Source organism: Numenius arquata, chromosome 4, assembly GCF_964106895.1.
Source record: "Numenius arquata chromosome 4, bNumArq3.hap1.1, whole genome shotgun sequence".
In the NCBI taxonomy this organism is placed as follows: domain Eukaryota; kingdom Metazoa; phylum Chordata; class Aves; order Charadriiformes; family Scolopacidae; genus Numenius; species Numenius arquata.
The window spans coordinates 19,221,285-19,292,928 of NC_133579.1; the positions used below are offsets into that span (position 1 = coordinate 19,221,285).

General features: G+C 41.3%; 1 protein-coding gene across 2 annotated transcripts; it reads left to right on the forward strand.

The window, feature by feature from the left end:
• The first annotated feature begins 252 nt into the window (after positions 1-252).
• TMEM241 (transmembrane protein 241) lies at positions 253-58,189 on the forward strand. Of its 2 annotated transcripts, XM_074146605.1 has the most exons (15): positions 253-405; positions 2,762-2,808; positions 5,443-5,520; positions 9,780-9,861; positions 13,047-13,124; positions 14,561-14,586; positions 16,020-16,071; positions 17,338-17,386; positions 19,385-19,430; positions 20,427-20,462; positions 27,605-27,639; positions 28,902-28,971; positions 31,709-31,802; positions 53,931-53,995; positions 57,502-58,189. In XM_074146605.1, exons 1-15 carry the CDS (start codon positions 334-336, stop codon positions 57,560-57,562), a joined length of 891 nt encoding a protein of 296 aa, XP_074002706.1. In that variant the 5' UTR covers positions 253-333; the 3' UTR covers positions 57,563-58,189. The 2 variants fall into 2 exon arrangements, with proteins under 2 accessions (XP_074002706.1, XP_074002707.1); XM_074146606.1 differs by lacking the exons at positions 2,762-2,808; positions 9,780-9,861 and having other exon boundaries at positions 277-405.
• The last annotated feature ends 13,455 nt before the right edge of the window (positions 58,190-71,644 follow it).

Genomic DNA, 71,644 nt, shown 5'->3' on the forward strand with positions numbered 1-71,644 from the left:
TCCTCTTTATGTTGGGAACCCTGCAGCTGGACTCAGTCCTCCAGGTGGGCTCCCACCAGATCAGGGTAGAGGGGCAGAATCACCTCCCTCGACCCGCTGGCCACGCTTCTTTTCCTGCCGCCCAAGTTGCGGTTGGCCTTCTGGGCTGGGAGCCCACCTTGCCGGCTCATTCCCAGCTTGTGACCCACCGGTGACGGCCCTGTCACGGCCCTTTAAGGAGGCGGCGCCCGGCGGCGGGGCCCGGTGCCCATTGGCGCGGCGGCGGCGCCACGTCTCGCTGCCATGGCGGCCGCCGGCCGGGCCCGCGCAGCCGGGCGGCGGCGGTGGTGACAGATGTATCTGAAGAGGCCGGCGGGCGGCCTCGCCTTCTGCCTCTTCTACCTGGCCTCCTGCTTCACCAACAAGGTGAGGGCGGCCGCGGGGCCACCTCAGCACCGCAAAGAGGGGGGCGCTGTGGGGTTGATCCGCGGTAACAGGAGGCGAGGGGGGGGCGGGCCGCGCCTGAAGGGGCGAAGTGAGTGCAGGGACCCAAGAGGAGGAAGAGGAGGAGGAGGAGGAGGAGGAGGAGGAGGAGGAGGAGGAGGAGGGACGGTGACCTCCGCTTCCCCTGTCCTGCTCAGGGAGAGCCGTCGGGTCAGCCCCTCCCAGGGGTAAGGCTACCACACCAGGGGTAAAAAAAAAACCCTTGGCATTTCAGCCCAAAAGCCCGCCGGCGCCCGTCCCCCCGTGCCCTCCTCACCGAGGAGATAGCCGTCTTCTCCCACGGGTCGCGCTTCTCTCAGTGTGCCGTGTCTTTGCCCTTTCCATGGCATGTATGTTCCAATACCGGCATATTTATACCCAGTAAAGGGGTAACCGCATGATTCGAATGAGTGAAATGTTAGTTATAGAGCCAGAAATTACGCTGCTTTGAAAGCATCAGTGATGCTGAATGTATTTTATTTTTCAGTATCTAGCAACCACCGAATGCACAGTGGTTTCCAAAAGACCTGTGAACTAGAAAAATAATACCAAATATCCAAGGGAAAACTCTGAAATATTCAAAGCATTATAGTAGTGGTGAAACAAATATTAACTTCCACGGACCTTTTGACAGTTTAATTAGCCTGCAAACTGAGGACAAGAAGTCTTGTTTTCCCCTTTATTGGTAATGCTAAAATGTCTACGCAGAAGGATAAGTAGGCTGAAGATGTGAATTGTGAATAAAATTGTATAGTTTAAACATAGTTTGAAGTATCTTGTTCACTCAGGGAGGAGGAAGTAGAGTAACTACTCCTTGCTGTCCCATTTATTAGAGAGTGTGTCCGTGTTTCTGGTGCAGATTTCTGAAAGAAAAGATGTTTTTGAAGCAACTAGGGTATGGATTTCCAGAAGGAGAGTTAGAGAAAAGCAGCATTTTGGAGGTGAAAATGAAATCTCTTCTCAGCATTGGCTACTGGTTTCTGTTCCAAGGTGCAGTTGCCATTAAGGATACTCAGAAGTAGGCTGAAGTCCAGACATGAAGCAAAGTTTGTAGGGAGAGATAATACCTTTGATTTGACAGACTGCTGGGAGCAGTGATTAGTTAAACAGAAATGGGCTAGCAGAGCTGCCAGATTGTGTCATGCATTGGAAAAGGTGCTTAACTACACTTGAGGGGAAGATGGAAAGACTTTGACATAGGGCCTCCATTTTCAAACCTGAATGTAGGCTTTAGTGTATAAATAACCAGAATATAGACCTTTTAGTTGTTGCAGGTAGTATGTAAATGCAAGTGGGGGTAAGGGCATGTGCAGGTATATTGTCCTGATTTAAAACCCACGTGGCAGTTCCAATAAATGTATGTGTGACATGATCATTTGTGAATTAACATGCTTTGTCGTGATGCCAGCTTCTATTTGTCCCTGTATATTGATGCCAGCTTCTTAGCAACAGCCCTCACACCTAAAACCTGAACCTTGCAATTTGCTCAGCACAGTTTCCTCTCTGTTGAAAGCTTTCAATTTCTCCTTTTGCCATTGCCAACTTCTGCTGGCTCCTGGAAGGAATGGCAAGTGCCTTTCCTTTCCTCTGAGGAAGCTTCAGTCATTCTTCTCCTTTGCAGAAATAGTACTGATATGCTTCATTATGGAAGTTGTTAGATCCTGATATACACATCATAAAGCATATGCATTTCTGCCTTATCTTTGCTTATATACATATCTAGTGGGAAAAGACACTAGCATCCAAACAAGCAGAAGCAACGACACAGAGGCTTTGCTTTTTTCCCCCATATACTACGTCTCCAAAGGGCTTTATGGATTGCCTAATATTTTACACAAAATGGAGTGTGAACAAAATGTTAAGTCTGTAAGATGAATTAATCATCAGGAGACAATTCAGTTGAGATTATTGGGCTTGATTCTGCTAAAGATTGCCTCTGTGGTATGATATGATTTTAATTGACAAGTGTTTATGTCTTTTAGTTCCTGTTAATCCTTTTCCTATTCAGTGTGATGCATGAAGTGTGCTCAGAAAGTGAAAGAGCAGTTCAGAAGGTGGCCTCCTCTCCATCCTTCAGTGTGTCCACTCCATACCTCACGTACTTTAGTGTCTGCTACCTTCCACAGCGACTGGGCAGCGTCCAGCAGTTCTGGCACGGGAAGAGAAATTACTGAAAACTTTTTTTTGTCTTTTTGTTTTTCTTTACTTTGGTAGAAACATTTTGTGTTTTGTTGCTCTCATGATTGTTTGTTAATGTTGTAGGTGTTTGATGTCCATTAATTTGGTATTTGTTTTCCAGTATGTCCTGTCTGTCCTGAAATTTACCTACCCTACCCTTTTTCAAGGGTAAGTACTGTTTTAAGAATACAACTGTTTGAAAAATTACTTAAATCAGTAAATGTCCTGCTGTTCCATGCTGAAGCTAACTTTAGTACCTGTTGTCGTTACTGGTTTTTGCTGTCTAGAGAACATATATAGAGAACATGAATAGAGAACATGAAGCCTTAGTAAAACATTCATTAATGTGTCTTGGTTAATTTTTAACATCATGATGGTGATGTAATTAAGATATATAGACTCCATCATTTCTCATTTTTCTGAGTGTCTTATGCTTCAGCATAGAAAAGTAGCAATTATAGTACAGTCTGTCTTCTTTGGAAATGGCAGTCATGGATAATGTGCAGTTGTGGTGTATTCTGTTGCTATGCTAATGAAAACCAACCTTAAACCCATGTTTAGGCATACACAAATACCATGTTGCTTATTGTCATGCTTAGCTGTTGTTGTAACTCTGTATCACAAGTCACTATCATATCTTAATGATTGCAATGAGAATTTTAATATTTTTGTCAAATATCCATATATACCACCAGTGCTGTTAATAATTCATGAGACACATAGTGAAAATCTGGCCTCTTAGAGTCAAGACTTCCCCCATGTGTTCTTTTGAGAGAATGGTAAAGTCTGTAGACACTGTGTATCTTTAATTCCTTTACTGCTGCACATCAGGCAAAAATATAAGCCATGCTGTGCAGCCCCAGGACTGCAATCAACTCTAGGAATAATTGCCTTGGGAATCTCTATTTTCTTTGAGTGTACTCAGCTCTATTAAATATGCAACAAACGCTTTCTTCAGTTCTGACACACACACACACAGAGCTTGTCTCTTGGACAAGGCTTTTATCATATGGGGAAAGGGTTTTAGGTAATGTATGTAAAATACAAGTGTGATAAATCAACAGTAAAAAAGCATATCTCAGTGGCACGCAACTGCCTTATGGTATCTGTGTCACCACAGTTACTTCCTTTTTCTATTATTTTGAAATGCATCTGGGCATCTTAATATTTTTCCATAAGTTCTGGTTTTTAAAGGTGACCTTTCCTTGAAAATTATGAAGTGGCTCAGATGGGCTTTCATTTAGAGGTATGGCAGATGAACAAAGGAGCAAATAACACTCAAAAGAGTGTTATTCTCAGTTCACGCTGTTATTGTTTGTTGTCATTGGTTTTGTTCCCAATATAATCTAAGACTATATTGCATTGAGCTAAGCGCGTGGGACTGTTACTAACTCCAACTTTTGTCCTTAAAACCTGAGACAAGAGGAAATTCTTCACAATAAAGTTGATGGGAATTCATTGCTGGCTTGGAACAGAGCACGATCAAGCCTGCAGCAAGCATCAGGGATACCTGCCTTTTAATCTTTCATATGCTCCTCATTTAAAAAAGGTGAAGTGAGCTGTGATAGTAGCATTGAGTATTCATCATACCCCTGTGGACAGTGAGCTCGCTCTTCTCTGACACTGTCCGACTGTATGTAATACTGCATAGAGTGAATATTTATTTATTTGCATATGTGTGAGAGGGATTTTAAATAATTGCTTAAATGCATTGCAATGAATGGGAATAATAAATAAAATCACCTCTCTGTTACAGAAGTTAACGTCATTTAACACTGTAGTACAATATCTCTGTCTGAACTATGCTAGATGTTCAAGGATATTCATCGAAGAAACATGAAAAACTTCTCTGAAAACCACTAGCTTAAGGAAGAAGGAAGCTAGTAACATTTTAAAGCTTAAAAAAAATCAGTGTGCATCACAACTAACTTTAAGTTATCTGCAAGCACTTCTAAGGTCTCACATACTATTTCCATACTAGATTGAGGAAGACCTTTATGGTAGGGTAAGTCATTAGATAGGTAAGTCAATGCAGAATATATGTAATTGTTTTATACCTTTTTGATGAGAAACCCGCAGTATTGTGGTTTGTATGCAAGGTTATCTGTCTGTAAAGAAGTTTTCTCTAGAGGCTCTGAATCACGGGCTTATGCAGCATAACGATGTTACTGTTGATGACGCTTCACTTGGTGCTTGCTACACAAGATGCGGTGGGGGCGGAGGGAAGCAGTCTGAATTTGAGGGAGTTTGTACTCTAAGTCTAGCTCCATGGGAAGTCACAGAGCTAACGTTTGAAGCTACTAGGACTGCACACATCATCCTCGGGCCTTACTACTTCAGCTTAAGCGAGTTTTTAAATTCTGAAATCATGTTTATTTGTTCTAAAAATAACAGTTTATGTATGAAAAGATATTCATCTCTCGTCACAAACCTTGCCTCACTTGAATCTTCAGATCATCACAGCTGTTACATCACTATTATTATTGTAAACATTGTGTGGGATACAGTGGGGATTCAGTAACATGATTAAGGTAATTGTGCTAGATGAAAATTCACCATCTAGCACAAAAGCCATTTGAAACAGAAGCTGGAAGAAAGAAAGTGTTAGAAATTATGGAGGAAATGAAGGCCCACAAAAATGAAATATTCAGGGAGGAATAGTGGCATCCCTGGTAACCTGGAGAAACGGTATATAACTAGAGTCATGGGTGAGCTGTGCAAAATTCTGTGGATTCTAAGGTCATGCTCCACGTGGTTAAAAAGGACAAACAATTCAGAGGTGTTGTTTTGTTTCTATTTTAGGTGGCAGACATTAGTGGGTGGACTTCTGCTTCATGTCTCCTGGAAGCTGGGATGGGTGGAGATAAACTTGTGTTCAAGGTACTGTGGGTTTTTCAGTATCTGCTAAATACTTATTTTCTGTAGCTGGGTTATGACATAGTTATGTTGGTTGTGGAAATTACTAACTTGCTAAAACAGAAGTCAGTGTGTGTTTGTATGTGTTCTGCTTCACAAGTGTAGGAGAGATCTTGTGTTTTAGTCTAATGAATATTCAATGACACACACTTCAACTGATCACTAATGTAAAGTGGATTCAATTCAACCTTGATAAGACAATCAAAAAAGCATAGCCATTAATGAAAACTGTAAGGATAATTTATCCAACCGTCTGTTCACATCTCTTCCCTGGATTATTTTATGGTATTATAAGAGAAACCTTGATAACGTTAGTTAAGAGCATTGACACATGCTTCCCCAAAACCTCTGTGCAGTGAAGTCAACAAATGTGATTCTTTTTTCTCTGAGAAGTGTGTCCCATAAATGGGAGTAATTCACCCTTGCATAACGCTAGCATTTATAACTGCCCAGCAAGAGCAGCCATTGCAGTACCCGATTGATATAATAATCGAACTCCAAATTAAAAGGTCCTTTGTAGACAAAGATCATCTGCTTGAACTGAGTGTGATGGCAACTTGGTAGAGTTGTCCAGTATACTGTACTCTGCTCAGGTGGATCCATTCTGTGATAGGGAATGTGGCATATCTTTTTTATGAAGCTGGGGGAGATTGGACTAGATGATTGCTAGACTTCCCTTATGATGCAACTTTTTTTCATTGATTCTATATTAGCAAGTGACAACTGATGAATTTTCTGTTTGGATTTCAAACACTTGGCTTACAAAACTGAATCTCCTCATTTGGAATGAAATCCTGCGTGTATGTCAGAAGAACCAGGCTAAGTTCTGTTGTCATGTCCATGCAAGTGACTACATCAGCACTGAAACTTAAGTGAAGTTGTAAATGGAAACAGAATTCAACTTCCTATCTTTTATCTGCAGTGTAGGCAAACAAGGATATTGGTGTAAAAGCTGTCAATTATAAAGGTAGAGGCAGGATTAAGGTCCAAACCTTGCTTTAGTGGCAGCTACTGATACATATATTATCAAATGTATATTGCTTGTGTAGATTTTGTCTTCACAGAACAGTCTAAAGGACAAAGGAATACAGCCATCAATAATGTCCTTTTTAGTTCAACTTTTCGTTACTAGATGGTTACTTTTCCTTTAAATTGCAAAATTAAAGAAGTTGAATCTTTTTTTCCAGCAAGGAATATATATTTTAATTTTTTCAATACTTGGAAGACATTAAAGAAATTACTGGACGAGAACCATTTTCTGCTGTTTAAAAGGTTGTTTTTATCTAAGAAAAGTTTTGGTGAAAACTTAGTTCGTGTTTTGACGATGGAAACTTCAGGCCACTAGATGTCAGCACACTATAGGAAAAGGGAATAAAATACATCTTGAGAAGCCTCTTCATTAGTTTAGCTAATACAGAACGCCTGTTCTGGAATAGACTAAATGAAATTACCAGAATTAATTGAAATGTTTTGGCTATAATTCTGCCAAGTACCTTAAGCATGAGTTTAAATCTGTCTTTCTTCAGAAGGATTAGGGACATGCTTTACTGAACTGGATTTGTAGTGTTTATCTCTTGTATTAAAAGCAAAGCAAAACAAAACAAAAAAATACCCCAACCAAAACCCCCCAAAACCCAACCAAACAAAAAACTCCCCAACAAACATAATGTCTCAGATCTTGTGTCTATCACTTCCTCTCAAGCTCTTTTCCCCTCCAAAGGTGAGGTCATTTCCCTCTTCTCTTACGGAATATTGGTCTTTGAATCTACCTGTTTTTTATTTTCTTTGGTGCATACATAGGATACTTAACAATATCATACCCAGTCCCCAATCTTGTCATGCTTCAAGTAATAAGCTGCTACCCATTTATTTGTTTATTTCCACAAAGTCTTAGTATTTCTGTCATGTGGACTGATCTCTCATGCTTTCTGAGACAGTTCAGGTTGTCCCAAAGTGTCTTGGCAGAATTATTCTATTACATAGAGATCATCGCCCTTTGTCTAAATTCAGGAATACTTGCTTCACAATAAAACCCAAATAAAAACGTGTTACTCTGAGTAGTTTCTCTTAGGCTTTGTGAATGTCCTGTTTTTCATCTGCTTCCCCCATCCAGTACTCCCAGCTGTAAGGGACTTTGTCACTTTGTCATCACTGCTTCTAAAGGATGAATGGTGACCGTCTGCAAAACTCATATGCAAAGCCAGGGCTCTGTGGAGCACAGGGGATTATGTGCAGCATCTGCATAATGTTTCTAGTGCTGCGATCTGCCACCCAGCTTCTGTCTAAGCCTTGTAGGCACAGAAGTCTGATGTGTTCTGGTTGGCATTTGTTGTAGGGCTGAATTTTCCCCACAGCTAAGCAGCAGCTCAGAGCCTTGCCTTAGACTGAAGCTTCAAAGTGTGGTTTAGGGGAAGCTACCCTGTGACTTTAGTGGGCTTTGGAACTAGCCCTACAACGACAAGCTCATCACTGAGCTTTCCTGTTTCGCATGTACATCACTGTGTTGCCAACATAAGAAGCTACTAATTGGTTTACATACAAGACAGATTGTTGATGCTGACACGTTACACCAAACATCCATGCATTCTTTTTCAGTCCTGAAATTCCCAATTGACAAGCATAAAATTTTACCCTTACATCATGGAAAAAGCATCTGAAGTCCTTTTCCATTGCACTTTGCAGTACTGCTTTGGAGATGAAGATATATTTGGGATTCCTGGAATTTAGTGGTGGGGAACATGAAAAAGTGTTATGTTCTAGTCTTCGTTGTGTCTTCCTTTCATCTTCCCAGCCCTCCTTTCTTTTCTTCCCTCCCCATTTCTTCCATTTGTTTCAGTTCCAATAGGGTGGCGGTACTTTTGTTGGTGTCTGATTGAACTCATTGGTAATGAGGTATGACAGTTTTAGACCCTGGTCTTGGTGAGATTCCAGTCAAAGTCAATAACCTTAAAAGGAACAATGTTTTTATACAAAATGATGGTGACTACCCCCAAAACCAGAGCAAATATTTATGCCAGTGAAAGGATCTACAGATTACTCTATTTTCATTACCCTGGGGTTTTGATCAAGTATAATAGAAAATCATGTATAAAAAAAAAAAAAAAAGAGGAAATATGATGTTTAGATTTTTTTCTTTGTCTGCGTTTACATGAACCTCCAAGCATGTTTTATCTTCATTCAGACTGTTCTGATGTCAACGTTTAGTGGTCTATTTTTCTTGTGTTCTCTTAAGTATAGTAGTGTAATAGAACCTATAATTATGTTTTAATTCTTACATGCTAGTTGGAAGTGTAATCCAAAATAAGGAACTACAAGCAGTTTGGTTTCCTTTTGAGAACCAGCATTATGCAGTAACATTTTCTTGACTTTAGTTTAAAGCTTGGGAAAAGTGAATGAGGGTAGCAGTGCCTTTGGTCCTGGGAAGCCTTTGGATCAGGCCTTTAGATCACTTTAGATCCTTTCCTCCCTTGCTCAAAATCTTACATTATTCTCTCTGAAATTTACCACCTACCTGATCCCTTTTTCCCTTAAGTAGCAAGATCAAAAAAGGAAAAGTGCAAATTCTGAAGCCCCTTCTCAGAACTGAAACCTGACCTAACCGTGGCTAAAAAAAATATCAGATCAATCTGTGATGACTTCATTCCTCCATTAGCTGTCAAACTGCCTCTAGGAGTTTGGCTTAGTCAAAGGAGTATCATTAGGAAATCTCAAGAGACAGGCTCCCACAGAGACGATCTGATCTTTAGGAAGAATCTCTTTGTAAATCTGGCTGAGAAATGAATGTGTGGGTGGGCAAGTGTATTTGTACATAGTGAAAATGTGTGCTGTCTGTGCAAGTACGCCATTTTATGCCTTTGTTTGTCAGTTTTCCTTCCTTTTACAGTGCATCAAGAGATTAGTTGAAATTTCTCTCCCTTAAAACCAATAGGAATAATTGCCTTGAAACAAACAATTTTTCAGGGAGAGGAGGCCAGGAAAGAGTATAAGAAAGAAAATGTATCTGTAGATAGCTCCTATCTGGGTTTATATTTATATTAATTTCTGTCTCAGACTTCTTTACTACATGGGAAGAATACTGAACAATCAGACAATGAATTTATTATGCACACCTTTGAAAAATATGTGTACATATATATGTATTATTATATTCCTTGCAAGGAGCTGTTGCTGACTGTATGTAAACAGAATGTGGTGAAGTAATGGGATTTTAATTGTTTTCACAGGTCTGAAATCCTGTCATGGCTTCCTGCTTCAGTACTGTTTGTTGGCATTATTTATGCTGGCTCTAGGGCACTATCTAGATTGGTAAGAAACACCTAAGTAGAAGTCAGTTCTTTATTACCTCTATGAGCAAAGAAAATTGCCTTCAAACAAGGTGTTTAATGCTGTTCCTGGGCTGGGGGAAAAGAAGGAAGGAGAGATTTAAATAATATTTGGATTGTTAATGGTGCTAGAGCAGCAGTCCAATCCTACGAAGCATTTTGCAGAACAGATCCTCAGTGGTCTGAAATGTGCAAGTAGGGAAGAAGCTGAAGAAGTTACTAGCTGTAACTTTGAAAAAGGGGGAATGGGGCTGTGGGATCTGTGGGAAATCCTTCCAGGAAAAGGATGAAGACCATTTCAGTAAGAGGCTTCTGATGCTTTGCAGGATTTGAAAAAATAAATTGAAAGTTGGAAAGAGATTATGGGAAGGGTTAGATTAATCAGTTTTATGATCTGTTTGAATCACAGTAACCTACCAAATGTTTAGAGGATCTCAAATCTGCTTTCATTAAAGTTGAATGCTTTTTACTTAAATGATATGGTCTTTCTTAACAAAACAAATAAAAAAAAAGCAGCTACATGAATTTTTAAAAAACAGCAATGTTTTACTGCTATCACAGACTCTGCAAGGCCAGATTCTGCACTAGTTCCCTTCTGCATTCTGTCAATGCATCTTCATCTAACTCCAGAGCCAGCTTGCGTCTGCCAGCTCCTAAAGCCCAAGAAGGATCAAAAGGGAATTTTTGACAAGGTTCTGCTTGTAGTGATCCCTTGAATGTCCCAGTGGAGAGGTAGGGCAGAAAAGGGCAGGAGGTCTCTGTCCTCCCAAACAAGGCTGGGGACCCCTTCTCGGACCCAGGTGATCTTTGGAAAGCACAGGCATGTGCTCAAAAGCCCCAGATTAGTTCTGTCTCATGGCAATTGCATTTGTTTCCTCTTGGTTCCTTGTCAAAGCAAGTTCCAATGGGCTTCCCTGGTGTAAACTGAGCAAAGATCCCTAAGGAGAGCCCTGTCTAGGAACAGCAATAAAGCCTTGGCAGCATCATCTTTTCTGTCTGCTCACCTGGGAGGTGGAGGAGGTATGAATCACATCCTCTTTGCTATTTCTTCTTATTTCCTAGTCATCAAGTAAATTACTTTGTTTCCCTCCTGCCCCTGCTCTGGTCATTCAGGAGTGAGATGCACTGGAGCAGCAGAGGGGCCGTGAATGGTTTTGATTTGTATCCCAAACCTTTCTTAAGGAGCATCTCCCATTTCTGAATGGATTTTTCTGGTACTTGAATGGGGATTTAGAGGCCTAATTCTGTGGCCATTTTAGGAGGAAAGACGAAAGGATAAGTAGTCTTAGGCCATAGTTACTATGTAATGCCTTTTACTGGGGCTAAATTCAATCCTCTGTAGAAGCTTTACTTACAATAACTTCGCATACAATAATTTTATGACACAGTAAGAAGGAAAATGGACTATCCCAAGCTCATACCTGAATTGGCTCACCTCAGCAGTGTATTTGAATTAAGTTGGTTTATTTCTAAAGCAGAAATGACAGCACTTTTTTGATCAAAGCCAAGGAGACCCACTTTCAAACACTCCTGTGTACTGGCAGGCCTACAATCTTAATCTCTGTTTGTGACCTCTCCCTAGAGGTCCTGGCAGTCTCCCCTGCCCAGGAGTTAAGGGCTAGAACTGGAGGAGGGCTGCTTAGCTCTGGACTGTGATGCATTAACAAAAGTATGCAAAGCTGTGAGGGGAGGTTTGTACAGAGTCTATTCACCCTGCCTGCCCAACCAGTAAACCTTTCTTTTCGTAAGCATTAAGCCCACTCACAAATTTAAGAAATACTCACATCAAAGACCATAGACATATGGAGAAGGTTAACTGGGCTAGGCAAACTGGAGCCATTGTTGGCTCCAAAACATATTTGGAAGGGCCAAAAGCTGGGGGGGGGGGGAAGAAAAACCCAATAAATCGGCTTCACAAAAGGAAGAATGTAAATTCTGCTGTCAGCTTTCCTTGTGTATGGTTATTTCTTGTATTTCCTATTATTGTGTCAGGCTCAGGATGCTTGTGTTAGATACTTCTGGTTTTATGTTCTCAGTTGTCCAGCAACAGGGTTGAGAATTGCTTTTCAGAATCAGTGAAGCTAGGGCTGACAACTTCATGCCAGCTGTGTTTGTGTGATTTTCATTCCTTGCTAATTTAGAGGTGTTAAAAGTTATCTTGGTGTAACTGTTGTGTTTATGGATCCACCCAAGTTGTCATGATGACTTAAAATGTTTAATTAGTGATGTTTATCTAGCTTTATGGGGAGGAAAAGAAAAATCCAGAAAATACAGATTTATGACTGTATTAGACTTTACAAAGTCAAATTTGAGAGATATTTGCTGCTTATATCACCTGGTACTTAAAATGCATGGACATCATTGAGAAATTAACTCATTCTCTATTTTTGTGATTTAAATACTATACACAAGTGGGGAAATACTGCTTCCTAAAACTGCCTTAGTCTTTAGATTATCTTAATCAGAGCAGGGAATTGCTTCTGTTTCAGCTGCCTGAGAGACCATGGATCTGATTTGGAGGAAATATTATGAACCACTAATTCTGGCTGGGTTTGCCTGGGGCAATGAGTGTTTGATTCATTATTGTTATCACTGAGGTTTGTTTCTTAATGATTTCATGTTGGGATGGTGTCCAGATACCCCAGTGGGTATAATTTCAACATCACTTGTGTATGAACTATTATGTTTCTACCCTAATTTTGGGCAGCTCTTCCTAGCAGTAACTGAAAACAATCACCTAAAATCATCTTGCTTGTAATTCTGTTGCTAGGAGTCACACTGTATTCTTAGTACCAGTAGACAGAGATGGGAAAACTAATGAGAACTGTTTCCTGTGGAGGCTGCAGATTCTTGAACAGAGAGGCAAAACTAGAGGCAAGAACCCAGACCAAATCTCACTGAGGTAGCTGTGTACAAACAAACCCACTGAGCACTTGAAAGCGGGAGAAGCAGCAAGCAAGGTCTGCGTTTAAAGATGGCCTGTGCCCTGTAATAGTGATGGGTCTAAGTCCCATTTAGGAGATGTGTCAGGGGTTTACAGCTTAAAAAAACAAACCAAAACCCAATATGGCAAACATGTGGGACAGCTGTCCCTAAGAGGAGTGGCCCTTTCTATGCATGTGACTCTTCTGGGTTAATTTGGGCATTTTTGTTCTCTCCCAATGACAGCCAATCCCGGTGTTCCTCACCATGCACAATGCGGCAGAAGTTATAACCTGTGGGTTCCAGAAGTTTGTGCAGAAAGAGGTAATCCATCTATTAATCGATACATTCAAGGTACCTCCTGTGATATATTGCCCTATTTTAGACAGCTAATTTCTTTTAATACAGGCATTAGTGCCATGTGCTTTTCTAGTCTTGCTGTGATAGCTAGTCACTAATGAGACCCAGAGAGAGCTTTGCTGTTCACAAGTATCTGTATTGATGTTTTCTTTTCCCCTTCAGTTGATGAAACACTGCAAATGTGTATCGACAGTTTGATCTGCATTTTTAAAACTGGCTTGGTCCTGCTTGTTTTTTTCCTTTTGAAAATTAATAGCGCCTCTCTCTCATGTCTCATGTAAGAATCTCATTGTTTGAGCTGAGAGGGAGGAGGGCTGGGTCCTTAGACCTAAGCAGTATAATATATCTAGTATTTGATATATTGTATGATTACAGATAGATCACATCTCCACATGAAATGCAGGAAAAACAGTGCATTTCTGGATTTGTTTTGAATGCTTGAGAATCTCTCCCAAGACCTATGGAAGTCAAGAGAGTAATTCCTGTTCTCTTTAGTAAGAGATGGGTTTGTTTCGCACAAACTGCATTGGGGATCCTTCTTTTTAGGATCCTTTCCTTCCTTTTATGAAATGCTTTTCTAATTGACCAGAGAGCTCCTGTGTGAGGTAACACTGGGAAATCATTCATCACAGAGTCATTTCTACAGTGGCCTCTGGCTAGCTGTGGAAGAGATCTTCCTCTCATAACCTCTGTTGTGTATATAGAAAGACAAATAAATGGCCCATGCTTGCTACTCCTAACAAACCGGAGAGGTCACTACGGTTATGCCCAAGGGACATAGCCCTGCGGCACTGTCCTCTGGTTAGTGTCCTTGTCAAAGTGTTTCATATCTTCCTTCTAGTTCACGTGTTTATGTCTCCTCTCTTGGAAGGAGAAGGAACCACTATGGACAAGGATCATGCAAACACGGGTCTTTCTGGGAAGTTTCTGGAGAATAATTTTGGACCAAAGGATTGGGAAACTCTCGTGAGTTTAGACCAAGACTGATTTGGCTGGGATATTACCTAATTAATTAAGAACACTCAATATTTGAGTACATACAATACATACTTTTGGTATAGTTCAAGTTAAGTTTGAGGACCAGGTATAAAGTTAATGTCTGGTATTAGATTTGTCTGCTGGTAAGTAATCTGAAAATATAAATCAAGATGAAATAGGCTAATCTGTAGTCCTGGTTCTTTTTTTCAAATTAATGTTTTTTTCAAATTAATGTTTTAATTTTTCAAATCAATGCAGAGCTCAAACATAAGGGGCTGTTGAATGTTGCTTACTGGATTTTTAATTTGTGTGGTGCAGTAAGACCAGCTGTCATCACTTTCCTGTTTTTGCAGGAGAAAGCACTATTTCATCGTTTTTATTTTGAAATTCTAATTTTTTTAATCATACTTTCTTTTTTACAGCAAACCTCTCATCTGAAAGTCTGTAGGTAAGCTTTTCAAACTGCTCAGCTTCAGATTCAGACTTGTTTTGGCTCCAGCTTCTGTATTTGCTTCAGATAATGGCACACCAAAACAATGAAGAATGTAAGGCACATTCCCGTGGGCGGTGGTTAGCCTAAATTGCAACATAGGAGTAATTAAATATTTTTAAATTTTTTTTTTTTTTTTTAACAATTGCCTAAATAGATACATATTTCCTCCTTATAAAAATAAAAAAAAAGCCAGAAGGCCAGTCTTCCTGAATAACAAAGCAGTGCTTATAAGTATGTTTTTGGAAAGGAGATAAAAATCAGGTTTGAAGTTCCAGTGGGTAATCTTAAATGGTAAGAGAAGGATAATTAGTGTGGTAGAAAATAGCTAAAAATGCCTTTCCTAAGAAAGGAAAGGTGAGTGATATCCAGTTCTGCTAGAATCATTCATATTAAACTACACAACCTACCAGCCCTCGTTGGCCCTAGTTGTTTAGGCTTCAAAAAGGGGATAGAAAGGAAGAAACCGAAGTCAGCCAGTCATGTATTAGAAGTTTCATACATCCCCCCATCTTCATGAAAAATGCATATTTGCTGTCCTCCACATTCTGTAATCTTTTAGCTGTACTTGGAATGGATAATGTTGGGTTATTATTTAGTGTACTTACAGGCACCATCTTCCTTATTTCTTCCTGTTGTTTCCATTATCTGACTTATTGTGACCTTGTTTTCACCACTGGATTATTGTCAAGGATACCAGGTTTTTTATCATCTTTATTCTGTCATTTCCTATGCCTCTAGAGAGCAGGAAAATAAGCTGCAAAAGCAAATGTTTGTTATTATTAACGGCAACAGTCCACAGAAATTCCACATCAGTGTATTCAGTGTGGTCTGTAGAAATACCAACTCAGCCACAGGTTAAGAATTTATTTTGTCGAAGCCAGTGGACTAGGGGAGGACTTGTGCCGTCCTTAAGCCATTTATACTGTAATTCCACTCACTCCCACTTTGGTCTGTGATCTGGAGTTACACCATAACTTCTAATAGACTCACCTCTGCTGGAATTGTTGTAATAAACAATTCACCTTAATGAAAGAAATTTTTGCTAGCCATTCACATCCAGAAACTGGTTGATTTTGGCTTTATGAAGCAGCCTAGTGAAGCCACATGGGAAGTGAAGAATAATATACCCTACCAAAAAACTTGTTTTCATCACTGCTGAGATGTTTCGTGCTGTTTCTCTTCTCACACAACTTTGCTGTGTAAGAGTTATGAAGAATGCCTGATGTAAAAATTTTGGTGGCAGAAATTACTTCTTAAATATGGAATAAAAATTAAACAAATGAAATGTCAGTGTGAAATTGAGTGGAATTGCCTATACTTTGCTGAGAGTACAAATCCAGGTTAGCAGCTTTTGGACTTGTTTGTATTTTTTCTTCTCTTCTCCACAGTGTGCTGTTCCTCCTGGTAGCAGCCGTGTGCCTGCCTTTATGTGACGCACAGGTGAGCTCTGCTTTGTAAAGCAGCTCTCGTTAGACCTTGGTGTTTGACATCTTGTTAGCATATAAGGGATGCGGCTTTTACTTGTAAGCTAGGGTGGGACTCCTGCGAAGGAATTGTAAAATGTTGCCTGTTGCTATGTGGTAGTTTTGATGGTTTTAGTGTGTTTGTATCATGGTAAAACCTCTGAGCAGTGTGGACCTACAGCACTTTGGTGAAGGTGGTGGCTGGGGAAACCACAGTTTAACTTCTTACAGGGCTTAGATCAAATCACTTAGGTTTGCGTTAATTGCACATACTTTCAGGAGGTTCATTAATTAGCTTGTAACCACTCTACATGCTTTCTGAGGCTACCGGAGAAAGAAAGGAGGTACCTCCAGAGAGTGCTCAGTCCAGCAAAGATCTATTTTTTGGAGGAGCTTTTCTCTTTTGGAGAATTAGGAAGGCTGCTTTCTTGTTTTAGATACTTCAGTTAATATCTGAAGTCAGGTAAGATGAATCTGGGGACGTGTCTGGATGCATCTGATCAAATATAGCCATCATAGAATCATAGAATCATAGAATGGTTAGAGTTGGAAGGGACCTTAAAGATCATTGAGTTCCAACCCCCCTGCCATGGGCAGGGACACCTCCACTAGAGCAGGTTGCTCAGAAGCGTTGCACTTGCACTAGCTCCCTTCATAGTCCGTGGTTCAGAGCAGGAACTTCTGGTGTATAATTCGTCTCCCCTGAAAGCAGGTATCTAAAATATGCCAGGTGAATTCCTCTCAAAATGTTGATTTTTCCACCTTGAGTATGAAGAGAGCCTGCCTTGCTCAGAGACAGATGCCTGTTTAAAGCACTCTTTTGGATACTCTGTGGTTGGCTGAAGCCTTGGGGAGAGGGACTGCTTAGCTGCTGCAGGGGACGAGAGGGGAAAGGAGACAAGACAAAAACCTTAGTGATGTTCCTCCGATCCTCTTGCCCCTCCCTGACAGCCAGTGCATGACTAAACAGATTGGGGGCCATATGCTCAGATCTTTTTTAAATGGTGTACATATCTGAAAGAAACAGCTATTCTCACCAAGACTAGCTGAGAGCGGGGATAACAGGCATATGCCAGATCTCTCCGCAGGACAGGAAAAACTTTAGTCTTCCTAATCTTCTTTAGTCATCTTCTCTTTCTTTGTAGCATAGCATAGGTTGCTTTTTGAAGGTAACTGCAGGGAAATAACGGTATGTATGTTTACATGAATGTGCTTTTATTTATGTAGATGTTCTTTATTGCAGTTTGATCCAAACGGTTATTTATGGGCTCTAATTCACTTGATCTGTGTTGGTAAGTAGTTTTCTTTGGAAAAAAATAATTAGGAAGAGTAAATATGTTGGAGAAATCAGCTTTATTACAAAATTACTGATATTTAAGGTTCTTGATGTAAGAAACTCTTGGAAAGAATGAATCAGTAAATATAAGAAATCAGTAAATATAAGAAAGTCCATTCCTTTTATAGCTTTTACATTGAAAACAACAACAGAATAAACTAGATATCGCAGTCTGATAACAGAGGATGAGAAAATGCACATACAATTTTAATCAGCACTAAGCTTTCCTGGGAGTTTTTGATGGTTGCCTACTATGAGATACTTCTTTCTGAGGGGAGAAGAAACATGAAAAAAACAAGCAATAACTTGTAGTTTGAGCTTTATTGCACACACTGATTTTATTTAAAACACTGACAAAAATATTCTAAAATATCATGGAATATGCTCCCAGAGGAAGGATGTTGAAATATTGTGGGGTTTTATGCAATCATATGCATTTTAAAAAAAAATAATTAACAATGAGTTATGTAACCTGTCAGGTTTTCTTTTGTCTTTTTCAAACTAAACATTGATTTGGATAAATCATAATTCTTCCCTGAAAAGCTAGAAACAGTCAGACCCAGAAAGAGGAGTAGTGATTTTTAACTAGGAGATTTGTGTCTTTTGGAGCATTAGGCTGGATAATAAGGGACTTATATTTGGTTCTTAGCTGTTCTATAGACTTAGTGACTCATTCATATGTTGTCTTGTCTACAAATTAGGGATGATTCCTTCTTTATTTTGTGTATTCATACTGTAAAAGTTTCAGGGCAGAGGTAATGTGTTTATATGTATTTGTGCCTAGGGAGATCTAGAGATCCCATTCTAAAATGTTGACATACAAATAAGAAATAGTATAATTTTTTTTCCTTTAGGAAATGTTATATGGGAAACGTTTGCTCATTTAGGTAAAAAGTTAAGGATTTTTCACTTCAAATACTTGTTTGCTCTAACAAGTGATATTATTGCTTTCTCAAAGCCAAGAGGTCTCATTTATAAATCAGTGCATGGAGATGGGAAACTGCATAGAGAGTCTTCAGGAGGCCTCTTCTATGTGCTTGAAACGTGTAGGAAGTGCCAATATAATGTTTATGCTCAGAATATAACTGCTTTCCGTTTCTCTTGGTTTTGAGAGAAAGTTGTTGACATGACTGTTGGGGTCTTTTTGTGTAATAAGATTTCCTATCAACTGACACAGAATGAAGATGCTACAGAAAAGAGCAAACAGATGAACTAACTTACCGCACAGTTAATCAAGACAGAGCATTAGAGAAAGGACATGTTCTACCCTTCAGCTTGTCTAACAGAGGCAGGATTGAGGACATCTATTACATAGTGTTCTACTGGATTTGCTTTTCATGTTCTGATTTTCTTTGTGAATCAAAAAAACCCAAACAACAAAGCCTTGAAGAAAGGGTCTGCAAAAACAGAGCCAGAAGCTGATTTGTTCCTTCCTTGAGTGCTTAAAGCTTTTCCCAGAATAGAAATGGGAGATAACCAAGAGGTGGGTAGGTCAAGAATGTAAAGAACCTGGAGCCCTACAGCTGAGAGAACTCTAAACAGGAAAGACGGCTCAGAGCCAACAGCTGTAGGGGTCTGCTAGATGAACATATCATGGAAGTTGCTCAAAAAAATGGGGTGGGCTGAAGAACCCATTCTGTGACACTTTTCTGTGTGTATTTACACACATATGTACATAAACACACACACACTGCATTTGCAGTGAGCTAGGAGTTGTCTCCAGAAGGACTGGCAGAAACACATAGCATGACAGTACTCTCAGAAGATAACACTTTGAAAACCATTAATTTGAAGTGATAGGTTCATTTTTTTCATGGTTTAGGCATCCTTTGTGCTGTGTTGCTAAACTGTAATTCAGGGGGGTTCTGCGTGTGCTGGTACCACAGCCAGACAAGCCGTTGTTTGTCAGAATGATTGCATGTTATGGCAATTACACATGTCATTTCAATTACAGGGGCTTACAAAGTATTTCACAAGTTATGGAAACCTAGCTCTTTAAGGTAATGTGTTTTCATATTCTTTTAAAAAGAAAGAGATTGCTATCAAAGAGGGTTAGAGACACATCTGTGTAGCAGTCAGGTAAACTGTAGGGATCTCTGCATTATCAGTGTGAGCTGGGCCACTTGGTTAATCATTAATGACTTCTCTTGCAAGAGGAGCCTTATTTACTGTTGATAACAACAGCATGTGGTTAGTGATAGTTATACTGTGAACTTGAACACTGGATTAGTTTTAAACAGTGTGTTATCAAAGGATGATGACTCAATCCTGAAAAAAGAACCCCTAAATTACTGGCAGAGGCTTTAAGAGGAAATGTTAGTTTGTGTTAGCCTTGGTTTGAATCTGTCAGTATCTCCCTTTGTGACACAGTCTCCTAAGTGTTTAGCAGCTGGTGACTTGCCACAGGACTGGAATGGCTGAGTACCTTAAAAACCTTGACACCTTGCACTAATCCCAGGTACATGTTAGAACTTCAGCCAGACAGTAGTTGTTTTGAAAGCAGGTGGCATTACATGTTCGCAGTGTCTATAATCTGCAGTTGGCTGTGTGGATGGAAATGGATATGTTGCCACAGCATATTGTGTGTATGTACATAATACATGCCTGTATAGAATATGCATAAGCTTATTTATTTCAAAGCCATTTTCCATCTCTGTTTAAAGGGTCTAAATTTTAGTCAGTCTCACTTTATCTTCACTTTAAATGAGACTCCCACTGACATAGTAACAACAGAAATAATGTGCAAACGATGTGTAAATTAGTATGCTGACTAATATATTGATAATATTATAATATTAATAGATTATGGTTAGAATGTATATAATTATAATAGAATTTTAGTGTTACTTAATTATAACATTGTGCCATATATTATATACTATTAATATTATGTGATATTACAGTGTTATGATACTACTTAATATACTGATCTCGTATACCGAGTTAATTAACTCCATTACTAAAAGAACACTTTTTTTCTTTCCCTCCTCTCCCAGTGATCTGGAACAACAGTACATCAACTATGTATTCAGGTAAAATGAATAAGCCTTTGATATACTATAGCTGGTTTTATGTGGTATATGTTTTCATTTTCAACTGTGGCTGGTTTATGAAACTTATAGCTACCACTACTTAAATGTATTTCTTTAGCAGGACATTCACTGAAAGAACAGTGCTAAGCTGAATGGCTTAGCAGCTGAATTTTTTGGCTCTGGTTATAGATGGACATGCCAATATACACCTGGGGAGGTAACGAGGTGTTAATTATGAATTTTTTTAATCACTGTGTGCACAAGTGATCTATCATTTCCAGAAATAATATTTACAGAGTAACTCCCTGGCAATACCCCACTTTAGAAAATAGAACTTGTACAAAATTGCCAGAAGGGGAGGTAGCAATTACAGAAGTATGATGTGCAAAGAACATGAGCAGCAACTGATTGTTCAGAGTGCCATTAGTGGGATTGAGTAATTCAAACTTTCAATTGTTTTTCTGATTTGGAGATATAAAAGTGGCTTGTTATCTTGTAGTTAGTGAAAGAGCCTGAGTCACTGACCAGACTCCCCTGCATTTTTTAATTTAAAAAAAAAAAAAAGTCAGTGCTTTCCTCAGAGAGCCATATAAGCCCGAACATTCAGCGTGCATGGCTTTCACTTGATTTTTGTGAGGCTTTATTTGAAGTAAGTCATATAGAGACTTTACTAGATTCTCCTCCATCCATGATCACATCTTGTATATGTTGACCTCTTTCTTGGCATGGTACCTAACATTGTATGGGAACACTATGGAGCACAGATACTAACTTCTAAGAATGAATGGTCAAAAGGAATGAAAGAGAGAGCAGAAGCTAGGAATAAGCACAACAAAAGTGAACTTGTGCATGTCCATTTGATTAGATGGATGCGTGCTCTTGTCTGACCACATTAAAGATCCTTAATAGGAACACATCAGGGACACCAGTGGAGCACAGTTAGTTCACTCCAATTCCCATTTAGCTCGTGAGCATCATCAGTATGGTAATACTGTGTTTCTCCTGTCTTAGTTCAATCAAATCTCCTATTTCCATAAGTAATGCAGGTCTCTGATTTTGCATTTACGTGATTCCAGTGTCTATTCATCACAGTCCTGTGTGTTGACAATATCTGAATATCAGTTTGCTTGAAGTAGGCCCTTGTTTAAGTCGGTTGTTGTTTTCCATCTACTATGAAGTGCAAAGCAAATCAGTTTTGCTCAAAGAAGGTAGTTGTGTTTATTGAAAGTGTTTCAAAGAATTAGTCATGGAACTTGCAAATATGCTGCTGTGAGCAGAAGTAACTCATGAATAAGCTGTAGCTATTCTGTATTGAAGGGACAATCATGAAACAAGCAGTAAAATCAATTGATTTTTCATTTGGTACCTGCCTCACTATGGCTCTCAGTTGTCATTTTAGTTGAAAACTGCATCTGGGCCTGAGCCTTTAAATTCAGATTTTGGCTGAAGGTCTTAATTTTGCAGCTTTGATCGAAAAGTCAGGGCTGGGTTCCTGCTGTGTTAGTTGATGATATCCTTTGAAGTCTGCGAAGTTGTGTCCAGCAGAGAGCAGGAGTTCCACGTTACATGGAAAGTATGACTGTTGATTTTGAGGCTTCTCAAAGGAAGAAACTTCTTGAAACTGTGAGGTGCAGTGGTATGTATTTTAAAACTGTTCTTTAAAAAAAAAAAAAACAAACAACAAAACAACAATGGAATTGCGCAAATTGGAAGATAGCTATTTTAGCATCTGCTTAAAAGCAAAAATATGTTATCAAAGCTTGCAAAGATTGTCACCATTAAGGGGCTTAAATGTCAGTGTAGCTTGTGAGATGATGGTGCAAAGCAATTGCTGGAAAACAGGTGGCTTAGAGGAGGTAGAAACCTGGATGTTTATTTTTTTGGCTTGGATCTGTGGATATCTACATGTCCATGTGTCTATATCTGTATGTATGTATTTATTTCTATGTGTAAGAGAAGCTTGCAGTCCATAGCATTTGGACCTCATCTTGTCTAGGGAAAACAAACAGTACTATTGGCAATGGGATAAGTGACATCTGATTTTTGTTTTGTCATAATAGTGGATGATGTTTGAAAGGGGGTGAAATTTGGCAGGTCTCTCCTTGTTTGTGACCTTCATGACCTGCCACTGCCGTGAAGGTCCTCCAGTGCCTAATGGGGCTGAAATCTTTCTGCTGCAGAGGGCATGTTTGAGAGCTATGTAGAGCTACGTATGTATGTGTACATATAGCTTTATTGCACAAGCTTAATTTCCGTAGAAAACCATCAAAAGTATTCTTAAATTACACTGAATAGAGGGCATTTTACCCTGAACATTCTGTGAATGAGTGCTAACTCCTTACGAGCATTTTCTGGGTCAGAGTTAATGTAAATGTGTGCTTATCTCTGTCAGAGGGTGCCCAGCACTAAATTTTGTGATTTAGGAGGCGTTAAGGTATATGCTGCTGCTTCTTCTCAGGGCTTCTTGAGGACTGTGTCAGCCATGACAGCATCCCAGTTCCACCTCCAGAGCAGGACAGTCTAACACGTACCGGTGGTCTTGTCTGAACAAGCATGATTCTGCGATTTATGAAGGAACTCGCTAGTGCAGTATCAGTGCAACTTCCTCCTCTTAGCACTATTATGAATAAGCATTTATAGCTTCTTATTTCTAATCTAGATCAGGCAGCTGACATGCGGCTGTGCGGGTGAAAGAAAGCAGCTGTGTGGGCACAGCCAGATAGTGTTTAGAATCATAGAATTGTTTAGGTTGGAAAAGGCCCTTAAGATCGAGTCCAACCATAAACCTAACAGTGCCAAGCCCACCACTGAACCATGTCCCTAAGCACCACATCTACACATCTTTTAAATACCTCCAGGGATGGTGACTCAGCCACTTCCCTGGGCAGCCTGTTCCGGTGCTTGATAACTCTTTTGGTGAAGAAGTTTTTCCTAATGTATAGGAAAACACAGGAAAATATATAGGTTTGTTACAATAGAGGCCATTCAAAGCACTTCTGTTCAGTACGAAGCACAGTTGTACTGAGTGTAGAGACTGCCTGGATAGAGCAGATTAAAAATTCTGCCCCAGTGTTAGATGTTAGAATGTACCAGTATGTTAGATTAAATATATATATAGAGAGAGAGAGATTAAAAAGAAACATTAACTGTATTGGCTCTTTTGGACACTTCTGAAGGTGCAACTGAAATTAGCAAGGTCTGCTAACATATGCTGTCCCTACGTACCATGCACTGTTTCTTGTTTTAAAATCTGGAACAATTTGGGAGGGGAGAACGTCTCAAGCAAATGTACATGAACAGGAACTTTACAGAACCAAACAGATCTGAAGAAATATTTGCTGATGTTGAAAGTGTGGTGGTCTTCTCACTTCATCACTTAAGCATGATTATTCAATGGCTTTTAAAAAAGGAGCCAGACCAGGAACAAGTGTTGGAGGGAGAGCAGAGCCATGCTATGCAGAGCAGGGAGGGGTGATGTTGCTTCTCAGTGCCCAACCCCATCCAGTTCATCCATCTCCCTTGTGTTTAAGCATATGGAGCAGGGAGGGGGAGGGAGAGAAGAGGGGAAATGTACTTCTAAGAACCTCCCTCTAATCCTTCTTCTTGTTCCCACTGCCTTTTTTTACTGCAGTATTGTATTTCCCTGCACTCTGACTTCTGCGTTAGTTTTCTACTTCCTAGAGGTATTTCCAGTAATCTTGAATTTTCTTTTATTCCTTTCCAGTCCCCCACTTTTTATTAAGGAGCGAGCCAGATTTCTCTCTCCCCGCGCACTTCCCCCCCCCCCCCCCCAGCTAGCTGGAAGTGGGGTGTGGGTATTAATGGTTACCTGGCATGTAATGTGTCTTAGAAGTGAGTCACGGCTCATCTTGGGCTTTCTCCTATTCTGAGGCAGGTAGTTGTGGAGAACCTGGAAGAAAATTTCAGTACATCCCAATATCTGTCACCGCCTGGTATTTGTTCACCAGGACGTGCCAGATAGCCGAGCAGTCACTGGAGAGGAGAAAACAAAGACTTGTAGAGGGAGAGTTTCAAATGGTGAATAAATGGCACTGACAAAGGTATGAGGTAAAGGCTCGATTCTGTGCAGCTGAACTACATCTAACTTCTGGAAGAGCTGCTAATCTGTCACTTTTGTGAATTAAAAAAGCTGCAGTAGTTTTTCTGCAATAAAGAAGGGCAGCTTTGCAGGCATGTTTTGCTGTTCTTGCTGACAAAACCTCTTTTTAGCCGGGAAGAAAACCACGGGTAACCCAGCCCTCACTATGGAGTACAGGGGAAAGAGAGGAGCAGCGAAATCTGGCACAGGGATTTTGGTTTTGCTGCAGCCTGATGTCCAGGCTGTCCTGCTGGAAAGCTCTGAATCCCTAATCTGGTTTTACAGCATCATCATTTCTTTTCTCCTGATGTTCTGTTCAGAGCAGAGCTACGGGACAGCTTTAATGCCATCTAACCCATGTGCCTTAACCTGCCCCGCGCTTCACAAAGAAGGTTTTGCTTTCCTTCTGTGTTTTCTTTGGATAAAGGCCTGGGATGTCTGGTAGGGTTATCAATTCCTCTTGGTTGCAGAAGGAAATTTCTCTCTAAGCATTTCCCAATCTCACTGTTTTTTGTTTAAAAATTAATAATGCAAAAAGCAAAAGTGGAGAAACACGGCTTAGTCATAATTGTCATCACTTTTGATACAGTTTCACTTGCCCTGCCAGTCTCCTGTTTTCTCTGTTATTCAGTCAAAAGCAGTAGGCCTTCGTTTCCTTTTCTCTCTTTACCAGGAAACTGAGGAATTAGACCTGTTTATTGTGAATTCTTCTTGTTGTCCCATGCAGGGAGAGCATGTGGGGAGGGGAGGAGGGGCGGGAGGGAATTGCCTACTGTAAGTGATCTGCTTTGCCTTGTTTAATATCTTTGTGACAACCACATCTATTTAAAACATGTATAAATGTTGACAATGTGAACATACTGTACCAGCTGATGCCTTTCAAAGACATTGTATAAAACATTAAGCCTAAAATACCCACCTTCCTGTCACTCATGGATCGTTTCCTCTTTCAGCCCGTTGTCTTCCGCGGCTGGTTTCAGTGACAAGCTTCTCCCCGAGGCTTCCCTGGCCCCGGGATTTCCATGCTCTTTGCAGTTCCTTTTGCTACCCGTGTCTCTATGAATGATGCTGGGATTCATGCTGCAGGCAGGCCACTGAACGCAGTAGCCTGGTGGCTCACGTAGAGAACTGCTGAGAGAGAGCAGGCTTGGACACAGTAGCTGTGTTAACCCTGGAAACAGGAGTTGGCCTGGTATAAGCACCATGCTGATGACACTGTACTGCTGCAGGTACTGGAGGTAGCTCATTTACAGCGAGTTCAGTTTTCTAGCCATAACCTTGTGTGTTGGGAACCACTTCCAGCTTTTTATCTGCCTGAATTTTTCATCGTGCAGGCTTCCATTCCTCTACTGGATGGGCTGGCACTTAACTGCTGTTACTGGGCTCAGTGAACTGTAAGAATCACTGGTAATTAGCCAGGGAAAATAGCCTAGCTTTAGCATTCATAACATTAATGAATGTCTTCTTACCTTTCTAAGTTTCTTTACCTTACCTTTACCTTTCAACCCTTCAAGTTGACTTGATAAGCTTGCTGCTTATCAAGAAGAAAACTCTCCAGATACTCTTTTCTCCTTCTCCCTCTTGTCCTTTGTGCTTGTCATGGATGTACATTGTTGGTAATTGGAGGAAGCTGTAGCTCTGCTTTGGAGACATGGATGCTTCCCCTGTCTTACAGTGCCCCAGAATATGTTTCTGTAGCCTTCTAGCCTTGGAAACAACATCAAATGAAAAAATTTGGAGAAAACCCCAGAAATTTACTAGAAGAATCGATAGCACTGAAAAAGGCTCTGTACAGCCTTTACTGGAAACTCAGAGGATCAAGTCTTTGTAGGACCTCAGAAATCTTAAGTGATGCTCCAGGGAAAGAGTTGGTCACAGCTGATTTGTTGTTCACTTTTACCTTTCTGAAAAGTCTGCATCATTTGGGCTGGTACTTGGTTTTATTTTCATGCATTTTTTTAAAACTTGTTTAAACTGTGGCACTTCCTCTGTCCTTTCTTTTACTCACATTTTGGGCATGAGTGTGCAATGCGTAAGACTCTATAGTTGACTCATATGCAATATATGCACATCCATATAAAGCAGACATTGGTGTGCACACAGCTTAAATTAGTCCTTGGACAGAGAGACACTTAGTCTAGAGACAAGTGCAGTTCTCTATCGATTCTGTCTCAGTGGTGTCACCAGCTGGCTGAACAGCAGGTCTGTTGAAAAGGACTTGGGGGTAAGAGTCAACACTGAGCTCTATATGAGGCAGTAGTGCATGCTCATGGCAAATTAAGGCACACCATGTAAGGCTACATTAGAAGGATCGTGGCCATCAGATTGAGAGAAGTTATTATGAGCATTGCTGAGGCAGTAGCCTGAATACTCTGTTCAGTTTTGGGCCTCCCAATTCAAGAAAGATACTGAGAAATTGAAGCTCTAGCAGAGGGCTACTGCCATAGTTAGGGACTTAGAGCACATGGACTACTGTAAGGAGAGTGTGAAGGAGCTAGTCTTGTTGAGACTGGCAAACCAGTCCAGTCATCTGGCAAAACCAAGGTGCAAGCTAACAACTGCCTATACCTTCTTGAAAAGGAGTTGCAAAGACAGCAGAGCCAAACTCTTCTAAGGAGTGGCAGATGGTATAACATTGAACAACAACCATAAATTGCTGCTTTGGTGGCTTAAAGATGGGACATCAGGAAATTCTTCTTTGCTTGGCAGGTAGGGTGGCCCTGGGACAATTTACCCAGAAAAGCGTGGAATCTCCATGTTGGGAGGTTTTTGAGACCTGGGTTTTGAGACAGAGCCACAGAAGACATGATCAAATATTGGTGGTAGTCCTGCTTCAGGTGAGAGGTTGTATTAGGTGACCCTGGAGATTCCTTCCCAACCAACTTTTTTTTTTTTTTTAAAAAATTGATACTTATGCCTCAGTTATTCTACTTAACTAGAATAAGTTTCACCATGAAAAATCAAACACAAGCCTGTCAATTTATAATGTTCAGGCCATGTCATAAATTCTGTAGTATACAATTAATCTTTTTTTAATTTTTAGTGTGGTGCTGTTGGCCTCTGCATCCCATCCAGCAGGTAAAGTGGATTGAGTTGTTCCTTTTTTAGGTTTCCATATTGCCATTCCTTTCCGTGCATGTTTTTAGAGGCCAAACCCTGGATTTTAGTCCTGGAATTCAACAGGAATATGATCAGTAATATGATATCATGTAGGAAGAAGAGAGGAGGGTATATAACACTGTGTAATTTGCATGATATTTACTAATACCTTTCTTACCTGCCCTTTGCGAAGAAGCACCATAGGACAGACAACAAAGAACAGCTTTTGAGGTGGTGCATAGTAAAGAACAAGGATTCCCTAGGAGAAGATGTCCTCTTCACAGCAGTGTCCCAGCAGTCCATATAGAACTTCACTGCACTGCCCTCAATGCTATGCAGAGATTTAATTGTGTTGCTTTCATAAGATATATCCCATCACTTAAGCCCATGGCAGGATTTGAAGTAGCAAAAATTAAAAGGCTAAAAATGGATAAATTAAATATTTGATGGTGGGTAATATTCCTATCATACCAGTGTTTAAATAATTAGAAGGATGAAGATGATAATCTGTTGCTTTCACTAGACATGACACACACTAGTCAGAAAACAAAAGCAAAAGCATTTAAATAAACATAAATTCCCCCTTTTGCCTGGTGGTACATATTGTGTATATAGCATTCCCCCACCAGGATCGACAGACATGTTAAGCATGTACTGCATTTCAAAAAGTGAAAGATGGAGCTTCCTCCGAATCTGTAGAGCCTGAAGGCCAGAGAACTCCTGGGAGTGGTTGCTACCAGGAACAACCAGGACCCAGGTTCCTGGAAATGCAAGTACTCGAGAGCTCAGCTTGGATTTGGGAGAACTCTGTTAAACCTCTCAACTTGCTCTGTGTGACAGAGTTCAAATGCCAGAGGGGGAAGCAGCCAACATATGTCTGTGTTTCCTATTGCTTAGTAGGAACTATCATGAGCTTTGCAATAAAAGAAGTGGATATGTGCATGTCTGTCCACCGGCAACTGTTGCTTAAGCAGGATCTCCTGTATAATAGCAAAGAATACTCTTACATATCCCTTTCCCCTTTTTCAACCAAAGGCAGGAACTGGCTAGAAACAAGGTCAGAGAGAAATCATTAAACACACTAGAAATGTGGAAAGTGTCATAAATGAAAAGTCAGCCAGCTGTAAAGGCTCAAAGGAATGTTAAACTAGTAATGTTCATATAATTGCTCTTCCCCTGCTTGTAACAGTGGGTAATTTTCTTCCCCTGTGTTCCACTAAGTATATTGCTTTGTCCCTCAGGTGATCTCTTCAGTGCCTTGGACTTTCCATTCCTGTACTTCTACAGATTTCATAGCAGCTGCTGTGCCAGGTAACCTCTCTATAACAGGACATGTGAATGTTTTCAAAATAAGAGATCCCGTTGACTTCCAACCTTGAGTCTCAGTTAAAAATTTTGGAACATGCAAAACCTTACTGCTGGCATAAGCCAGTAAAACTGCAGAGAATATGTATCTGTGCATATCTGTGGATATGCATTTGAAGGCCTGAGATTCAAATATGCTGGAAATATATGTGTTTATTTGAGTGTGTGCGTTCTGGTCAGGAGAGTTCCCAGTCACCAGTAAAATAATTTTTACCTAATGTAGTAAAGCTTTGATAAATAGCATCTCTTAAATGCTTCTCAAGTCGGATTAGCCCTTGTAAAATTTGCTGTTTGCAGTGATTACAAAGTATTAGTCTTCAGCAGTATATGGGTGTACATGGATTTATTTGCCTGTACATCTTGTTATTTGGCAGAATGCTTTTTTGGGGTAAAAGGGAAAGGCTTTAACAAGCATTCCTTTATTTTGAGTAGCAAAAGTTCACTGCCCACTAGTGTAATTCTCACAGGACAATGTTAAGTATGTTTTTTATAGGTCTTAGTTATCTCAAAAAAACTTATTCCTGTCTTTTCCCTCCAGTCTTTTGCCAAAAGGAAGTACTTTCTTTTTAGAGGGGAAAAAATATTTTTATGCTAACTGATGGCAAAAATATTTCCTGATTGTTAGGGATTTTCTTAATTGTATCCATAATTTCCATTAAAAGGGGATATTAAAAATGACCGTTAAATAATTTCCCTATGTACATAGTTTTTTGGTATGAAAGTGACTTTTTGCAGGGGTGGACTATCCACACTACAAGTAATTTGCCATTAGGAATTAATGAATAAGTTGTTCCATGGTAGGTAGGTGAAATCTATCACAAGGTAAAGAAGGTCTAACTGCAGGCACTAGTTGATATCTGCCTAGCCCAGATATTCTTCTCTTTCACTTCATTAGAATTTTACCACTATTGTAGCCTCCCACTTCAGTTTCCGTAGCTCCAGCTTCAGTCCATGTATAGTAGATAGCACTGTACACTACAGCAAGTGGAAAGGAATAGTTTAGATGGAGAAACAAGCATCTCAGTTGCTCTCATACATCATGTAATCTAGTGTCTTTGTAGACATAAAGGATTTGGAGATAAAGCTATACAATGTAAAGTAAGCAGCTAAACCTGCTACCTGTGCAGAATGTCTGAAGCATAAGTAGTGAGGTGCAAAGTGCTCCATTTATTTAATGAAATAAATCAATGTTAATTGTGACATCAATATTTCAGGTATTATAATTAGCTGTTTCACTTTTTGTCTCTGAATTACACTAAACAGCTTCAAGTCACTTTGACTAAAGGACCTCAGCAGGGCAGAAGATGTGGAACAAAAGTTTGGGCAATGCTGCTTCATTGAACTCACTGATTTCTCTGAGCGGAATGCTCTACTGTTCAGCCCTTCATCCTCTGCAACAGGGAGCTGAGCTTGAGCCCATCTTTTATCATCAAAGCAGCATGTGCTTTCTTGGCCCCAGGCCCAGTGGGTAGTCCTTTGGGGGTCTCATGTTACGGCTCAGTGTAAGAAACCCTAGTACCTCCTACTCCTGGGCAGTTACGTTACCCCGCTGTTTGGTGTGTCAAAAACACCTGTACTGGCATGTGGCTGAGACGCTACTTTGCCACATGTACTGAGCAGGGAACAGCACTTGGCTGAGGTGCTGGAGCCCAGCACGGAACTTCTGACCTGGGGAGCCACCATCTTCCACCCTTCCTGCTATTGCAGAGAGGGCAACAACTGCATTGCGTCCATATCCAGAAGAGCATACCTTCTTTGAATACCAAGGCACTTTTTACTTCACCACCTGTGTGCTGTGTTGATCCTATGGTCTCCTTTCCCATGCAGCTTCCCACAGTACTTTGTAATCTCTTATGCCTCTCAACCAGCCTCACAGCAATTTGTGCCTTACGTCTTTTGAAGTCCTTTTCTATTCCCTGCTTGCTGGTTCACACTATTTCACTGGTTCACAACCAGTGGGTTATAAGTATGTCACAAATGAAACAAAATCCAGAGCCAAAGCTTAGAAGCTCTGTGAGGTCCAGTGAGATGTGGAACAGAGTTTCCTTAAAAGTAGTCTTGGCTACAGGAGTACTGGGGACTACTGTCCTATGTGACTTGAGAATCAAAATTCACTTAATCGTCAAAAGAGAGCTTTGGAGTATTCTCTTCCCAGCACTACTGAGTCATCTATTTGTTATACAGGAGAGATGTATTTGACTTCCTAATTGGAATTTAGGCTTCATGAAGTTTAAACAGCTTGAAAGCTTCAGGCAGAAACTTTCTAGTGGTTATTTTTTTCAGTTCAAGGCTCTGAGGAGGTTGAAGTGAGTTTGTTGCCAAACGTGTGGCTCCTGTTGAAATTAACAATGCCTTTAGTTGGAGCCATTTCAGTGCCTGAAGTTAATATTTCACCTCATGTTTCCAATAATCTCTACTTTTCCGATTATGCAAGTGCATTAGAGACCAGGCATAAGAACGTCAAACTTACTTTACCCAGACTCCAGTCACTGACTGAACAAAACCCAAGATGTAGTGGACATAATGTAAGCTCTTTGTCCACAGGCTTTCTTTCTCCAAATGGGATTAACACTACTTGAAGGGTGACTGTTCAGTTCTGCATTAGGAAAACCAAGATGCCTGTAAGAGGTTGCTTAGTTGAAATTAAGAGACTTTATTAACAAACTTTCCTCATCTCTTGCAGTGGACTGTTGGGATTCTTTCTGATGTTGCACACAGTGAAGCTAAAAAGCAGCACAACCTCAGGGCAATATGCAGTATGGAGTTTCCTTGCAAAGGTAAGAGCAAGACTGTCACAGGAACACAGTGGATCTGTGCTTCTCCCAGGAGAACCTAAAGGAATTTCTGCATCTCTCTAGTTTCCCTTGCTATTCCTATCTGACGCTTCTAAGGCCTGTCTGTGCAACCTGCATGTAAAGTTGAGGCAAGAAATACCGGGTGCATAATAAGCCAGGATCGTTAACAGAGATTAGTTACTGTATATAAACTGAGTTTAATGGAGCTGGGCTGATTATTGCAGCTAAGAATTTGGCCTACTGAATCCCAGTAATACAAACCTATACTTTCCAAAGGTGTTTTGGAGAAGAATACTCCTTCTGAGAGTCTGTGCACCAGCCATTGGTTCCAGTGTGTCTTCCCAGAGCCAAGAGTTAAAACTCCCTGAGGTTCAGTACCAGAACTCCCACTGCTATCGTTGCAGGGGACAGCAGTGGATGTCATTTGCCTTGGCATTAACAAGGCTTTTGACAGGATCTCCAACAATGTTTTTATACCCAAATTAGACTGTTACAATCTGAATAGGCAGACAATTCGATGGATAAAAAAATGGTTGGATGATCAGGCTCAGAAGGTAGAGGTTAATGATTCCTACTGTAACTGGAGGCCTGTGACTACTGGAGTAGCACAGGGGTCTGTCCTGGGACCCATCCTGTTTAACATCTTTATTGAAGAATCAGGTGATAGAGCGCACTCACATTTGCAAAGGGCACCCAAATGGAAGGACCAGTCAATAACACTAAAGGACAGGGTTGTCTGGCCTGCCAGAGGGACCTGGACAAGCTGGAGAAATGGGCTGACAGAAATCTTACAAAATTCAGCAAGGACAGATGTGACACCCTGCACATGAGAAGGAAGAGCCTCTGGCTCTTCACAGGGGGGACTGGAGGGCTTAGAAGCAGCTCGCAGAAAAGGACCTGGAGATTTTGGTAGACAGCAAGCTGAACATGAGCCAGCAGTGTGCCCTGGCAGCTAGAAGACCAAAAGTATCCTGGGTTGTACTAACAGTAGCACAGGCAGTAAATTCATGGAAGTGATCATGCCCCTCTATTCAGTACTTGTTAGACCCCATCTGGAATAGGGAGCTTGTTTTAGGCACTTCAATACAAGGACAACATTGTTAAACTGGAGTGAGTTGGGCAGGGGGCTGCCAAGAAAGTCAGGGGGCTGGAGCCACTTATCCTGCAAGGAGCAGCTGCTGGACCAGGCTTGTTCAGCCTGGAAGAGAGACAGCTTTGGGAGCACCTGACAAACAGCAGCCACCCAGTAGCTATGGTGAAATTATCAAGACAGATCCAGGCTCTTTGCAGTGGTGCATGGGGCGGAGTGGGGGTAAGATAAGGTGAAAGATAACAAGCGTAAGTTGAAAGGAGAGGTTCAGATTGGGTATAACGAAAAACTTTTTCACTGTGAGGACAAGTCAGGCGGGGCACAGGTTGCCCAGGGAGGCTGTGCAGTCTCTGTCTTCCAAGGTTTTCAAGACTCTACTGGACAAAGCCCTGAGCAACCTGGTCTGACCTCCTGAAGTCCATTCCTACTGGAATTATCCTATGATCTGCAGATCTAGGATCTGGCTGTACTTGATTTAAGTTACTAACAGCTCATTTGTTAAATTATCAGTGGTAAATGCAGTCAAAAGAGCTTGTCAGACTCTCCCTGATTATATTTTACTTTGTTTCATCACTCTCAGCTAGGTCATCTGAAAACCACAGCCTTCCTATGTGGTTTGTGATCACAGCTTTCCTACTACAGTGAATGAAGCTGTTACTTTAAAAAAAAAAAGTAAACTTGCATAATATGCTTGTTTAGAAACTGTAGTCAAATGAGTCTTTGGTTTTTCTGGGGATAACAAGAAGGGAGTGCTATGGCTTGTTTTGTGCTTTGCAAGCTGTTCCACACTGTACAAGTCACATAGAGTTTCTCACCAGTTTGAATTTCTTCCAAACATTCTGACTGTGCAGATTTTAGTACCTTAGCTTTCTTCTTGCTCCTTGGTAGCAAGTCAACTTGCTGATCTAAAGCTTGCTTTTGCATCTTTTTTTTCTTTTTTTTTTTAACATTCTGGGTTGGAGATGGGAATAGCTGGCTCTGCTAGTAGGTATTGCGAATAAGGACAAATGGTTCTACTGTGGTATTTGTGACCTATCTGAAAAAAAATGCAGGCAAAGATGTGTTGTGAAATATATTTTAAGCAGATTTGGGTCCTTCCCAGCTGAAGTGGATCAGAGCCACAAAGTCTGGACTGGATCAAAGTTTTCCTGAAGTTCAAGAGTTTCTAGATTTGGGGGTTTTGGCCAACTCTAGACATAAATTAGACAAAGTTTATTCTAGCCGCTGTTGTCAATGAAATTATGTGCCTTTATAGCAACTAAAGATTTGTCCTCGTGTCACTATGATAATTCAATCTGTTCTTCAGCCTTAAAAGTCTGTGTTTGTTAATGTGCATGGTTTAATTAACTTACTTAAGAAGGTTTTTGTAACAGAGCAAATTAGTCCTTTTCCTGTTGTAGCTTCTAACCCAGTGCTCAAATTATATATATTGTCTTGAGTTCAAAGAGGGGAATAAGTAATAAGGACATGAGATCTGTCTGTAGCACTAATAATTTTATCAAAACTAGCAGTTTCCCTAATGTCTTTCATTAGTGTTTTAAAACTTGCTGTAAGAATGCTTTTAGAGCTCTGTAATACGCCATCTGAGGCAGCATGAGGAACACAGAGGAACTGCTGCTCCAAGGGCTGAAATGCAGATGATTTTGGGTTAGAAGTCAGTTAATTTTTGAAAAATTCAGAAACACTATACGTCAGTTTTAGAATAGAGATCAAAAGAGACTGCAGAGACAGACATGGATAGGAAGAAAGCAAGAACTGAACTAGAGCTTGCCTACAAGAGTATGGGCTGATCTACCAGCTCTTACAAATATTTCACAAGGTATCTTGTAGCTATAAGGAACCATAAATTTCCATATGGAGTAGTTAAGAAGAGTACTGTCTATCTGATCACTAATGTTGCTTCCTGCAGATGTTTGGAAGTGTTAAAATTACATACTGATCCATATTGATCCAGCCCAAGATTGCCTGGGTATGAGAACTGTCTCAATCACATCATAAGTCATCAGAGGTGCAGAAAAACAGTATTTAACTAGTACTGTAAAAATCTGTTTAAATCCAAGTGTGTGACTCCCTTTAAAAAAAAAAAAAGAAAAGGAAGGAAGTTAATGTGGATAAAGAATAAAGAAACTGTTTGAATCTGGACTTGCAGAATGAGATACAGTGGAAAAAAAACAACAACGGCTTTGCGTTCCCACATGAGCATTTTTCTTGGATTGAGTAGTGGCCTAGATCATCCTCTTAATCTCTTAGACTGACTAGAGTTTTCACCCGCAGTTGGAAAGGAGCAGCATTTGAGGCCAGAATATGTTTATCTTGCAAATGAGCCAAGAAAGGAGATCGCTGTAGTCCTCAGACAGGAGCACAGACCTCTAGGGAGGTGCAGAGAATCAGAAAATCTGTTTTCCATTTGGACGCTTTGTACCTATGTGACTGATGAGCCGGGGCTGAGATCGTTGCCATCACTTCATTTCTTGTTAAGTGCCGATAGACCAATAAACTAACCATGAGATGTGATTGGGCCTGCTTTGCAGATTCAAAGAGACATTCTTTGTGAAGCCCACATATTTGGCCTCCCTGCCCTCTAATTTTTCATTCACTTAAAAACTGGAGCTGGGTCATAACTTGTTTTTATGATACTTACTTTGGCTGCAGCGACTTAATCATTGTATGAGGTTTTTAAATTCTTCCCTGTAATGATTTCTGACAGCTTTCGTGTCAAAGCATCGCTTTGTGCAGAGACAGACGAAGCACAGGTTTCGTCTGTATATATAGCCCTGTGTGATATTTATAGTGACAAATGCTCTCTGCACTTTTGCTGTGAAAGCAAATAGTGTGTGTGTTAGTCATATCTGTGTAGATTCATGAGAAATGCCAAAAAAATGCTAAAGTGATCTGTAAAACACCAAAAAAAATGCTTTTAAGAAGCTTGAGAAATATGGAACGCTCTTTCATAGTCTTGCACAGATTTGATCCCCAGAAGAGCAAGGATTTGAAGCTCTGCTGAGATTTCTTGTTTTAATTTGAAAGCTATGCTAGTATCATGGGTCATGTACTGGAAAGAAAAACTGGAGATGCTCATATATACAGACAGAAGCATCTGGTGAGAACGCTAATGAGCTCTAACAGTGCTGTCAGTGAGTTTGTTTAGATTAAGGCTGCCAATCTATATCTGGTGATGAAACCTGTTAGTGTTTCTAAAAGTTAAGCAGCAGAAATAATTTTAAATCATGAATAGGAGGGAGAAATGGTATTTGAGAAAATTTCTTCAGCAAGACACTGGTTACTCATGAGTTCATATTCCCGTGTCATGTTTACTGTTATCCCAATAAACTTGTAGTAGGGAATTCAGCTTGTTTCCAACTAACCTATTAAGACAACTTGTTATAAAGAGGAAGAATAAATGGGAAGGTCAGTGGAAAGTGGATTTTGGATTCTCTCTTTCTTCCTCCCGCCTCTGAAGAAATAACTCTGAAGTTGAATAACTGAAATCAAGTTGCATTGAGTTTTACACTGTTTTTCTTATGCGTTGTTTAGAAGAAAATTTAGATTAATCTGATCAGGAGTATGCAGCTCTTTTCTATATGGCCATCCCGTGCACCACTATGTTGTCTTTAGCATATCTGAATAGTGTTGGAGGCTCCCTGATACAAAAAAGCATCCCCTGACAGCTGCTTTGGTTCCTTGTTTGTTAACTTTAGAAGTGTTTGTGCCAGGTCGTCCTATATGTAATGCTGGCTGCCAGACATTGTGGAAGTACTTTTGCAGGAGTGTCTGAAAGAGTATCTTATCCGTAGGTCTTATTTACCTAACTGTAGCCCACTGTACTTATACCCCAGCAGTTTTAGTCCTCCCCCAAAATACATAACAGCTATTCAGAATGCCTCCTGTAGTCTTTGATTTTATATTTTGTGTCTGTTTATACACTTCTTTGGTCCCCATGGTGTCTTGAAGAGAATGGATCGACTAGATCCATCTTTGTGTCAGCACAAAAAAATGGATGATATCCCTCTTAAAGACTGGAAAAGTACTGATGTTTTTTATTAAAGCAGATACTCTCTTTTTCCTGCTTCTCATAAAAAGGGGAGGCCACAACTGCAAGTCTTTTGGGGCTTCTACCCTGGTTATGCTCACTGCACCTCTCTTCACAGATAGCATTTCACATGAGAATTTTATCTACTTTAATTCCAGGGGCAAACCAACCAAAAGAAATAAAATGAATTCATGTTTTTTTCCACATTTTTGTAGTCTTAAAGCCTCTGCTGTGCATGTGCTTCTATTTGTATAAATCTTAATTCCTCTCTCATTGCTGCCTAGCATGCAAGTGCTATAAAGTATTCTTGTCCAGAATGTCAATTCCTTGCTTCTGCTGAGGGCTGTTTACTTGCATAAATAGGTGACACTTTAAGAGAGTCCTTCCATTGGCACCTTCTGAAGCAAATGGCTTTCCTTGTTCATCTCTGCCCTAATGGGAGAGAGTTCTGGATTAAAAAATCTGTTTAAAAAATGTATATGTATATCATAACTCGAACAAGAATGTTTTTGGTTTTGCGGTACTTGCTCGCTTGGTTATAAAGCAGACTGAAGTAGTCTCTTCTTTGCATGCTGCAGTGCTCAGGCAAAAGTGACAGGGAGATTCTTGGCTGAAATCATGTTGGTTTCTTGGCTCAGACCTCATAAAGCTTTATGCAAAAATGTCATAAATTCCCACTAGTGTTCCCTAAATGCAGTGCATTTTCATTCGGCAAAGACCCTGCACTGTGTGCAAGGCTGTCTCAAGATCTGCCCAACCTGGAAAAGCTGTGCCAAAGCCCTGGGAGAGAGGGAGAATTGTGTTCTAGACCAGTCTGGACTCTGCTGGTAGGTTCTCTCCATGATACCAGCGTGGTTTGAAGTGCATCTCTAAGAGAAGGAGTTTCCATGATCCTAAAGCTTTCAAGTACACCAAGAAGGGGCTCATAAAAGTAGAAGTCAGCTTCTTCCATCTATGCATCTTGTGTACTCTTACGCACGTGGATATGCACACGCATATGCATAAAGACAATTAAAAGTTATAAAAATCCTTATTTATTTGTGGTTGGTCCTCACTGTATGAAATACGTACATTTATTCTTGACGCGTCTATTTGATTTCTGTGAGTCACCATGGGGACCAAGAAAATACCTTGGAAAACAAAATGTGTTTCTCTGCTGAGCTTAACAAGAAGGTGAGGCAATCAGCGTGCTCTTAACTGCATTTTAAGGGTCTGTAGAAAAGACCAGTTGCTGAAACCTTGAAAGTATAGGGTTTTGGGCAGTTTCCATGGAGACAGCTTGATAGTCACGTTGTAGCATCCAACACTAATTACACCATATAATTGTTGGGAAGACATCAGTCTCCATAACAACTCCTTTGTGTGCTACATGACCACTAAGCTAAGTGGCACAGGCTCCCAGGAGCACTAACGCAATTTAAGGAAGCTGTCTGTTAAGAACAGCTGAGACTTCTTGGAGGTTTTGAATCTCCGGGTAATGGAAAATTTTAATATGTACATTAGGAGGTGTTGTATCCATTGAAAATGGCAGCTACACAGCTTTTGGGCAGGACATGGTCACACAAATAAGTACATAAAGTTATGTGTTGCAACTTGGGTGTAGTATCTCAGCACAATTTTCATCTGTGCTCAATATAATAAATCCAGTCTCAGTAGACATTAATAGATTGATAGATTGAGCCCTAAGAGATGCTCTGAATCAGTTTGTTTCCTTTTATCCATCATGATATCCATTTCAAGTGCATCATGTACATTTGGCATTGTCATTCTCTTGAGCATAAAGCTAACTGCAGAACCACTACCTTGGAGTGTGTCTTTGGAAGGTACTTTACCTTTCCTGAAGACAAGCCGTCTCTATATACTTGACAGTAGAAAATGACAATTTAAAAGTAGATTTTGTCAAATCTAACAGAATGTTGAATTGCAGAGGATGCAGGTTCATTGGTTCCTCTGCATAACAGTTTCCTGATTCCTACTCTCCCATGTTTTCATTTGGTTTCCTAGAGTTCCTTACATATGTAGACCTGAGGCTGGGAGATGAATCATAAGTGTGATGAAGAGAAGACAAAAGAATGAGGACTGTTTGGGAAATCATTTCTGTTCCTAATGTACTGATGTAAATGCCAAAATTGTATGGGAGAACCATGTATGTATATAACATACAAATGTAGAAGGTTTCAAAGCTAGCTAAGGCTAGGCTTCCAAAATTAGGCAAATATAGCCACATTCTCCTCCCTTGCTGATACCCTGTTCTTTTCAGGATTGCTAGCTGCTTTTTTGATTCTTAAAAACCTTCGTGTCACCCATGTCTGCCTCACAAATTTTGACCCTGATCATTGACCTCTCTGACGGGCACTTGGTGTCACACTCCAGGTTGCTTTCTTCCAAAACTTCCCTTGTTAGCGAGCTGCTGCTGTCTGAAACAGGGCTCCCTGTCTTTCTCTTCCTTTCCCTCTCCAGCTTAGAACCAATCTTTGCAAAGTCTCAAGTGCATTCATTTCTCAATCCCATCTGTACATCGGTTTAAGGATTAGATTTTGACTTTCAACAAAAGTCAGCAAACAGCCATAGGGCTCTGGCAGAGGCAGACTGAATGGCTTATGTCCTGTCTCTGAAATGTGTGGTCCTTGGGGAAATCACATAGGCTTCAAACAACCTTAGGAGAGGATGGTGAGCGGTTCTTGTCATATCCACGGCTAGCATGGAGAGGAAGAGTCCAGCTTTCTCTTCCATGCATGTTGTTATGGATGGTTGTCCTAAGGGGGCAGAAGGGAATGGGTCTTCTTGGAGAGTCTTCCCCACCTTTTCTGAGGGAATGGGAGGCCAGAGACTATAGTCACTTCTGTCACTGCCTTCCCATGCATGGGACAGGCAGGGACCGCTGAGGCTCACAGGGCTAAGTGTGTAACTTTGTGACATTGCTCATAAAATGCATTGCTCAAAATGGATTAGCTATGTTAATGTTTTAAAAAGCATTTTTTTTCAAGTATCATGTTTTTTAAGGTTTCTGATGGAATATTTTGACCTTTTGTAACAGCAAATGGTTAGAAAGCCCTGGAAAGACTTTTGTTGTTGAATGGAAAAATAAAACCTTAAAGAATACCAATTCTTCCTTGCAGTCCTTAGCATAATAATAATAATAATAATAGCATGTTGATTTTTTTCCATTACATCATTGCTAAAACAGCATAAACATACCAGAGAATGGCAATGCAGAGACTGTGTCTCTGTTATTATTGTTGGGTTGTACAGAAAGGGGTCAGCAGGGAGATTTAGTTATCTGGTCTGGGAATTATTTGTTTATGAATTAGGTTTTCCCAAAGGAGTTGTGAGATGGGAAATACAATAGGAAATGGATTTTATACACGCACAGAAATACCAAAACTGTAAGTGTCATGCGGGAGAGAGATTGATGGAAACTTGCTATTTTTGCTAACAGATTTTTAAAAAATACTTGATTACGCATCCTGAAGTTTCCTATGCTATTTTTGATAGTAGTGATAGCCTCCACAGAGTTCTGAGTTAGTTAGACATGACAGAAAAATGTTTAACATCTGATAATGTTGACAAGGAACATAAGCACTTCAGGTGTTTCTATAGATTTTAACAGTGGAAAAATGCATTATATTGCTTTTCACTAAAATACTGCCCTTAAGCTAAGCATCCTCATTGGTCCTGACAATATCCTTGAACCCTTTCAGCAGCGTTTGTGCTTTCCATGTATAAGTGAAGCAGCATGTGTAGGATCTGTTCTCTTATAGCAGTGATACTGGGGACAAGAAGAGGTTTGAAGACCCCCTCAAAAACCACACAGGTCTTGAACTGACAGTGGTCTCAACCTGCAGTGTTCAGCCTGAGACCTTCAGATTGGAAAGAGCAGTCACTGAGAATGTGTGAAGCATCCTACCCAGCAGCCTCCTCTACAGTAAGGTACTTCAGATATGATCAGTCTTGGCACAGTGGGCCAGTCCCCAGCTGGGCCATTTGAGCCAGTTGTGGAAGTGGCTTCAGAGTGCACAGCTGGGTGGGTGTTAACCTACCTGATGTCTGTGTGGAAAAGTTCACTGTTGGCTTCCCAAGTTGCTCGGGGGATATTTTCTGCTGTCAATCTTCTGATCTGCTTTGGGAAGATGTTTTCTGGTATAGAGCAACACCTAAGCACATGGCTTTGGACTGAATGTCCAGCTGACTTTTGAAAAGACATTCAGTTCTTGTGATACATGGAAACACATTGATGTAGCCCATAACATATCTGCCTTTGGCCCCTTTTTTTTTTCTTTTTTGCCTTAGTCTTTTCACTGTTGAAGTCATGGCCTCTTAAACTATATTCTCTTGCACTTTGAGAGAGAACAAACTGACAGGGGTTGAAAGTATCAGGCTGGTTAATTTGGACTTCAGTAAGAATTATGAAATGGTGTGCATTAAATAGCTAAATGCTCCAGAATTATCACAGCCACTAAGCGGTCCATTCTTAAAAATATTGTCTTCCACCACAGTGCCAGTGTATTCTGCCTCCAGGAAACTCAAATCAATTTTCCTTTTCTTCATGGACCCCAGCTGCCAGCAACTTGATGCTCTGCCTGCTGGAACCAGCTTTTTTTCCCTCCTGGATGCCAGCTGAGCCACTGCTGTGGGAGGTCATGGTCCACCTGTGCGGAGTTTGGAATTGCCTCCTCTCCTGCCTTTAGTCAGAGGTCCTGATACTGCAAGGCAATTATAGTAGCAGTTCCTGCCTGATCTGGCTACTGGCCCACCCACTGGCATCTAGCACTTGGGATGAAGATAGACATAGGCAGATGCTGAGCTTGGTCCTTCCCAAGTAGCCAACTCCTTTTGTGCCAGATACACGTAGCAAACTCTCAGTTTGCCTGTTAAATTCACCGCTTAAGTATGACAATGAAAAGCACGGTCATCTTATCTGGGTTATCAGCCTTCTCTGTCTCTTTATGGTAATCTCTATTTCCTGATCTCATAAGAGCTAGATGAGGTGAGAACTTGGAATGCCAAAAGGCTACCTCTTGCTGAACTTAAGATGAAGTGTGTGTTATTGCAGATTTTTTTACAGTAGCAAAGTGTTAGAACAGCTGGCTGCTCTCCAAAACTGAAAAGCAGTACTTTTCAAATCAGATAGAAAAAGTAGTTCTTTAACACAGTATACCATATTACTGACCAGAAAAATTCAGGGCATCAAACAGAAGATAATATGGAGACAATTGACTAAGTAAAAGTAGAGAGAGGTGTGTATTTTTTACAGGTTCAGATCTGGTCAAAAGGTTTCAGTGACTGGATCACTAGTAATGTCAGCAGGAGCAGACATGATCTGTAAATCATGTGGAAAAGTGGAAAGATTAATAAACTACATGCCACGGTATGTAAGTTTTGTATCAACTAAAGGTCAAGATGCAAATCCCTCCTTTTATCTGATGTGCACATCGACTGCAGACTTGCTGCATTAGGGAAGGATCATAAATTCTCCTGAATTCTCTGCCATCAACCTATACTTGATTAAACAAACCCTTGGTCCACTCCAGTTGATGCCCACAATCCTGTTGTTGTTCTTCCAATGCTTACTCCATTACACAAATATTTAATAATTCATAAAATAAGAACAAGATGATGAATCACATTGCCCTGTCAGAGCTTTCTGAGCCCAGATGCTTCAGGGGAGAGACTAAACAGCAGGAGCAGTTTAAGGCCTTTGCAGTAGTGGGGCAGCATATAAGGAAAAGAGACTCCTTGACAGGCTGAAATGACAGAGGAAAAGTACAGTTAAGCATTATAATGCATGAAGCATTTACAGGAAACAGGAGGTGTTTGGTATAACCTGGAAATACAAATATTTTTCAGCTTTTGGTCAATTCTATGTACATCAACGGTGAATCTTGTACTAGCAAGAATAGACAAAGCATTTTTTGCCAGTGAAAGAATATAAAGTTATTTGGCCTTAAAGAAGCCTTCTTGTATCGCTCGTAAAATGACTTTTGCTGTCCTTGCTTGACAAAGCTTCAGCTGCATGGATTGTGCCTCTCATTTGCAGAACTGACCTAAGCAGATGCGATTAGTCTGGTGCATCTACGCGCACCTGTTTGAATCATGATTGATGGTGTTTCCATATCAGCAAAGCATGCTTCGGGGAGAACGTTCGGGTATTGTGCTGGGTTTTCCTTTTGTGTCCTTAAAGAGAACAGGAAAACTGAGAGTAATTACGGTATCTGGATTATGTTTTCAGTGGTCACATTTAAGAGAAATATTTAAATATGAACAGAGGCACTGTTAAAATTGAGCTCTGTACTATAACCACTCTACACTTCATAGGCTGAAGATTGGTAGCACTTCACCAGCTATCTCATTAGTCATAGGAAGGGGAAATGGATGTTTTGGCCATTATCTCCAGTAGTGGAGGGCAAATGCTTCATGTTTTCGCTTTCTCTTTATTATGACAGAAAGTCTGATGTTTGTGTTTGAGTGAAGGCAGTGGCTACCTGGTGTTCAAAAAGAAACAGCTACCATAATTTTCAACCCAATCTAGTATTTTACAAGGGGCAAAGAGTTTTGGTTTTCTTTAAAAGTCTCAGGATATCTTTCACTTTTTGTAGGAAAGCAAAATGAGTTATGATGTGCTTGGAATAGCTCAGTCCTATCTCATCACTGATGTATGTTTATATATTTCTATGCTATATACAGTATGTGTTTATATATGAATGCATATATAGATATATGTTTATACATTGATAGATGTAGGCCTTCCTGAAAAGAAAGGTCTTGTCTTGTCTTGTTCATGTCTGATCATTGTAAATATGACCGTGATATGCTGTTTCTCTTAAGGGGGGCATTTTCACTCAGTAACCCACATATCCTTCTTAATAGTTAATTTTGGTACTTAACTATTGTAAGACGTCTCTGCAACATAAAATAATTGCTGTATTTTTTCTCTGTGGTGGCTCTTGTAAGGTTTTAAAAAAGAAAGAGACAGTGCAGAACCAAGGAAATTAAGGTATTGCTAAGAATCAGAAAGGCTATCCGTTACCTATACATTAAATCTTTGTATGGCTGAGAGCTGTGAGACAGGTACCATGTGCCTTAGAGAGGTGAAGGTGGAGGGTTCTCTAGAAGTGATTCAGAGGCAAGAGACAGAAGGGCTTTTTTGAGTCCTTTCTGCATTGTAGGACGGGGCTGGGCATACAGCTGGGTTCTAGAATGACCTAGTAACCGCAGCTTCGCTATCCCCCAATGGCTCATTTTCTCCTGCAGCCAAACTGCTAACGAGATGCATACGGTGGAAGAACAATAGCTTGGTCACCCTTTTGTCTTATGAGGAATAAAAGAATAATGAAGTTAGACAACAATTCAGCAGTTCTTTTGGCATTCACATGATGCTCAGGATTAAAAAGTAGTTACTATATCATATTAATCTGAAATGATTATACATTAATTCTTGACAATGTATTGATCTGATAAGACAGGATTCCGATTGACTTTGAGGAAACTGATACAACCACCTATTGCTTCAATCTTGTACTTGCAGGATTAACGTCTTGGTTGTATTGGTCTATCTATCTAGGCACAGAAATGCAGAGGATTGTCTGCCCTTTAAAAGCATAGTAGGGATAATTAAGAAATCTGTGTTCTTATAGCAATTGAAAAGCTGATACATAGAAATACTCCTGTGTCATACAGAGATGATTGGTTTGGGTATTGGTAAAGTAAAAAAAAAAAAAACAAACCACCTTAAAAATATCTGATGATTTTGCTAGAGGTAAACAGTTATACTGGTTCTGTTCTGAAAACATTTTAGAGGGTGGGTTGTTGATTGTATTTGTCATTTGATCTACCCTCCCTCTCTTTTTAAGTATGTTTTATGTTTTAAATGTTTTAAATCCAACATGTAGCTGATTTTAAGATGGATCAGAAGTTAATTGTTGTGAAAACCAGATAGATTCATTTGCACTTGAACTACATTTTATCATTATCATTAGCCATTTGACTGCCAGGGCACATTTAAGCACTGGCTGCTTTTGAGTCACAGTATACAGAACCAAATGTGTTCTTAAAGAATCCCTGGAATTTACCATTATTGTTTTAATAATGCTTAAAACATATAAAGACAAATAAAGCATAAGGAATGGGCAGAAGAGAGTGACCCAAACCTCTTTTGAGAAAAACGTGCTTTAGGGAAGCTGGAGATCTGTGCAGGCATTTAGGCAAATGTGAAATAAAGGATCTCAAAGAATTTTACAGCAGCTGGTAAAACTTCTGTGTGGCTGGATCAAAGCTGTGTGGATCATGAAGTTACCGACTGTCACTGTTGCCATGGTGCCACCGTTGCCATGGTGCCAGCATCACTTATCATTTAAGCAACAACGCTGCCCAGCCCCATGCACCTCTCGATCAAGGGTGTGTGTCACAGAGGGTTAAAGGGTTTTCCTCCTTCAGGAGAGCTGAGCAGAGTCCACCTGTGAGCAGTGTGCACCTAAGTATGCTGTAATGCACACACTCATTGCACTGTCTACTGAATTCATAGACTGACAGGCTCCAGTTAAGTCTGTCAGGAAAGAAAAACCCTTAGGGCACGTCTGCACTTTGCTCAGGCTGGGAGGGTGATGCAGTAGACATGCTCAAGTTAGCTTTAAACTAATGAGCGGAATTGGGAGCAAAACCTGGTTTGCTTTCCCCCTTTCTCCAATGTGTTTCACTTTGGATTGTTTCTTTCCCTTCTTTGGGCTGCTCAGCTTTTCAGGCAGCATCATGGCATTGCTGTTTCCTTTGGAAATAGCCATTATTTTTGTCGTTCAAGCCTAAAGCTTCATTACTTTTCCCTGGAAAAAGCTGTGTCTCTGCTTAAAATCCTTCCCTGTCAGTGGATTTATTAGTACTGTTCCTTCAGGGGGCTGCGTTATCACCTGGAGCCATTAGGTTAAGCAGCATCTTTTGTATTTCCTTTTAATTGGTAACAACAGACCCTCAGAACAAAGTTGAAAACTCTCACAAGTCCTTTCAATGTGTTGATTAACGCAACTGGCTCAGTATCTAGGGGAAGGAGGCTTTACAGGAGGGCTGGTTGTAGGAATTTTGCCCCCATTTGCTGTATCTCTTTTAACCAGAGATTGTCTTTGGCACTTTAAAGTTGGTTTAAAGGAGCCTTCAAGCTTCTAGAAATGATCCAGATTGCATGGAAAGCCTTGTCATTGCAATAGGCAGTATGTTTGAAAGCTTCCAGGGAAGTTTTTATTTCCATAATAGATCATCCCCAAAGTTGACCTCAAATTAAACAGTTAAGGCTTGTTTGATTTTGGTCTGGTTCCACATGCAGTGTTAATTCAGGTACTGTGCAGGACTGGGAATATCTTCCATGCGCAGTATCTGCAGCTGTTAATGGTGCTTCGTTTTGACTGATGACCATGGGAGGGAAATAGTATATTCATTTTTTCCCTATGTTTTCTTTGTATTTGATTTTTTTTCCACTGCGGCTTTAGTTCTAGTCCTCTTTCTTGCGAGGAAAGATGTATACCATGTTTGTCATCTTCAGTAGGGATTTTTGCTGCCCGCTTGTGGCAGGTTTCCAGTGCCTGTACCAGCCTTTCCACAATCAGTGTGCTTAGTAGTGGTCATCGGTGCTTCTCGTTATTCATTGCTGACTCTGTGAAACCTCACAGCCAGCACCTGCTCTACGAAGATCTCCTCTCAAGTCTGGGTTATTTCAAAAAGGCTTGTCAGTGCACGCTGGACCACTTTAGTCAGAGTTTAGACAGCGAGGTCCCTCGATGTTCTTCCATTTATTCAGCTGTCCTAGTCAATGCCTTGTTCATCTGTTTCAGGAGCTGCTGGATCTCTCTGAATCAAAATATTCTTGCCAAGGTGCAGAGAAGTTACCCATCTGGCAGTGTTTGGTTGCCTTAACTTTGGATGTAGCAAAGCAGAGGATGGCTAGATACAAATGGCTTGTAGTCCAACTGAGAGGAAAAATGTATATAAACAAGGAGGAACCGTGTTAATAGCTCAGCAAATTCATATGAATTAATGAATACAGAAGATGGCATTAAAAATTAACTGTTCATTTTTTCCTGTTCTGAAGATTTTTGTTTCATTTTTGCTAGATCTCCATACCTGACACAGCATTTTATATTTGTGTGCACACATGTACATATGCTTACTCTCAAGTAGATGTATATACAAACGAGATGTATCTCTGAAATTTGGGAAGCTATTTCAGTGGCTCTCCCTCAAGAAACAAGAGTCTGTGTTGTTACTGATGTTTGCCTGCTGTCATTTTTGCCTTTTTGGTAGTACTGGATTTCAGTTTTCAGTGGCACTTTTACAGTGATCCATTTCCCCGTTGATTTTTGATGATTATCTTAGCAGCTGGTTAAAACATGCAGAAGAGGGACAAAACAAATATTATGTCTATAAAAAGCTTGACATTGCTTTAATTCCACCAGTAGAATGAAAACAAAGGTTACGTACATCAGAAGCTTTTTCCTGATGTTTTGAGAAGATGACCTGATGATAAGTAGAATGATTTGTTTTGAACAGGGAGTGAACTTGATGAGCCATTTCAAAACACTGTCTTTGGAAAAAATACACATTTTTGTAAGGACAGAGGTTTTAGCAGTTTGGGGAAGTGAGGTTACAACGATTGGCTCTGTGTACACAAACTAAGGAAAACTTTTGTGAAGTATTCTGTGTTCACTTACAGCAAGAACTATGACATATAGCTTTCTAGCAGTTTTAACAATGAATCAGAGGAAACATACTTTTTATATGGTATGTACAAGTATAGTTGTAATATTAACAAATCGTGGTCATGTCTGGACTAAATCCCCCATATCTTTCCATGCCAGATAGGAAGATTAAATCAGAATCTAAATTTTGAAAATGTCCTCATCCTTGTCCTTAGCTATATAAACAACATGTTCCTGAACACCTCAGAAATGCTCGATACTCAAAATCTACAGCCAGCTTTTGCAGCTCGAAAATCTTTCTCTAAAGTTATTGTGAAGTCAGAGATGGAAGGGATCAACAATAGCTTGGTCAAGAATGACACATTCATCTAGCCAGTGCTGACTTGTTTGAACTGATCAAGAATTGACACATAGGGGCTGTGGGATAACCACAGCTGGTCGGTGGAGAAGGCAAGGCAGCAAAGAATGCAGAGTCCCACATTTCTGTATCTCCCAGGATCCAAGTTTCTGTTTTGTCAAGGACCAGGAACCCTTAGGAATGCCATTGCCATCTCCTGTCTTCAAGCCACGTATCAGACGTACCAGAATTTTCTGGTGTTATGTGGTCAAGAAATAGATCTAATAGGGAAGCTGGCTCAGCAGTGATCTTGCCTGTTCTTAAGGCCCTCCAGCAAAGAATTCTCCAAAAGGTCTTCATGTTTTATTTCATTATCTATAAAACTAAATTAATTTCTAATTCTAAATTAATTTCTATTCATTTTCTATTTTTTTGAAGGCAACTTCTATGAAACAAATATTGCTTTCTCTTCTCAACATTTTCTTTTTTCTGACCATAATTGGATTAGGAGAAAGGAGGGGATCATTCATATCATGAGTTGTGTAGTGGTCTGTCTGTCAAAGTTCCTTGGGAACTCTTTAAAGCTAGTAATAATAGTACTTCCCTCCACTCATGAATCACTAAAGCAAATTTACAAATGCAGATGATGAGAGTGCATTCCTATTCTTGCTTTTCGCCTGTGCAAGAATGATTTTAGGTGCTGGATTTGTTCCTACGTGCAAAAAGTTCTTCCACACATTGGGATATTTTCACTTTATTAATCTCAGTCTGCTACTCAGCATTTCAATTATGCCATCACTGTTCTTGTTGCTGGTAATTGAGCCTGATAAGGAGCAAACTCTGGACCTGTGGAATTGACTCCCTTCTTCTCTTTGGATTCTGAAGTTGGGCACTGTGTTGTCCTTCAGAGCAGCTTGTTAAATGTAAATGACAATGTAAGCAGTGTGCAGGATATTTTATGGCATCCAGGCCTGTCTTTGGTTCCCAGAATGATGGGAATGCCTGAAATTTTCACCCTTTTTTGTGGGGAATCTGAATCTGAATCTGGGAATCTCTTCTAACCAAGCAGTTTGAAACCTCTGACTGTCCTACTTCTTGTGGGGCCCCGCATCGCTCTGCTTTGCCAGGCTGTGATATATCACTACCCAAAGCTCAGCCTTTCAGACAGGCATTTCACTGCTAAGGAAACAGAGACTTTTTTCCTCCTAAGTGATTCCTCATGATCCTTCCTTAAAGCTTCACCATAGCTGATGCCTTACCAACTTCTGATGAGTTATCTTTGATGGCTGTGATTTCTCCGATGCACAAACCCTAGAGCTTCTGCATGTCCGTGGTCACTAGGTACCATGACTTCAGCCTCAGCTGTTTCTGTTTCAGTGTTTACAATGAGCAAGTCTTTCCTGTCACTGAACTTCCTTGAAATATGTTGCTTCTATTCAGAAACTGGAGCAGGGATATCACAAGCTTTGTTTCCTTCTTTAGGGACCAGGTTGCAAGGTGACGAATGAGTCTGTATTTCTCTGCTGTACCGTGCTTTCTAGGTGGGTCCCACCCCACTTCTGGTACAAACTTGTAAAAGGGCTGCTCTTTGAACACCCTTCTCTGTGGCACAATCCAGCCATGGGGCTGGGTTGCTCTCTGTTTTCTCTTCTGGTTCTTGTTTGTTCCCTGTACTAGAGTAGCTGTGTAAAGAAGTCCCATCTGTTCTGTTTCATTATCTAACTATTCAGGCCCAATCTTTGTTCCAGTGGTCCTGCGGCATTCTTCTTGTGCTTGAGGTGACGCTGCTCTAATCTTCTTTCTTCTTCTTCCTGGTGGGGTCTGCAGTCCTAGGTCACGCAGGCTGTCTCCATTACCACACAAGCCATTTCATGTAGAGTAAGTTGGGCTGGGCTGATGAATTTCTGCAACTTGTGTCCTCCAGCAGTGGAGGAGATCAGCCCACTCTCCTCTTTTGCACAGACCTTGTCCCAGGTAAGTATCCATCACAAGGACACACTTGTTTCCTTGAATGCTGGTGCACATTGCAAAGAGCTAGCACTGGTTTTTATTGAGATAACAAACACAGTCTGAAATGCCAGGATTTTTGTTTATTTATAAAATTACTTGTAAATAACTCAGTGATTGTATCTATAGAAACAGTTGACATCAAGGCAAATAGGTGTTAATAAAGTGTTCCTTTAAGTGGGTCTTGTTTCCACAGTATAATGGAGTGACATATTAAATTTAGAGTGATTATTTTAAGAAACAAAAGATACAATCTTTTTTCCTTTTTTTTTTTTTTTTTGGTGCATGGAAGCATTTGCAGTAATTTCTCAGGAATGATTTCAGCTCATGTGGAAATGTTTTGTTAAATGATGCTACACTTGGATTTTTTTCCTAATCACTGAAAGCTGTGTCAAAATTTTGTAGAAATGTTCATGGTATGAATGTTTTTAAAAATAGCTTTTGCAGTACTGCCTAGTCACAGTTCCTTCAACCAAGTAAGTAGGCAGAGTCCATGGAGCTGTTCCTGTTTCTGAAATTGTTGGGGTTCGACCACTCAGTCTGTATCTTTCAGTAGAATTTGTGACTGTGTGTCAGAATCTTGGGGACCTTTGTTAAAAAATACGCTGGTTATAGCTAATTAAATTTTTCTTTTCCACCTCCTAGTTTTAAAGATTCAGCACCAAAATATATTTGGAAATCGTTTACTTTAGATTGCCCTTTTAATTGCTTTCATTTGTCTTGCAAGCTCATTCCTTTTCCTAAGGCATCTGAATGCCTAGGAGGACAACTGTGACCTTTAAAGTGAAGAAAGGGAGATTACTGCACTTAGCCTGTTGTGGTTTTGGTTTTTTTAAAGGACGTTCAGAACATCAATGTAGGTGGATTTTTTAAAAACTAAATGTGCGCTTAAAACACTTCGGCAAATGCTGAAATGTACTTCAAGGAAGATTACCTTCTGAACTATGTCCGTAGACTTTAGATTCTTCCCCTGGAACAAATTATATGGTTAGCTTCCCTGAAAACTTGTTTTTTGATTTTTGAATGCATTCCTGTTTTAGATAAACAATCAAAGGTGGACGTTTTAGCAATGTGTTTTCCTTTTGTTTTGTTTTGTGGTTTTTTTCCTTACACACCGTACTTCTTGTGCTCTTCCAACCCACATTTTGTTTCTCTTTGGCACTGACACACTCTTACATAATTTTTCAAAAATACAACAGTGTTCTGCTGTAATAGTCCAAAAGGCCTCAGCCTGCATTTTTGCAGAGGTTTGGGATGATGGCAGTAGAATAGTGTATTGTTTTTGATAAGGCCTGTTTTCGGAGAGTTCTTAAATGCCTTTTTCTCTGCTGTTGGCCTCTTCTCAAGTTTCTGATAAACAGGACTCTACAAGGGAGTGGGTGACACAACTTCAACTTGTGTCACTTCTCAAATACGGCCCTTCAGTTTCTTTCAGTAGAACAGCTTAAAGAAAAGAATGCTCAGTAGATATCACAGCTACCATCCTTCAGTAGTTCCTGTTTACATGCTTGGTAATGAATATTGTATATTTTTATGTAATAAACTAGTATTAGCCTAACATAAGCTCAGTGCAGTTAATTCTGCAATTGTTCACACTGATGTAAATGAGAAATAGCTCCTTGTAGGTCAATGCAGCAGCTGCAAGGTGTGTAAGGGGAGAATCCAGCCTACTAGAACAAGATACGGATGTATTTTAGAGTGCTGCATTTGAACTGACGGATATCCAGCCCGGGAGCTGTATTTAGGTAAAGTGCATGAAAGATTCAGCTCCTGAATGGTTAACTTCCACTGTTTGGAGTAGGTGTCAGCTCCCTCTGGCTGCAAATGACTATGAGACAGGCCAAGGTGTGACCTGAATGTAGGCAGTTGCAATATCATCTTCTTGAGTTGTGAAGAATAACTCTTAGCTGGTGACTTGTCCTTCTCCTCCCTCAGTCTCTTTTGGGTGCATCTGTTTAGCCATGTGTTTGCTGGTATGTGTACAGACAAGGCTGTAGGGGTAGAGCTGTTAACGCATCTTTGATTTTCCCCTGGAGTGGGAGCTCACTTTTTCTGTTAGCTTTGGGCTTTAGAGTGTTGCCCATGTTGTACGCTACTGTTGTAGGCAGTGTGCAAATACTTCAGTCAGATAACTGAATAGTTCATATCGGGAGGTATGTCTGTGGTTGTATTCGTACCAGCAGTTTGACTGCTCTGCAGGAATGGAGTGGATCTGCAGTCTCATGGGATCCTTTGTGGATCAAGTCCATCTCCTGCCTCATTCCCTCTGCAAGGAGCCTATGCTATAGGCAAATGGAGAACAGTCAGGGTGTGATTTGTGGTAATGGCTAGGAAGAAAACAGCCATCTCCTGCATGCCTGTATCTCCCTAAAGCAGAGAACACCCCCAAATAGGCCAGAGGAGGCACTCACTGTATAGTCCCCAAGGAAGCACCGCTGCTCTGTGGTGCTCACTGCTGTTGTGTGGTCTCACTGCCAACTTTAGATCATTGTCCCTCAGAGTGGGGCTGGAGAAGTGACATTCAGCTCTCTCTTCTTCATCCGCTGCTGCGTGTGATCCTGCACTGATTACACTCCAGGTAGGTTCAGAACCCTGCCTTTTAAAATGCAGCTGTTACAAATGTAGTGGGTATTGATTAACCAACTGTTAGTGCACAGCATCTTTTCCAAAATGGCATTTGCTTCCCTACCGCTCATGTAGTAGTGTTTTAACAAGTAATAGAATACAGAATGAAGTTTCTGCTGTCTCCCCTGGGAGTCAACTAGACAAACAACGATTAGGAAATCTTAGCTGATAATTGTTTAAATGTTTTGTTTCTTAATTTCATCTTTTTCCTTGGGCAATTTTGTATTATCCTAAATAGTTTCTTTCATTCCTCAGTGCTTGTGTTTCCCAAGTATTTGTAAATCACTACCAAGTCTTCCTTTCCCACAGGCATTGCTTATCCTAACTGTTGACTGAAAATCAATCCCTCCATCTAATGACTCTGTCACTGTTCTCTGAACTCTTTCCATTTTACATTATCCATCTGGCAACAAAATGTCCAAAACTGTGCTCAGGCTGCAGATGTGGTAGCTCCGTAGCTGTTGAGGCAGGAATCTGTTAAAAACCATTGTATGTTGGGATCTAGCTGTTTCTGGGATCGGTACCGTGAAAATATAAAGTCATTTGCCCCCAGCTTCTCTGCCCAGGACACCTTGGTGTAATGAGAGATTTGTAGTATTAACCTACTAAAGTTGCGTTGGTTTTGTTTACCCCATATGCTATTCCTTTATTTGGCTTTCCTACACACACAGACACATTTCAAGCTCTCATTCTCTTCAGAAATACAAGGCTTTTCAAGCCCGGGATCTGACTGTTCTCCCCAGTCTGCTGTCGGCAAACAAAAGCTAGCAGGTTTCCAGGCCAGGCCAGCTGGGATGTGTGATAAGGGACCCTCTGCTCTGGTGCCCTGCCCTGCTTCTGCTGTGTTCCAGGTTCTGTAGGAGTTAAAATTGAACTGCGATGCGTGGCCGTTGTACTATTTCTCCATTTGTTTCCCAGCCTAATGAGCAGTGTATTTTGCATGTGCTTTCCCAGGAATACCCCACAGTCAGCTGGCTGCACAGCTCTTGTGTCCCTGTCTGTTGTGTCTTTTTCTGCTGTTTTTGGCCCGCCTCCCACTGTCCAGAGGGGAAAGGGGGTGCCTGTATGCAGTCTCTGTACTTGCATAGGGGAGGGAGGTCGGGCTGGAGTGGAAGCTCCACGTTTAGCAATGTCTCACTGTGTAGCATAGACTCATTGAGTTTCTCCTGTCCATTGACAGTCTATTTTAGGTACTGCATCTAATGGTTAAGGAAACAAAGAAAAAGAAAAGAAAAAAATGTGACTGCACATGCAGAAATTGAATTTCAGCAAAAGTATTTCAGTTTCCATTTGTTATATCGCAAGTTCACAAAGTGGTTTTTTTTCCCTTTCAATTTAACAGGTTATCACTGCTAGCTTATCGCCCTTCTTCTTTGTCATGACTGCCAATGTACTTACAATTTCTTGGTAAGTGCCTGCGTGAGCTTTTTTCTTAACAGTAAAAATGAATTTCCACACAGTGCTTCATGTGGAAATACTTTTTACATGTCAAGTTCTGTTAGTGCCAGTAATATTTTGCATCTAAGGAGAACCAGGTGTGCAATGATGGATGCAGTACAGTAATACAAATAGAAGAGTGTTTCTTCTGCCTCTGTGGGAGAACATGGACATTTTGGACATTAAGCCTCACCACAATTCACTCAGCATGTTTTACAGCTAGACAAATGGATGCAGTAGGCAAATAAATGACCCATTCAAAGTCATGCTATAAATTAGTGGCAGAATTGGAAATAAAACACAGGAGTCGTGGTTTGGTGACAGCATCTTTTTAACCAATAGAGTGCATTCAAGTTTCCCTAACACAGTGTGTACTATGAATGCATAAAATAGTAGAAAACAGTAGAAAAACAGTAGAAACAGTAGAAAAATAGTGATGATAAACTTTTTCCAAAGCTGTATCTGGATTTTGTAATATGTGGCCACGTATTGCGAATCACCTAACCTGAATTTTTTAGATAGTAATATAAAGGATTGGGGTGCAAACTTCTTTGGCCGAAGACAATGTTTTTGGTCTGTGTTTGTACAGCACCCAGTGAAAGGGAAAGGGAATCCCAGCCCATGGCTGATGCTCCTAAATGCTTCAGCCATGCAAGTCACAACTAAATACGGGGTTAGGCATGTGTCTCTGAGGACAGATTTGTTGTTGGAAATAAAAATCTGCTTGCTTTTGAAAAGCTCTAAGCTTCCTTCTCCCCCACCCCTCAGTTTGATTGCCATCCTAAAGATTCAGCTCTGCACTGAATGGAATTAGCATATTCTTTTTTCAGGTGTGGTAAAGAAGTTACAGGAAGGAGAATCTCCATTTAAACTAGCTACATATACATATGTGTGAATATTCATCCCCGTATGTATGTTAGGTGCTTGTAATCTCAAATACTAAAATAAGTAATGTGTAATTTTTTTATTTAGCTCTCGGAGTACATTTATGTGGCCTATGTGTATAAGAGGCAGAACTAATATCAATGCACTTAAACCACTCCTAGTCTAGACCATTAACTTGTAATTCCTCACCATGTTTTACATGTGTTTGTGCAGGTCTATCATGTGCGTGCTAGAGGTAGGCTTTTATAATATGTATGTATTCACTGACATGTATACTATAAATCATGTGTATCTTTGTTAATGTGAGCACATGGGCCCATATAGTTGCACACATACTACATGCCCTATATGCACTGAAAATAATATGAATGATGAGCACATCTGTATCTTTAAAAGAAGCATTGCATTAGCCCTAGAGCCACTGTTACGCTTTGATTGTCATAATTCCAAAAGATAACCGTTTCTTCTATTTATTTATTTATCTGTCTGAGTTCTGTTATTGCTTGTGCATCAGCAGAGCCTTGGCTATCAGCAAAGCTCTGGAAATAGTTTGTTAGATGATAGCAGCTGCAAAGCATTCATGAGATCATTAATCACTGGGGTTTTTTTAATGTTGCTCCAGTGTTGTCATGGACAATATCGTATGTTAATTTCTGAGTGATGGGCAAATGCAGTTAGCTGTCACCCCACAATAAACAGAAGTCGGAGGATTTGCCAGATGGTAAATTGAAGGTAAATCAAGGGTTGGCGTTTAGCCATGTTTTTTTTCCTCCACTTCATCTTGAAGTTACAGTGATGGTTTTTATTGGCCTCGTAATCTGGTGAGCATAGATTGCATGGGCACATGGGTACCTGAGATTTCAAATCCTTCAGAAAGGAATTCTTTTTCTCTGAAGCAGGACATAAGGTACTAAAGAACAATTTAGACACGGGCACCTTTTTACAGAACAGGGATGTACAGTTTACTAATTTTTGTACAGAATTGCCAGTCTAATTTTTAGAATGCTACAGCAGAGATTGGTTCTTTTCTTAAAGTATCCATTAAAAGGTTGGAGAAAGCAAAGCATCTATAGAAATGGAAAAAAAAAAAGAAATTGAGTCATTTCTATGACTCTGTTAGGTTTAGTTCTTCCCATATTCAGCGGGGTTTTTTTCCTTGTAGTAAAGAGGAAAAATACAGTATCCAACCTTAGCTTCTGAAGGAATTAATGCAGAGGGTATGTTTATAACTGGAGCTGAAATCCAGGCAAGACATGAGGGTTAACCCTCTCCAGAGATAAGTGCTCAGAGGTTGTTAGTGATTACAGGCGAACAGAATCACATGGTTTAGATCTTTTTGAAAGCTTGCAGCCCTCACAGCCCTTTGCTCCTTGTTGGTAATTCCACACCCAAAGGTACTCTGTCTCCACTGTACATAAACTGTCTACAGACTGTCTGAAGCACCTACTTTCCAGGGCTGTTTCCTGTGTAATTGTAAGATATTGTCCTGTTGTTATACAATGTTTGTTCCTCTCGGGAACAAGGGCAATTATGTGATTTTTAAAACAGCTCTAAGATTTAAGTGATTGTAATGCTGTTAAAGACCTGGAAGCCTTCAGCTTTACATGTTTTTTTTTTTTTCCCAAGAAAAAAAAAAAGAGCCGTCTTACAAATGAACTTAACAGAAGTTTGTTTTGTTTATAAAGTTCATTAAGGAGCTTTTCTGTTTCATAAGCTAAGCTATGAGGCTAAGATGAAAGGTCAGTACGCTTAGCTTTGCACTGTTATAAAAGGGGAGATGAGTCGGTGTCCTACCATATTCCACTCAGCTATGACAGATAGAAGAGGAGATCTGGGGATTATTAACTGTTGCACAGACTGAGTGTGCAATTTATAGCTTATTTCAGTGAACGGTTTTGTTTGTAAAACCATTCATCCTGATTTGGAACCCTGCTTCTAGCCAGAGCCTTGGAGAGAGGTGTTAGTGCCACCAGTGCCCTGTGAGCTGCACAGGAGGGAAGCGCTTGGGCACGTGTGCCGTTGCGGCTGGGGCAGGTGCTTTCACCCAGTTCCTCACAAAGAGAAGCAAATATGGGAATTTCTACCAGCCTCACTACAGTGGGATCTCCCTAGACCAAAATTCTTTTTCCTCAGTCCCCAAAACTTAGACCTGACATCTCCTCCTGACTTTGTCAAGTGGCAAGTTTTCAGGACAGAACACAAACAGGAATTGCAAGGGGGGAATCATTAACCTAATGAGGTTCAAACTCTCTTGCCTTCCTTTCCTATTCTTGCTAGTGTATGGGTGTCCAGCTGGTCTAGTAAGTAGGTGCAACCTTCTCTTATCTAGATTTCTGTCTGTATTTTCATGTGAATACCACCAGCCCTAAAATATAGGAAGGGTAGTTTCTGATAAGGTCAGTTACATAAAGCATTTCTGGTTTTGGCCTTTTCTTAGGAAGATGAATGAAGAAAAATCACCTGGGTTACTGTCTCTAGGTTGAAATGTGTTTAGACAAAATAATACCTTTCTCCTAATGTTGTGCTGTTTGGCATTGTATCAATTAGACAGACTTGCCTGATGCTGAATTTGTGGTATGCTTTGTTTACAGCCTTGTGATCAGTGGAGTTGGAGAAGCTTTGCTTGTTTACACTGAAAGGACAGGCACATAAAGAGGAACCAGATCTCACCAGCTGGAAAAGAGCTGACTTGCAGCCTAGAGACCCTATCACTGAATAAAATGCGGCAGCAGAAATGAAGAAGTGCAACCAAACACAAGGAAAGAGACCTATTGTTTTTCTATTAAGAAAGAAAAACTATGCTATTAATAGTGCTAGTAAGAGCACAGCATAGTTGGCAGGATGGTTAGGAGCCTTTGCCTCAAAGCACAAGACAAACTGTTCCTGATTGATGTGGTAAAGGAAAAACTGCACTGTCTCATGCTGATGGCTCTGTGTGTGAACCTCTCAGTAGCGGCTTCTTGCACAGGGAACCGAACTCAGGAAAAGCAGCATTCCCCACTGGATGCCCCCAGTTCTTTTGTTGGAAGCTGACAGCAGGTTGTGCCAAACGATGTGAGAGCCCAGATCCTGTCATGAATTCAGGATCAGGAAGGATGGATTTTGTCTCCAACTGTTCTGTAAGCAGCAAACTGCTGCACACAGGTCTGTAGTCACGTCGTCTGAACTGGCACGGTGACTGAGGCCATGGGGCTTCTGGAGATAATTCCCTTCTGGAACTGCGGCGGGTTGACAGCTTTGCAGAATGGGGAAATCAGCAATAAATCTCAATATCTGTAGTGATTGCTCTTTGTGTATTTTTTCCTCTCCCTCTCTCTGAGATTTCTCTTGAACTTTTGTCGGCTGGAGGGGGTGGAGGGACACATACTGTTCCCAGCAGTGGTTTGTCTCTTAAATTATTGCAAGAGGCAACAAAGATTATGAACCTTGAATGAATGTCATAAAGAGTGTAAGGCAATTCATCTCAAGAGTTCTTAAAATAATTTCGTTTCTGGTTGCTTAATGGCTATTAGAAGTTAGTCTTGATGTATTAGTGCCCGGGAAAGCAATCTCTATGAAAGTAATGTTAAATGATGAGTTGGTAATATTGTGGGGAAGGAGCTTGACAACAAATCTTCAATGAGGAGAGGGACTTGTCTCACATGACAGTAGGTATCTAAAGTGTAGTCCCTTAATCTGAGTTGACAAAGTTTCCTTCATATGAGCCAATGGAAGGAGAGAGGTGCCCTCACAGAGATGATTCTTCTTGAATAGACTGCTGTGTTAATATGACTGAAAGACCCACTGGAAGTGCTCGTCTCTCTGTAGATGGAAACAAGGTGACTCGTCTAGACAAGACATACGGCTTTTAGAAGGCTAAAGTTAGCGGGGGCATATCTGCTTCAATCTAACAAATTCCACAGCTGGGTTTTAAAATATAGCTACATTTTAACTTCAAATAAAACACCGTAGTTTAACAAGAAGGTAAATTTTACGAAGGACTGCAGTCAGTTTCTATGACTGGAGAATTTTAGGTAAAGATTAGTTGTTTTTCAGAAAAAGATGCTGTAGTTTTTAAAAAAGAACATTCAGAGAAGCGCTCTGGCCTGTATTGTACCTAAGCTTATCCCAGTTAATCACAAAGGGTCTGTTTACACTGGCATATTGTCCATCTATGTTGGGTCATGCTCTGGTTTGAGTTCGGAGTGAGCAATTCTCTTGCGAGGCAGTAAACCTGAGGTTTGGGAAGAAAGGAGGAGAGAGAGGGATAAGCATGAAAAAAAAACATGTGCTTGAACCTGAGCGCTTGTCCTGAAACCAACATGAGCCACATGGCACGGGGAGTTGAGCCCATACTCGCGCCCAGTAAGCCAAGACACAGCCGGCCACAGACTCTCATGGCCCTCCCGTCCATAAATTCGGACAGTGCTGGGAGTGATGGCTGCAGCACACTGGCTTTTCCCAGACAGCTGGCTCTGCCAGCCAGTCATGGCAATATGATAGGATCCTTGCTGTGCCAGCCTTCTGCTGGTTTTGAAGTGACTGGTGACCCTGGAAGACCTCATGGAAGAGTCCCTGTGTGATAGCTGAGGTTTTGCAATTGTAGCTGGAACCTCTGCTGTGGGAAAAGCTCATCGTGTACCTTTCTTCTTGCATAACTTTCAAGGGTAGGCTGCAGTCTGGTGGTTTTGTTTTTTCTTCCTCTCTCTTGTCTGTGCTGTTCATAGCAATATACCAAAAACCCAGAACACCCTTTTGCTTTCTTGCTGGTGGTCTCAGCAGAAAACCAGTGGCCAAATCAGTAGCAGGAGTTGCTGTGGCTCTTTGGTTGCAGAGGGCGTGCTTGGGGCGGCTGCGGGAAGGTTGTTGGGTTGCAGCAGGCATTTAGTCGTCTGGGCTCTGGGGGAACTCAGTCTCTGCAGCTGCTGAATGAGTATCTCCCTGCATAGTAAGCCCACTACCCTTTTGTATAACTTCATGCATGTATACGTGTTTTATATAACTTCATGCAACACTGAGCTGTTTGCTTCTGCTTTCCTTTTTGTGCCTTAGCACAATGCGCTCACATTTCTAAGACTCTGCTTGATGAAAGTAAAATGCTGCAAGTTTAAATTGATGGCCACAAAAGCAATTCAAGGAAGCAGACTTAACAGGGAAGTTGGGCTCCTCTGTCAAACATGGCTGGGAAGAAAAGGCACCCTCTGAACCGACTTGACCCGCTTCAGGTGAGGATGACTCCTGCAGTCCAGCACGAGGCTCATCAGCCTTGCCGAAGACTTGAAGTTGGGTGGAAGTGGAGCTCCAAGGCCTTCAAAATCCATCTTTGCATAGTCAGAGTTGTCCCAAGGTGCTAAAGGCATGGGTTGGCTTCCTTCTTCTTCAGGCTGTGGCAGAGGTGACAGCAGAGCCAGGATTGAGCTGTCGGACGGTTAGCCCTGCTGTAGGGAAGAGGTTGTGGAGACAGCCCTTTGGAGGGCTTCTGGAACAAGCGGTGCCTTTGTCAAGGCATGAGTGCTGGGGTGGGGACATCAGCCTGCAAACAGTGAGCTGCAGCCCTAAGGTGATGTCTCAGCTGGCACTTCAGAGCAGGCGTGTGGTACAAACCCACAGGTGAGAGGGCACCTATGGGAAGACCCTGGCTCCCCCCCTCCTTGCTGATCTTGGGAAGGGGCGCGTTCCCACCAGCGGTACCCAGGGGAGAAGAGACACCGAGAGGCACCGGTTGGGCTCCCTGGTCCTGGCAGCAAACAGCCCCCGGCCTGGAGGCGATCCCAGCAGAGGGGAAACATGGGGAGGACAGGCACGTACTGGTTGATTGCGGAGGCTGGTGACTGGAGGGGATGGGGCAGAGCAAACCTCGTGATTTCTTGAGAAAGCAGCGTCCTGATCTTTAATTCAGTCCTGCCACAGAAGGAGGGATACTGCATGGTAAAAAACACACTTCGGGGTCGTTGTAATGGTCTTTGAAGCAGGAAACCTCAGAAGTTCAAGCTTAAGATGGGTCTTGCAAGACTAATGGATGGTTATGTTCAGTAATTTAGAGAGCAAATATGCAAAGGGTGAACTATTTCTATCTAATTGACCTTTTTTTCCAGTCAGTCAAAGATACAGAGTGACAAACACACAGCTCTGAGGAAGGAGGAGTATCCTTTACGTTGCCAAGATGCAATGACACTAATTAGTGCCTGAATGCAAAGCAATGGGTCTGTAGCTCAGCTGGTGGAAGAACCTCTGGTTTTATCTGAATCCATCATCTAAGGAACTCACTGTCCGAAGGCTCCCCAGTTCTTGGGCTGGTGGCATGTGGGACTAGAGAGAGAATTCAGGGTGTGCTGGTCTTTCTGAGGGACAGCAGGTCCCATCACGCTGTTTTCACATCTACTGGTTTTGATCAAACCACTCTGACAGTGATTTTCCTGAATCCTTTTTGCTCTTATCTTGCTTACACTTTTATTTTCCAAATGTCAGGTTTTTTTTCATCGCTGAAGTAATCGGTTTGGGGCAAGGCCTGTGTTATCTGCTGCAGAGATCTGAGTCGTGCGTGTGGCTGGCCTCCATGATAAAGAGCCTCTACTTAAAGCCAAGTGCCAGAGAAAGAGGACTGAAATAGTATAAGGTTGATGGATGTTTAGTGGGTTACTAAAACGCAGGCAGCAGAGATGCTCTTTCAAAACAATCTTCTGGATCTGGCGGCTGTGATTTAGCTTCCAGCAGAAAATGTTATTAAAGGAATTAAATGAACCTGATGCTTACCACTGAAGCGATTCTGTTGTTGCTTATTGCTGTGTGGCTGTTGTGCTTTGTGTTGGAAGAGAATCTATGCCAATCTTTCAGTACCAATTTAATACTGAAGCTGAAAATTTGAAGAGCAAATGATCTTAGCAAAAAGCAATGGGAAAAGGTTTTTTTTTAAATTTTTTAAAAAAGCAATAAACCTATTAAAACGCTCAATAAGGGATAGAGTTCTAATTTACTATTTTATAACACCTACGTCTGAGTTGGTGGATGAGTGTATATATATTTATGTTCTTGTTTCTCATCCTCAAACAAGAAGACCTGAAGAATTCAAGAAATGTGATGTCAACATAGGTTGTGTTTTGAAAAGGATGCTTTTATTAAGTATTGTAGAAAAGTTAGTTGCTGGGAGCGGTACTGAGTGCTGAGGAAAGGTTTCTTCCAGCTTTGTTTTACCTCAGAGCTAAAGGAGATGGTGAGTTGAAGAAAACTCCATAGCAAATTTTTCTTGCCCGGAGCAGAAGCTGAATGAACAGCTTTTAAACAGATCATCTGCTGCTGTGAACCAGGCAACAGGCTCAGTGTGAAACTTTAATCCTGTTCCAGACGATAGACACAGGGACAGGCTCATTTTGTTTGAAAAGAAGGCGTGGGTGAGGGGAAGGAGGTTGGGGGCAGGACTGAAAAAAATTGAGGCCGGAATACTTTTGTACCAGGATGTAAAAGGGGAAGAGATTTGCTTCTGAAAAATGTGCTGCTTATTCATAGGGTTTTTTTTTTTTATTAGGGTATATTACAAATACGTGTCTGTTTAGTCCCAAAAAGGAATTAGAGGAGCCCATGAAGGTTGTGTAACCATTTCCATATTAATTGCCTGGTTTGAGAAGCTTAACCCTTTTTTAACTATGCTTTGAAAGTGACATTCTGTAAGCCTTTACTTCTGCTAGAAAATGGACTATTTTTTGAAAGAAAGTGAATGAAGAAGTTGTGTTGCCTCTTCTTGATCACCAAGGTGGGGTATGTAGCTCGTCCTTACTATCTGAGATGGGAAGCAATCAGACAGTGTTCTTCTACCTTTTAATTAATGTCTTGGCTTCCAGAATAGGTAGGGTCAGCCACTTGGTGTCTTAAGTTCTTGATTTGATGGTATATAAAATCTCTTTGAAAACCAGACTGAGAGCATGCTTAGTATATTTTGTCTTGTGCTCTGTTGTTAAGATTTAAAAACATATAGCCCAGAACTTCTTCAATTGCCAGGTTGTTGCCTGGATGGAGGAGCCAGTATATAGAAGAATATAGTAAAATGGGTGCGAGCTTCTCTCAACACTCCTGCCCGGCAATGGATGGAACCCCTTAACATGAGCCAGCAGTGTGCACAGGTGGCCAAGAAGGCCAACGGCATCCTGGCCTGTATCAGGAACAGCGTGGCCAGCAGGAGTAGGGAAGTGATGGTGCCTCTGTACTCGGCCCTGGTGAGGCCTCACCTCGAGTACTGTGTTCAGTTCCGGGCCCCTCACTACGGGAAGGACATTGAGCTGCTGGAGTGTGTCCAGAGGAGAGCCACCAAGCTGGTGAGGGGCTAGAGAACAAGTCATATGAGGAGAGGCTGAGGGAACTGGGCATGTTTAGTTTGGAGAAGAGGAGGCTGAGGGGAGACCTCATTGCCCTCTACAACTACCTGAAAGGAGGTTGCAGAGAGGTGGGTGTTGGCCTCTTCTCCCAAGGGAATAATGACAGGACCAGAGGAAATGGTCTGAAGTTGCGGCAGGGGAGGATTAGATTAGATATTAGGAAGAATTACTTTACTGAGAGAGTGGTCAGGCACTGGAACAGCCTGCCCAGGGAGGTGGTGGAGTCACCATCCCTGGAGGTATTTAAGGAATGTGTAGACATGGCACTTCAGGGCATGCTCTAGTGCCCGAGATTGTTGGTTTGTGTCTGTTTGTGGGTGGGTGTGGTGTGGGGTTGTGGGCGTTTGTTTTGGTTTTGGTTTTGGTGTTTGGAGTTGTGTTGTTGGTGGGTTTTTTGTTGGGTTTTTTTTTGGTTTGGTTTTTGGGGGTTTTTTTGTTGGTTGGACTCGATCTCAAAGGTCCCTTCCAACCAAGAAGATTCTGTGATTCTGTGAACTGCATTTGCAGACGTGACAGTAGGAGACACTGCGTGATGTCAGGAGCTGAGAAGGCTCGAGCTTTCCTTCCCGCTGTTTGCCATCAGCAGTCCTGCACCTTTCATGACTCCCCACAAACATCGTTTCGAGAGGGAGGCAAACCTGGGCTTTTACAGATGAGGCTGGTGAAGAGGAGGTTCCTCTACCCTAAGACTTAACGTTGGTTTCAAGTACTTGAGGGTGAGTACGCCTCGGGAAGCAGACGTAAGGCCCGTTTTCCTGTAGGAGTTTGATCCATGTTTACACTTGAACATCTGTCTTCTGTACCCCTTGCCGATGAGGAAAGCTGGTGCACCAACAGGTTTGTTTATGCTGGAGTTGCAGGCACCCAGTGCCTTGCGATACTGCGTAGGACCGATGCCTGCCTGCGGCAAGCTGGCTGAATAAAACAGGCCTCCAGCACAACCCCTTCGAAACTGATAAGGGGAAAGGTTGACGTTGTTTGGAGGACATGGGTATTCGGATTGAGAAACTGCTAGTTTGGAGTTACCCTCCTTAAGCCATTTGGCAACAAAGATGGAAAGGAAAGGTGGAGAGCTGGGAACACCATTTGCCATGCCCTAGGTGCAGGAATATCACTGACACTAGGTAGATTAACAAGAGGGTTAAAGTTTCTGCTAAGAGGACTATGGTTCAAGCACGAAGTAAATATTTTGGCGATTTGCGAATGTCCACCGTAAGAACTACGCTGCTGTAATTAGCAGTCACATCACGTCAGCAGAAAGCGTTCATTGACCGGGGTGGGAAACACCACGAGGCAAATATTTCTCAGACCTTCCTTTGAAAGCTGTGGAGGCTCAGCCAGTCTGGCTGATTGTCCCCTCTAGCCCCGGCTGGAGATGGGAACCAAAAGGGATTTTTACTGTTTATCTGTCACGCACTTTCTGGGACATCAAGGGATGAGCTCTGGCTTCAAACAAGGCATGGAGAACTTCCCTCAAGGAGTCATCTCTCCCTGTCTGATGCCTGAAAATCAGTCTGTTCTTTGCCTTCTCAGGGGAGGGGTCCCTGTGCCTCCATGCCAGCTACCTGCACAGGTTCACGAGTTAGCAAATGAACTTCACTCACGTTAGAGCAGTCAGAAGAAATTTTAATTGAGACCCTCCCTCCCCATGAGCCTGTAACCTTGTGGGCAGTCCAATGCCAGCGAAAAGATTATCAACACTTTGCCCAGAGGTGCTCAGCAGCTCTCTGCGTGATCAGCCTTACAGTGAGTTTCTTCATTTGAGCCAAATGACAGAAGTGCCAACGCCATTTTGGTGTCACTGGAGGTGAAGTGAGACGTAAAGTTGTGTGCAGCTCTGCAGGCGTTGCCCTGGATCTCTCTTGCCAGCAGTTCAATGACCAGGTCTACTTGTGTAGCAAACTTCAGCAGTTAGTGGAGAACGACCCAATAGCTGCAGTGTGAGAGACACGATAAATTTTAGCAGGCAGAAGAAAACAGCATCCAAGTTCTTCTCTCTGCCCTCCTGCTTCTGGCTGTCCCACTGCCAAAGACTGAGATCTGCAAATCACTCCAGCGAGAGCTGCTCAGAAAACAGGGTTGAAGATTCTTCCAAACATTATGCTCCTTCAGGGCGAAGTTAGTTGTTTTCTCTCATTTAATGTCTCCAGTTATATTCAAAGAACTAGGATGTAAGATAGACACAGAAGCTAAAAATTTCAGCGAGACAGCTTTTATTTCTTTATTATACTTGTCTGTTCATACTGTCTTCAGCATGGGTGCTCCTTGCGCTTATTATTGATGATGAATAAGAACAGACTGTGCGGAGATTAACACAGATGGTTGTAGCCTCAAGACTTCATGAGCTGTAACCAAAGAAAATAAATCTCTACTTTCAAGGCGAGCCTTACACAACTGAATTTCATGTGGCTCAGCTGTATTCAAAGTGGAATATTAAAATTGCTGAGCAAAGAATTGAATGGCTCATGTTGTGAATAGCCATGTTGTATGGGTAAGTTGCTTACCGCAGCCTCTCAGATGGAAAAAACTCAACTATATTGTTTTATTTTGGTTTAAAACAAACAAACAAACCCATAAAACAAACCCTCTGCGATTAAGAAATCTTTGGAGAAAAGCAGTGTAGTTCACCCGAGCAAATGCTGAATTGCAAAGGCAGCGCCACTGAAAATTTTGACAGCGGAACCCTTAACCTCCAGCAACAGAATTTGTTGTAAAAGCTAGAAAATAACTTCCCCTTTCCCTTCAAAATCTGTCTCGTGTTTTTTTCTCTTCTTGTTTCTGAAAACGTGACACAAGGGCACCATTCTGGTTCAAACTCCCCTTTGAAACCATGGAAAGTCAGATTTAAAGGAGTAGATGCAGTGGAAAACAGCCAAGATGATGGTGTAACCTCTTGCTGCCAGCATCTGGGGCTTCAGCAGCTCACAGGAAAATGGGGAGAGTTTTCTAGACTAGCAGAAACTTGGATCTATTACCCTGTTCTGCACTGTGAATTAACAAACCACACCTTCTTTTAAACTGATGCAAATTAAATCTGCTTATCAATCAATCATGATACTCTATTCACTTTGTATGGGCTGCAGGCTAGATACAGCTCCCTTGAACAGATGGTTGTGCTGATGGGGATGTCTTCAGCTGTGACTTCAGTGAGGAGGTGGAAAATAATGGAATATTATATTGCATCAGCTCCCAGTCCACTCAATCGTTTCATCCAAAGGTAAAGACTGGAAGGGTTTTGCCAGTGTTTGTTTTTAAGGGAAAGGAGAGAAGTGAACACACTCTTAAAGAGCCAATGTCTTTCATGTTGATGTCTCTGAGAGACTTCATGAATTCCATGACAAATTCTTTCATAGGCTGGACATTCAGCTATCTTGCCTTAATAGGAAGGTAGAAAGTACTCTGAAATATTTTTGACCACTCCAAAAATATATTGCTGCTATAGAATTATATCATCATTTTCCATGTGATAGTTTAAAAACAAACAATAAAGCAAGCCATGGCATGAGATTTCAGCTGGAGCATTCTTTAAGGTTTTGGAATTTTGGAGGTTTTTTTGGTGTAGAATCCATTAAGTTTCCATGTCATCATACTGGTTTAACCTCCTCCTATATTCTGTAGTAGACATATAAATAACCATAGTTACATTTATGCTAAAAATAAATATTTATTTTATTTTATGGCTATACTGTTAACTAAAAAAAAAAAAAATAATATGAGAACAGTATTGTTATTAAATCAATCAGTGTGTTTAAGAGCAGAAATTCTACCTGTTTTTCCAGCTTTTTATTTATCTATTTTTCCCCTTAAGAATCCCATTGCTAGGATCTAAGCTCAGTTGCACTTTGAAAAGCCTGTTCACTGATTTACTGGCTTCTGCTCTGTGTACAGCAGCAACCCAGGTGTAGATAGGTTACCACGTGCCTTGATGGGCTTCTCCATCAGGTCTTCAGTGAAGGCTACTACCGTCAGTTCTTCCCTCTACTCAGCTGCTTATTTCAATGAAACTACAGCATGATGTCCCTGAGACTCCCACCACTTTCTCAAACCTAGTGATGAGTACAAAAGTGAGCAGGGGAGGCCCAAGTATCATCAGATGTGCCTCAGATCTCTAACAAATTAAGGAGACTGTAACTTGGGTGGTTAGTAAATGCAAATTTAATGTCACAGTGATAGATGTCCTATCATATACATTCAAAAGATCAATTTTGCCAAGTGTCTGAACTTCCTCCTGGTGAGGAATATTTCAATTTCTCACCCCTGTGGCCTCGCAGACTTCCATGCTACCCTCCTTTATCTTTCTAACTAATGAGCGGCTTTGGGTCACAGATTGCCATTTCTTTAATATTTGTCCCTAATAATTGTGCTGCCACCATCAATTAAATTCACCAGATATTTTTCTTCCTGATCCCCTGCAGCTTTAATCTGAAACTTTCCATTTTCCTGTCCATGGACACCATCACAGCCTGAACAGAGTCCAATTTTCCATTAATGGACACAGCAGGCTTTTAAAATAAATCAGACGAAGGGTGGAGTCTGCAGCTCCGGATGCACTGTGTGAAAGAGTCAGCCAGACCCAACTCCCAGCGCTGCACCAGCTTCTTTCTGCTTATCTTTGCCTTTATTGAAATAATAAAAAGCAAAAAACCCTCAACAGCAAAACACCTAAACACCAACAGTTAAGCAAAAAGCACCTAACGAGGAATAAAAGAGGAAACAGGATCTGACAGTTCTTAATCCATCCACATGATCCATAATTTAAAACTGTGATACCTGAAATGTTCCTTAGAGAATACCTCTGAGTGCAATGCCTCACATAGTCCACTGACTGGTAGAGGTCTTACTCAGCATGATCTTCCTCGGGTTAGAGGAAATGAAAGATTGTACTGGACAAAAAAAAAGTGGGTTTTTTTCTTCTGTGTAGGTTGTTGTCTTAATTCATGTCTGATCTGCACAGAAATTAGATGAGGTACAGGGAACCATGGAAGGCAGATGACAGCTTGTGGAGTCCTGGATTCAGAAAACATTGATGAACCTCTTGGGCTGTCATGGGAGATGAGCGCTTGGCAGTGCTGGTGTTGGCTTTGTGTGCATTGTAATCTTTGACCCACAGAAATACCCCAGATGCTGACTGGCGTCCAGTCTCTGCTGCTCACTGGAGGACATTTCAAGATAGCTGGGAGGATGTTGCTCTGGAAGAAGGCATTAAATACTGAGTGCATTTAAATATCCTGGGATTGCTTATAAGCTTGAGTTGGTCTAGTTTTGGCTTGAAAAAGTGCTCACAACTAGAAGAGAGAATGTGGAACAACCTAGTGATGTTTGGAAATGTGTTGGACTTTGTCCATCTGAAATGTCTAAATCGTGCTTAGATGCTTCATTAAAATGCTTGTGCTCCACAAGGAGCTACAGTGCAGTTAGTTTGTGGGTTGCATCATGGGAGGGCAGAGCACAGACCTAGTGCTCTTTCAGCAGCTCACTTTTGGCCTTGAAGGCAGAGGGAGGTTGCTAATGATTGCATTTCAACCATGCTGTTCAGCACCCTTTTAGTCCTCTCATAGCTGGTGGGGGAAGAGAGATCCTTTTGTTAAGAAGAGATGAAGATGATGATGAGTGGGTAGTCATTGCTTCAATTCTCCTTTCTTTAGTTGGGCATGTCTTTAACATGCCACGGTTCTCCCTTTTCCTCTAGGGATGCTCATGAGGACAAATGTAGCAATGGCTCCTTGCATCCCTCCTTGCTGCGACTGAGGGTTTCCTTTTCAAGGAAAGCTGAAGGGGTGGTGGGTGGGTGCACAGCCAGCTCTCACCCCAACCTGCAGCCAAGAGGCAGCCAATGTACACAGGGGGGGACCTGGTCCACCATGCGCTCCTGTCCTGCGCTGAAGACAGAGCTAATAACTTTCCTGATCAATAAAAAGGACTGCACACAACAGTTTATTTGACAGGAGCCGATTGCCTCGCAGGCTGTGCTCTCACCCACAGAAGCGAGAGGACATGAGGAAGTTTTCTGGGGTTCAGGCCTCTGGTTAGGGATGTTCATACATGCATCATTCTGCAGGGACATCCAGCCGCTGGCAAGTGAGGAGGGACACGGGAAACAGCATGATCTAGACCATTAATCCAACTCAGATGGTAGCAATTCAGTCATTTTTGCTCTGAGTGGGATAACGGCAGTTTAGAAATAAAAGACTTTTATCTGTCTTTTCAAACCTTTATGGCTAGTATGTTTCTACATTAGGTTTTTATCTTTTTTAACAACAACAAAAAAATATAATTGGGCTTCTTTGGTTGCCAGCAGAAAATACCGCTGGAAATCACAGACTCCCGTTGTTTTCTGCATATTTATAATTTTGTGAATGGCTGCTCCCTCCCTTGCACAGGGTGTCAGGCCGTTTGGCTCCACAATTGGCTCTGCAATTCTTCTGAGTCTATTCCTGGTGCGTTATCTCCCCTCCCCATCCAGAGTGGCTGTTGAGTCAAGGCAATGTCGAAGTGTGCAAGGGTGGGGGAGGCCGTCAGGAGTGCGTGGCGTTACCAGCTGGGGACGGCCACCTGAGCTCCTTGCAAGGGGAGAGCAGACCAGCATGTAACACGTCTCTTGTGCCTACCGTTTGGTAAGCTTGCCTTTTTTTTTTTTTTTTTTTCCCAGCATTCTATAAATATGTTGAGATTTGCCATCTTACCTGCTTTTTAATTTAATTTGTGTGTATGCGGTGATTGGCTAAGCGTGAGAGAAGGAGAACGAGCTGAGACCTGTGCACTCCTAGGGGTTCCTAATACGCAAACAGATGGGGCAGAAATTTAGGGACCAGGATGAGGACCCTTTTGTCTTCTGGTGTGAGAGACTAAAAGCAGACGCCACTCCTGTGCTGTGACACGATGCCTTTGTCCTTTGTAAAAACGCAGCACAGTGCAGCCATGCGGGCAATGTGAATTATTGGTGTGGCAACAGAGAAGAAACAGGTGGCTTGAGGTAGTCTAGATGTCTCCAGACTTTTCCTTGCTGTAAGGATCCAGCCCCTACAGGGGCTGAAGAAAAGCTTGTCTAAAGCTTAGCCTAAAAACTGAAAGAAAATCCCAATATTCTCTCTTCTAAATAAATGAACAGAATCCAATCTCTGTGAACACAGGGGATTTAATACTGATTTGTAAATTAACCCCTCTGCCTCTTCATCTTCTTGGTCTCCCAGTCAACTCTCGAAGTAAAAACCCTCCAGCTTTTGTTAGAAGGAAGGAACAGGGAAGAGGGAAACTTGCCCTTCGTGCCTGTATGTGCTGGGAAGGAGAGGAGAGGAGTGTAACGGCTGGCTCTGGGTGCTGGTGAATTAAAAATGGGGGAAGTTTAGGCCTTGTGTCAGTGGTTCTGAAAAGCCGGCTAACACAGCTTCTTCCTCGATGGATGTACCCACTGCTGTTAGCCAAGGCAACACCTCACTGCGCTTGAAAGCTCTTGGAAGAGGATTATTTTCTTGCCTCTCCTTTCTCCTTTTAGTGTCTTGTCTAACTAAATGCCAGAACTTTCTTAAGAATATCCACTGCTGCTGAGGCCCGCCCCCCTCCGTCCCAGAGTTCCCATAGGGAAAAGATTTCAGTTTCAAGTTAGATGAAATACTGACACAAGTTCAAAAAGTTATAAATTAGTCACCAAGGAAATTTGACCACAAGCTGGAAGGCGGCTTCTGGTTTGAGGAATTAGGTCTTGGAGCATCTGTCTAACAGTGTAGCAGAGGCAAGGGTCCTAGCTGGTTTAAGATGCTGCTCAGTGAGATTATGGAAAGGGGTGTGTGACAGACTACAGGAATGCCTAGAAAGAGCAAATTAACTTATGATAGTAGCCAATATTTAGCTCTCAGTAAGGGAAGGAAGCGTTTGCTGTTCAAGTCGGCAGCAACTTCAGCAACTTCTTGGTCCCTCCCACCTTGCTTTGAAGGTATACGGGCCCTTTTCCAGGATCACAACTCCTGCTCTTTCCCAGTAGCTCACGATAACCATTGCTTCTCCTCTCACTGTTGGTCCTGGTATTTGCTGTTGGGGTCTGGGCAAGGGTTTTTTTTGTTTATAGCGACTTGAAATCTCTCCACCAGACCAGCAAGCTCCAGGCTGAGGCAGGGAGTCTCTGGCTGTTTGGGCTCACGCTGAAATACGTGGCAAGGAACAAGGTCCAGGATTTCAGAAAGGCCTTTTTTGCTTGTGTGCAACTTTCTTTGAAGGGATGTGCCTGAAGTTTCTTTTTTTTCCTCTTTTTTTTTTTTTTTTCCCCCACTCTTCACTACGAAGTTTAAAATGGAAGATGAAGAAATTAAGCTCCGACCTGCCTCCCACGCTCCTTCCCCTCCCCGCCTCTTCCCAAAGGTTCAACCTGGGACAGATTTCAGTCTCAGCTAGTGAT

What these genes read in the sequence shown, in the direction of transcription:
- TMEM241 (XM_074146605.1), top strand. Translation starts at nt 334, where the DNA reads ATGTATCTGAAGAGGCCGGCGGGCGGCCTCGCCTTCTGCCTCTTCTAC. An exon ending in AATTCACTTGATCTGTGTTG is followed by an intron (nt 17,387 to 19,384) that starts GTAAGTAGTTTT and finishes TTTCAATTACAG; the next exon opens with GGGCTTACAAAGTATTTCAC. An exon ending in TGGAAACCTAGCTCTTTAAG is followed by an intron (nt 19,431 to 20,426) that starts GTAATGTGTTTT and finishes CTCCTCTCCCAG; the next exon opens with TGATCTGGAACAACAGTACA.